General features: G+C 45.3%; 2 protein-coding genes, 1 long non-coding RNA gene and 1 pseudogene across 3 annotated transcripts; 1 reads left to right on the top strand and 3 right to left on the bottom strand.

Annotated features, from left to right (window-relative positions):
• Positions 1-2,432: 2,432 nt before the first annotated feature.
• Positions 2,433-26,321, bottom strand: cfap221 (cilia and flagella associated protein 221). The gene is made up of 25 exons (XM_071387574.1): positions 26,156-26,321; positions 25,592-25,746; positions 25,097-25,197; positions 24,860-24,946; positions 24,653-24,748; positions 24,205-24,305; positions 23,193-23,296; positions 22,230-22,389; positions 16,465-16,597; positions 16,071-16,203; positions 15,670-15,781; positions 11,402-11,489; positions 10,521-10,610; positions 10,274-10,369; positions 9,630-9,717; positions 9,339-9,436; positions 9,100-9,180; positions 8,813-8,920; positions 7,804-7,965; positions 7,096-7,254; positions 6,778-6,878; positions 3,988-4,083; positions 3,779-3,898; positions 3,124-3,183; positions 2,433-2,873 (listed from the first exon to the last, which is right to left on the bottom strand). Exons 1-25 carry the CDS (start codon positions 26,197-26,199, stop codon positions 2,738-2,740), a joined length of 2,709 nt encoding a protein of 902 aa, XP_071243675.1. The 5' UTR covers positions 26,200-26,321; the 3' UTR covers positions 2,433-2,737.
• A 384-nt stretch (positions 26,322-26,705) lies between these two features.
• Positions 26,706-45,090, top strand: LOC139566387 (secretin receptor-like). The gene is made up of 13 exons (XM_071387512.1): positions 26,706-26,900; positions 29,168-29,267; positions 30,019-30,114; positions 32,780-32,877; positions 33,073-33,182; positions 33,346-33,478; positions 34,778-34,928; positions 35,102-35,162; positions 35,268-35,337; positions 43,923-44,014; positions 44,271-44,409; positions 44,488-44,529; positions 44,654-45,090. Exons 1-13 carry the CDS (start codon positions 26,835-26,837, stop codon positions 44,804-44,806), a joined length of 1,311 nt encoding a protein of 436 aa, XP_071243613.1. The 5' UTR covers positions 26,706-26,834; the 3' UTR covers positions 44,807-45,090.
• Positions 45,091-45,208: 118 nt separating this feature from the next.
• LOC139566388 (uncharacterized) lies at positions 45,209-49,699 on the bottom strand. The gene is made up of 3 exons (XR_011673098.1): positions 49,625-49,699; positions 45,923-45,985; positions 45,209-45,818 (listed from the first exon to the last, which is right to left on the bottom strand). It is a non-coding gene; the product is annotated as an uncharacterized lncRNA (long non-coding RNA).
• Positions 49,700-50,025: 326 nt separating this feature from the next.
• Positions 50,026-57,949, bottom strand: LOC139566430 (metalloreductase STEAP3-like; annotated as a pseudogene).
• Positions 57,950-72,089: the final 14,140 nt, after the last annotated feature.

Genomic DNA, 72,089 nt, shown 5'->3' on the forward strand with positions numbered 1-72,089 from the left:
GCCTCCGCCCGGTTGCCCACCTAATCGGTTGTTTGTGCCGGAGGGGTGTCGGTCCGATGTTATTCGGTGGGGGCATTGCTCCAACGTAGCGTGTCATCCAGGAGTCAGCCGTACTAGCTTTTTAGTGAAGCAACGCTTTTGGTGGCCGCTGATGGCTCGTGACATTCACAGTTTTGTCTTGGCTTGCTCGGTTTGTGCCACTGGGAAGAGTTCTAATCGACCCCCAGATGGGTTACTCCAACCGCTGTCGGTCCCTTCGAGACCCTGGTCCCACATTGCGCTAGATTTTGTTACCGGTCTCCCGCCCTCCCAGGGCAAGACGGTTGTGTTGACCGTGGTGGACCGGTTCTCGAAGGCGGCTCATTTTATTCCCTTGCCTAAATTACCATCTGCCAAGGAAACAGCGGTAACGGTCGTGGATCATGTCTTTCGCTTACATGGCCTGCCGATGGACGTAGTTTCTGACCGGGGGCCCCAATTTGTGTCCAAGTTTTGGCAGGAGTTTTGTAGGTTACTGGGAGCAAGTGTCAGTCTTTCTTCAGGGTTTCATCCCCAGAGCAACGGTCAAACGGAGAGGGCCAACCAAGATTTGGAGAGAGTGTTGCGATGTTTGGTTTCTAAGAACCCCTCTTCCTGGAGTCAACAACTCTCTATGGTTGAGTACGCTCACAATTCGTTGCCAGTGGCAGCCACGGGTCTCTCTCCGTTTGAGTGTAGTTTAGGTTACCAGCCACCTATCTTTCCCAGTACAGAGTCCGAGGTCACTGTTCCCTCCGCTCACGCTTTCATCCAGAGGTGCCGTCACGTATGGAGCAGAGCCCGTGAGACTCTCCTCCGGGTGGGGGCGCGCACCAAGGCTAAGGCCGATCGCCACCGGTCGAAGCCTCCGGTATACGTCGTTGGACAAAGAGTGTGGCTTTCCACGAAGAACATTCCACTCCGATCCGTTTCTAACAAGCTTGCCCCCAAATTTATCGGGCCGTTCAAGGTAACCAGGATCATTAGTCCGGTGGCGGTTCGGCTCAAGCTTCCTCCGGCGTATAGAAGAGTTCATCCTACCTTCCATGTGTCCAAGATAAAACCGGTGTTTCAGGCACGCATTAACCCGCCGGTCCCGGTTCCCCCGCCGCCACGACTTGTTGATGGGGAGACCACCTTTTCTGTCAATCGGATTTTGAACTCGAGAAGGAGGGGACGCGGATTCCAGTACCTGGTAGACTGGGAGGGTTACGGTCCGGAGGAGAGAAGTTGGGTACCCGCTAGGGACATTCTGGATCACTCCCTTATCGATGATTTCAATCGACAGGTAAATTTGTCTGGGAACGCCAAGAGGCGTTCCTAGGGGGGGGGGTATTGTCACGGTTCATGAATCCACTGCCTAACTCTCTCTTTTCTTTCTCTCTCTCTCTCTCTCTCTCTCCTGTGTTTGTGTGGGCGTGGTTCCCTATCTTGGCCTGATTGTCTGCGCCAGCTGGAATTAATTATCTTCCCCTTTATAGGTTCTGTAACCTGTGTTTCTTGTTGTCAGATCGTTGTTTCTTCCCTGAGGTTGTGTCGTGTGTCAGTGCTCATTCTCTCGCCGCCCTTGTGTGGATTATCTGCTGTGCTCCTTCCTACCCAGCCGGACACACTCCCTTGGATTTCTCAGCACGCTATCATCAGAGGATGCGCCCTAGGCCCTGGGTTGGATTACGTCTGAGTATAATCTGTCTGTCCTGTTGATGTTGTAAACTGTTTCATTAAACCATCGTTGCTTGCATCTTGCATCCGCCTCTGTATTGTGACAGTTGGTGTGTTTGGAATATGATGTGTGAACACCAAGGAACTTGAATCGCTCGACCCGCTCCACTACAGCCCCGTCGATGTGAATAGGGGCGTGCTCGGCCCTCCATTTCCTGTAGTCCACGATCAGCCCTTTTGTCTTGCTGACGTTGAAGGAGAGGTTGTGGTCCTGGCACCACACTGCCAGGTCTCTGACCTCCTCCCTGTAGACTGTCTCATCGTCGTCAGTGATCAGGCCTACCACGATCCTTTGTGTCATCGGCTAACTTAATGAAGATGTTTGAGTCGTGCGTGGCCACGCAGTTATGGGTGAACAGGGAGGGCAGGAAAAGACTAAGCAGGCACGCCTGAGGGGCCTCCGTGTTGAGGTTCAGCATGGCGTTTGTGTTGTTGCCTACCCTTACCACCCGGGGGCGGTCCTTCAGAAAGTCCAGGGTCCAGTTGCAGAGGGAGGTGTTTAATCACAGGGTCCTTAGCTTAATGATGACCTGGGAGTGGACTATGGTGTTGAACACTGAGCTGTAGTCAATGAATAGCATTCTCACATACTGTACGTGTTCCTTTTGGCCAGGTGAGAAAGAGCAGTGTTCAGTGCAATAGAGATTGCTTTAACTGTGGATCCGTGACATACAGGTATTCATTTGGAATCATTCCTTTATCAATTCTTTTATTTGCCAGAAAGGCCTGTCATTAATTAAATAAAACAAGAAGGCAAACTTTAAAGTACATAAAGACTGTTTTAAATGAAAATGTCCTTGGATGAATTGGTCAGTGTAAATGCAAGACAATGGGCACAGCATCAGTGGTGTGGTAACTATACAATAGCACTTAGCAGCTACAGTAATGATATATTTTACAGTGAAATGTATTATATGAAATATATCAGTCAATGTATGTTGGTACTGTAATCTGATATTTCCTGCATCAACCTTAGTGCCTCATACCAAATCTAGCACTATTTATTCTCTGGTGTAGAGGGTAAATTAGCCTTGCCCACAATATTCAGGTGGTTGAGTCGCGCCATCACCTTGGCACCAAGTCTATTGGTCTGAGACTTCAGAAACATCTCCAGCTGCTGCTCTCTTGATTCCCTGTAGAAGTTATGAGTAAAAGTTATACACATATGAATAATCATACCTATTGTTCTTGTTTTTGAAATCTTCCATTACATAAAAGAAGAGATATGTCTTAGATTAGAAAGAGAGTGTGAGAGAGAGAGAGGAAGAAATGTGTGTGTGTACGTGTGTGTGTGTGTGTGTGTGTTTGTGCGTGAGTGTGTGTTAGTAGTTGATGCTGACACCAGATGCTGAGTGGAAGGGATAGGAACAGTGTTGTGTTCACCTGGAGATGTTTGCTGTACTGAGAGGCATCATCTGGGGAGTTTTACAGGGACTCAGGGAACTAGTGGAGGAGAAGCACAATGAGCTGTTGTTATCTCCACCTTTATCTAACATCCTCTTTTACAATCCCAACCTGGCCACAAGGGAACAGTAGTACAGCAACAGCATTCTAATTCTGTGTCTCTTGACTATCTCTGCATCATGCTGATGTAACGTCATTATTTTAGCCAAATTAGAAGAGATCATTTGATTATAATATGATTTTTGACAAATCGAATTTACAAACAATTAGCATGCCACGCCGTCAATAGATGTACAGAGATAATGACAAACCAAACATGAAGGAAGAAACAGAAAATGGAGTGCGTGACAAAAATGCTAATTCAAGTTATTGATTGATGACAATTGGCAAGGACTCAAGGGAAGACACAATGATTGAGTTGTAGGCTAAATGAAATGCCAGTATTCCTCATAGGGATTAGAGGTTAATTTAGTGGAAACACAGATGCATGATGCTCCTAGTCCTGCTGTGTGTGTGTGTGTGTGTGTGTGTGTGTGTGTGTGTGTGTGTGTGTGTGTGTGTGTGTGTGTGTGTGTGTGTGTGTGTGTGTGTGTGTGTGTGTGTGTGTGTGTGTGTGTGTGAACGAACAGTATACCTGCTGTCATCTTTAAAGCTGTCGTCTTTCAGCTGTCTGGGAGTGGAAGGTACATTCTCTGGCAGGGGAAACTCGGCTCGGATCATCTCAGGCGTGAGAGATACTCCCGTGCTTTCAGATCTGGTAAAACACATCAGTCACACAAACCCTCTGAAATGGATTCCTGTTACTTTCAGTCCGTCTGTCTGTCAGCGTGTGTTAGTGCTTACTGTCCATCCAGTAGCTCCTCTGTCATATCTTCTGGAAGGCCATTCAGAGCTGTGGGCGCCATGGTGGGCAGAATGTCACTGTTGAAGGGGTCAGACCTGATGGAACACACGGTCAGGTCAGGTGATAGAGACTCGTAGACCATTAAAGGACTGGTACACAGAGTTGAGTCATTGAGTCAGTCAATTATCTCAACTTTGTACAGGAAACACAATTTCAGCCCATCTTGTACAGCTGAGTATAAACATACAGGCTAACATTCTGTTGATGTTTCCAATATCTTCACGTCAGATGACTAGGCAACCCTATGGTTTGTTGTAGAGGCCTACCTTAACTGTATAGGCAACATTTCACTTGGACTTGTTTGGACACTACTTCAACAAAGCAGAGGATATAGCGCTGACTCTTAGTAACCCTGGTGTTGGAATGGATTCCAGAAAGGAGTCTGCACCATGGCCATAGATCTTACACAAGGGAACAGAGTGCCGGTCCCCCCTCACCCTGTAAATATGAAGTAAATCACTGTGTTTCCATTCATAAGTGTGTCTGTGAGACTTGCACTGGTCTGGATCTGTAGTTAATGTGTTACAGTTTAGGATTAGCCATTCAAATGATCTGGAGGCAGAGATGAAGCCAGCAAGAACATCCTTGGAAGAAGTGGACACACAAACACACTGAGCCAGCTGGAGGAAGTTTGTGGATGACCTAAACTCAGCTAAAAAAGAAATGTCCCTTTTTCAGGACCCTGTCTTTCAAAGATAATTCGTAAAAATCTGATCTTCATTGTAAAGGGTTTAAACACTGTTTCCCATGCTTGTTCAATGACCCATAACAATTAATGAACATGCACCTGTGGAACGGTCGTTAAGACACTAACAGCTTACAGACGGTAGGCAATTAAGGTCACAGTTATGAAAACTTAGGACACTAAAGAGGCCTTTCTACTGACTCTGAAAAACACCAAAAGAAAGTAACCCAGGGTCCCTGCTCATCTGCGTGAACGTGCCTTAGGCATGCTGCAAGGAGGCATGAGGACTGCAGATGTGGCCAGGGCAATAAATTGCAATGTCCGTACTGTGAGATACAGGGAGACAGGACGGACAGCTGATCGTCCTTGCAGTGGCAGACCACATGTAACAACACCTGCACAGAATCGGTACATCCGAACATCACACCTGCGGGACAGGTACAGGATGGCAACAACAGCCCGAGTTATACCAGGAACGCACAATCCCTCCATCAGTGCTCAGACTGTCTGCAATAGGCTGAGAGAAGCTGGACTGAGGGCTTGTAGGCCTGTTGTAAGGCAGGTCCTCACCAGACATCACCGGCAACAACATTGCCTATGGGCACAAACCCACCGTCGCTGGACTAGACAGGGCTGGCAAAAAGTGCTCTTCACTGACGAGTTGCGGTTTTGTCTCACCAGGGGTGATGGTTGAATTTGCGTTTATCATCGAAGGAATGAGCGTTACACCGAGGCCTGTACTCTGGAGCGGGATCGATTTGGAGGTGGAGGGTCCGTCATGGTCTGGGGCGGTGTGTCACAGCATCATCGGACTGAGCTTGTTGTCATTGCTGGCAATCTCAACGCTGTGTGTTACAGGGAAGACAGCCTCCTCCCTCATGTGGTACCCTTCCTGCAGGCTCATCCTGACATGACCCTCCAGCATGACAATGCCGCCAGCCATACTGCTCGTTCTGTGCGTGATTTCCTGCAAGACAGGAATGTCAGTGTTCTGCCATGGCCAGCGAAGAGCCCGGATCTCAATCCCATTGAGCATGCCTGGGACCTGTTGGATCGGAGGGTGAGGGCTAGGGCCATTCCCCCCAGAAATGTCTGTGAACTTGCAGGTGCCTTGGTGGAAGAGTGGGGTAACATCTCACAGCAAAAACTGGCAAATCTGGTGCCGTTCATGAGGAGGAGATACACTGCAGTACTTAATGCAGCTGGTGGCCACACCAGATACTGACTGTTACTTTTGATTTTGACCCCCCCCCTTTGTTCAGGGACACATTATTCCATTTTTGTTAGTCACATGTCTGTGGAACTTGTTCAGTTTATGTCTCAGTTGTTGAATCTTGTTATGTTCATACAAATATTTAAGTTTGCTGAAAGGACGTTTCTTTTTTTGCTGAGTTTATAACCTACAGTGTACTTCCTAAGGAGCAAAAGGGTTTTCCACGTTCGTCAAGTCAAATGGTCTGAGGAAGGGTAGGAGGTTTTTTAAGTGCTGTGTTGGTACAAGAACTTACTGGTTGCGTGCGGTGCCTTCATTGAAGTTCTCTGCAATCAATGGATAATCTGAATATAATAGCAAAACAATCCTAACTAACTATCTCCCCCAGGAGGCTGCTGAGGGGAGAACGGCTCATAATAATGGCAGGAACGGAGCAAATGGAATGGCATCAAACACCTGGAAACCATGGAAACCATGTGTTTGATACCATTCCACTGATTCTACTCCTGGAATTCCCACGAGCCCATTCTCCCCAATTAAGGTGCCACCAACCTCCTGTGCTATCTACCTACCCATAGCATCCCAGTACCATGACACCTTGGCTGTGAGCTGGTCAAACAAGATGATCAAACAAGATAAGCTAATAAGAAAAGTGTTCAGTTGTGTGTGAAGAACAACAGCTTGTACTTTGTACTGTTTGCTCAAGAACACATTGTATAGATGAGTTAGTACATCATGATCCGTTAAGTCACTATAGCGGTCTCTCTACGCAGCTGTATGTGTGGTGTGAATGGTAGACAGCCCTGTAAGGCTGTGTTACTGGATCCTTACACGCGCGGGGCCCAGCTACTGGTGAGTGTGGGAGTGTTGGACAGAGCGGCCAGGGCAGCCGATGGGAACTTCTTCCAGGTCATCACACCTCGGATCACATCCTGCAATTTGATCAGGATAAAGAACACAGTGTAATTGTTGTAAAAACGGCTTTGGCTTTAGTTTCAATTACTACAAATGTCCAAATTGTGGGAACATTCAAGGTATTCTATTCTATTATTTTTCATAATATTTTAATTATATAGAAATGCAATGCTAGTACACAAAAAATGGACGATTTTTGTATTAATAACTCCTGTTGATATGAAAGAGACTTACTGTTCGGTCCAAAAATTTCTTCTGAGTGCTGGGGGTGTGCATTCCAAACACAGAGGGCTTTGGGATGGTGTACCGGGGCAGTGGACACAGGTGGAACTCCAGGTCACACTCTAGGTAGAGGGGGTCTGCTTTGAAGGCATGGAGACCGGGGGCTGGGTTCTACAGAGCAGAACAAAGTCCAACATGGAACATGAACAGTATACATTTATTCACAGTTGTCGATATTCTCAGGCCCAGTGAATGATTCCACTATTGAGAAGAGGAACAGCTGTTGTGGGAATCATCAGGACAGAGATTCCAACAAAACATTTCCAACACTATGCATAATAGTAACACCAATCATTACGACTACATCTACTGTATACAGCCTTATAATGGACAGCCTGGAGATATTTACTAGAGATATGACATAGATGTGGTCCATACTGTAGATATGTAAAATAGAACACATTTATATATATACAGCAGTGGAGGCTGGTGGGAGGAGCTATAGGAGGACTGGTTTGTTGTAATGGCTGGAATGGAATAGAATAATTGGAACGGACTCAAACATGTGGTTTCCATGTGTTTGATGTGTTTCATACCGTTCCATATATTCCATTCCAGCCATTACAATGGGCCCGTCCTCCTTAGCGCCTCCCACCAGCCTCCACTGATATACTGTAAATAAATAAATGTGTTCTATCATATTCTGTGATATTGCCTTACAAAGATTCTGAGGGGGTGTGCGTAGGGAGGCTTCAGCAGGGCGGCGGGGGCCGTGAAGCTCAGACTGGGACACTCGTCCTCCTGCTCCACATCCTCCTCGCCCTCTGGCTCGGCCACTGCACACCCCGAGGGAGAACGGATCACTCTGGGCAACAATTCATCCTGAAAGACAGGGACACAACCATACAAGCAACCAGTGCATTAGGACACCGAACGAAAGACTGAAACAGGAGAGACGACCTGAACTTGTTCAATACCAAACACACATTTTTGTTTTCCGTTACAAAATGTTTTCCTACAGTGTTCCCTAATGAATATGACCCAGCAGAGAATAAAAAAAAAAAAAGGATTTATCAGTCTTGTATAACAGCCATGGTGGCAAGAGCAGAGATATACTATCAAAATCATATCAATGAGATGGGGCTAATCAGTTAGAAGCTCTAGTTCTGCAATTGCAAAAATCCTACTTGATGTTGTCCTAAAGTAAGGTAAGATCTGACAGTTGTAGAATGTTTCTATAATAACTAATGTTGTGGTAAAGAGTTTGTTATGAAGAGCTGCCCATAAATGAGTAAGTGCTTGTATGATGGGAGCTAAGTGGGGACCATGAGCTCTGGAGAAGGGTGGTCAATATTCGTCTTGTCACGGTCTTGTCAACCATGGGAAACTATAGGAACATTTAAAAAAAAAAATGGTTTGATTACATAAACAATGAGGTTATTGCTGTATCAGCTTGAGCAAATACAAACACGCTATTGGATGTCAGAGGAGCAGAGCAGATCCTAGTCTCTGACAGTGACACCATTAAGTAATCAATCAAACCATTCAGAGTTCTCAGGGTTATTGCTGTTTCACATCATTGTTTATGTTATATCACTTGTACATCATCTCATAAAAGGCTTAAAAGATTGACTTTGATTTATTTGCTTTTGTATAAATGTATCTGTGTATTACACACCGCCTATGTAAGTGTCCCACAGTGTTGCTGGTGAGTTGTCTCTTGGCTCACCTGCGCCCCAGTGCATAACGTCCTGGGCTGGGTTGGGGGAATGTAGCTAGCTGCAGCCTCAAAGGCCGAAACAGGCTGGTAACCCATTAACTTGTAGTGCTGGGGAACCTTGAAAAACAACACACGTAATGGGACAGAAGTGAGCATGTTACTGTACAATTTCCAAGCAAAATCCCTGTTACCATCAGCAGTGACAGAAAGGCAAAAATAGCTAGTTGTTAGTGCTACAATGTACAAGCAACATCAATGATTCTTTACTCAGGCAAAGACCTCTCATGTAAACGTACCTTCAGATTGAAGAATGGAGTGTGTCGTCTGACCAGGACCTCAATAGGCCTAACAGGGACGGCACCCAATGCATTGGGAGCCTGGGCATACAGTACAAGGCCAACACTACGTTATGGTCATTTTCACTAAATCATTTCAATGAATACAAGTTACTGGGCAAATCAAATCAGTGTTCCTTCTTTGCAAGTAGTCCACGCAAGAACAAGATGGACTACTTGAACAAGTGCACGGCACTTACCAGTTCATCAGACTGGTTAGGAAGAGAGAAGATGGGGAATGTGAACGGAATCACGTTGTCTGGTGAGATCTTCGGGAGTTGAAAGGTCTCCTCCTCAACTGAAACAGAAAAACGCATGCATCTTGCTTGCTTCCAACATCACAATGACTTGGGGGGTAAAATAACTTTAAGATAGATTTTTATTTTGGCACAACAAATGTGTGTGCTGCATCGATCAGGTGTGTATTTTGATCATATGCCTGTGTCAAATAGAGAACACGTTTGCCCTTTGGGGTCTCAACGGTGCAATACCTCTTACTCCTTTGGACAGGCGCTTCAAGCTTTGAGTCAGCTGCCTCAACGAGACCAGTCTGTTGTTCATACGACATTGAATCACCACCTGAAACACATGGTGCACTCACTTAGAAGTCGTGTTGTTTCGAAAGGTTATGCATGTTCATAAGTAAACCCTCTTCGTGCTGTATGAAATCTGTTGCAGCACATCTTTCTTGCTCAAATAGAGAATGATATAAATACAAAAGAAATATGATATTAAAGAGAACCAGGACTTGGACATTGTCAGCTTTCCAACTGCCTATGAGGTATTGTATAACATACTGGTTTTACAGTTTGGCATTTGGTTGAATCTATTCAAATGTAGGCTACATCATTAAATATAACTGACCTAAGGAATTCCCATCCCAGACATACTACAGGGAATGTCTATTCTTAGCTTCTTACTACTTTCATTAGACTGGACTGTGCCCCACTACAAAACTACTACTACACCATCTTATGGCATGGCTTAAGATCGTTATCATAGAGAGTATACACACCATCTCACAGGGTTTTGGCTTGTGGTTTGTGAGTGAAAAACCATTCTGTTGAGTGGGCTGGGATGAGACACTCTATGCCTAAGGCCAATAGAGTGAAAGAGAGAGGGCTAAGTACTGTACCTTGCGGGCTGCCTGCTGGAAGAGCCTCAGAGCTCTCTGCCTGATCTCCAGATGACTGCTGGAGTACATGCGAAAGGAAGGCGTGCCCACCGGTGCCTGGAAGGTACAAACAGAACAGACGTTTTGATTGTGAAAAAGAAAATGGATACAAGCAGCTCTCATACTCGGGGGGGGGGGGGAGCTATATGCATTCCATTTGATGCCATTTTAAAGGCAAACAGGTCCGTTTTGACTGCGACATGCTTACCTGGCCTGTGTTACGCAGGACCCGTCTGGTAGAGAGCTTAGGTTGGCCTCTAGCAAAGTCTTTCTCCTTCCTCACCTCTCCTTTTCTAACCTGGAATTAAGACGGACGTTCAATTAAGACGGGGGTTCGTCATGTTTAGAATACGAGCAAGTGTGACTAACAGGGATCAATCCCGGGAGAATGCATTAGCCCACTAAGCCAAAGCCTAGACATTTTCTCTGGGAGCCAATGCAACTCTTCAAGTCTCAGGTAAGGTTATTGATCATCACACTAGAAAGGTCACTAAACTACCTCTGTTACACAAACGTATGAAACACAGATCAGCAGAAGGCATAGGGAAGAGGTATAAAGGCTGTTTTGGTTCCTGGCCTAAGCTCCAGATTCCAGAGAAAACACATGAAAGGAGTTTATCAAATCCCCAAGTGGAGTGGTTGGCCTCTCTAAATACAATGGTGGCCTGGAAAGAACACAGTAAATACAGCCAATAAACAGAGAGAGGGGAGAGGAAGTGCTGTTAAGTGTCCTGAGAGAGATCTGTCATCTGTTTCCCTTTAGAAGAAACAGCAATAGCAGCAGCTCCCTCTGACATTACAGCCTCATGTTGTATATCTAAGGAAAAGTTACTACTTATACATTTACTGGCTGTTCTCAATAAAACTCAAATATAGTTGGTGTCCACATACTTTTGGTAATGTTGTGTATATAAAACATAGTAACAATATGGTGTGCAAACCGGAGAAAAACTGGTTGCCCAGATAGCTGCACAAGTGATGAGAAAACAAAGCCAGAGCAGAGGAAAACATGAAACATGTCGGATATACAACATACAGCAACAGTGTTTTATGATTATTATGACTATCATGATAAGTTACAAATCTTACCATATATTCATAATCTGCAACATCTCTCTCCTCCAAAACCTGCATTTTGGTCTGTGTCGAGACAGGGTCCTTCCCAAGGTGAACTTGCCTTAAACAAAAATACATTTATCTAGGTTTATCTACATTTATCTACAGTACAGTTTGAGTGACCTATGACATTTAGTACATAATCATAGATACGGTAATCTACAGTTGTGGCCAAAAGTTTTGAGAATGACACAAATATAAATTTTCACAAAGTCTGCTGCCGCAGTGTCTTTAGATATTTTTGTCAGATGTTACTATGGAATACTGAAGTATAATTACAAGCATTTCATAAGTGTCAAAGGCTTTTATTGACAATTACATGAAGTTGATGCAAAGAGTCAATATTTGCAGTGTTGACCCTTCTTTTTCAAGACCTTTGCAATCCGCCCTGGCATGCTGTCAATTAACTTCTGGGCCACATCCTGACTGAGGGCAGCCCATTCTTGCATAATCAATGCTTGGAGTTTGTCAGAATTTGTGGGTTTTTGTTTGTCCACCCGCCTCTTGAGGATTGACCACAAGTTCTCAATGGGAATAAGGTCTGGGGAGCTTCCTGGCCATGGACCCAAAATACCGATGTTTTGTTCCCCGAGCCACTTAGTTATCACTTTTGCCTTATGGCAAGGTGCTCCATCATGCTGGAAAAGGCATTGTTCGTCACCAAACTGTTCCTGGATGGTTGGGAGAAGTTGCTCTTGGAGGATGTGTTGGTACAATTCTTTATTCATGGCTGTGTTCTTAGGCAAAATTGTGAGTGAGCCCACTCCCTTGGCTGAGAAGCAACCCCACACATGAATGGTCTCAGGATGCTTTACTGTTGGCATGACACAGGACTGATGCTAGCACTCACCTTTTCTTCACCGTACAAGCTTTTTTCCGGATGTCCCAGACAATCGGAAAGGGGATTCATCAGAGAAAATGACTTTACTCCAGTCCTCAGCATACCAATCCCTGTACCTTTTGCAGAATATCAGTCTGTCCCTGATGTTTTTCCTGGAGAGAAGTGGCTTCTTTGCTGCTTGACTCCAGGCCATCCTCCAAAAGTCTTCGCCTTACTGTGTGTGCAGATGCACTCACACCTGCCTGCTGCCATTCCTGAGCAAGCTCTGTACTGGTGGTGCTCCGATCCCGCAGCTGAATCAACTTTAGGAGACGGTCCTGGCGCTTGCTGGACTTTCTTGTGTGCCCTGAAGCCTTCTTCACAACAATTGAACCGCTCTCCTTGAAGTTCTTGATGATCCGATAAATGGTTGATTTAGGTGCAATCTTACTGGCAGCAATATCCTTGCCTGTGAAGCCCTTTTTGCTCAAAGCAATGATGACGGCACGTGTTTCCTTGCAGGTAACCATGGTTGACAGAGGAAGAACAATGATTCCAAGCACCACCCTCCTTTTGAAGCTTCCAGTCTGTTATTCGAACTCAATCAGCATGACAGAGTGATCTCCAGCCTTGTCCTCGTCAACCCTCACACCTGTGTTAACGAGAGAATCACTGACATGTCAGCTGGTCCTTTTGTGGCAGGGCTGAAATGCAGTGGAAATATTTTGGGGGGATTCAGTTCATTTGCATGGCAAAGAGGGACTTTGCAATTAATTGCAATTCATCTGATCACTCTTCATAACAATCTGGAGTATATGCAAATTGCCATCATACAAACTGAGGCAGCAGACTTTGTGAAAATTTATATTTGTGTCATTCTCAAAACTTTTGGCATTCGGAAAGTATTCAGACCCCTTGACTTTTCCACATTTTGTTACATTACAGCCTTATTCTAAAATTGATTAATGCATTTTTCCCTCATCAATCTACACACAATACCTGCTAATGACAAATCGAAAAAAGGTTTATAGAAAATGTAGCAAATTTATTCGAAAAATATTTTTAAAATACCTTATTTACATAAGTATTCAGACCCTTTGCTACGAGACTCGAAATTGAGCTCAGGTGCATCCTGTTTCCATTGATCATCCTTGAGATGTTTCTACAACTTGATTGGAGTCCCCCTGTGGCAAATTCAATTGATTGGACATGATTTCGAAAGGCACACACCTGTCTATATAAGGTCCCACAGTTGACAGTGCATGTCAGAGCAAAAACCAAGCTATGAGGTCAAAGGAATTGTCCATAAAGCTCTGAGACAGGATTGTGTCAAGCCACAGATCTGTGGAAGGGTACCAAAAAATGTCTGCAGCATTGAAGGTCCGCAAGAACACAGTGGCCTCCATCATTCTTAAATTGAAGAAGTTTGGAACCACCAAGACTCTTCCTAGAGCTGGCCGCCCGGGCAAACTGAGCAATCGTGGAAGAAGGGCCTTGGTCAGGTAGGTGACCAAGAACCTGATTGTCACTGAAAGAGCTCCATAATTCCTCTGTGGAGATGGGAGAACCTTCCAGAAGGACAACCATCTCTGCAGCACTTCACCAATCAGGCCTTCATGGTAGAGTGGCCAGACTGAAGCCACTCCTCAGTAAAAGGCACATGACAGCCCACTTGGAGTTTGCCAAAAGGAACCTAAAGGACTTAGACCACGAGAAACAAGATTCTCTGGTCTGATGAAACTAAGATTGAACTCTTTGGCCTGAATACCAAGCGTCACGTCTGGAATAAATCTGGCACCATCCCTACGGTGAGGCATAGTGGTGGCAGCATCATGCTGTGGGGATGTTTTCAGCAGCAGGGACTGGGAGACTAGTCAGGATCGAGTGAAATATGAACGGAGCAAAGTACAGAGAGATCCTTGATGAAAAACTGCTCCAGAGCGCTCAGGACCTCAGACATTGGCAAAGGTTCACCTTCCAACCGGACAACGACCCTAAGCACACAGCCAAGACAGTGCAGGAGAGGCTTCAGGACACGTCTTTGAATGTCCTTGAGTGGCCCAGCCAGAGCCCGGATTTGAACATGATCTAATATCTCTGGAGAGACCTGAAAACAGCTGTGCTGCGACGCTCCCCATTCAACCTGACAGAGCTTGAGAGGATCTGCAGAGAAGAATGGGAGAAACTGTGAGGACAGACACTTGGAGACGAGAAGCAAGTACAGGGAGTGAACATCTAATTAATAAACAGACATGAAACAAGGCAGGACAGCGTCTGGACATCAAAAACATAACATTAATGCTGACACGGGGAACAAACTGAGGAACAGACAAATATAGAGGAGGCAATAAACAAAGTGAAGGAGTCCAGGTGAGTCCAATATTGCGCTGATGCGTGTAATGATGGTGACAGGTGTGCATAATAATGGGCTGCCTGGCGTCCTCGAGCGCCAGAGAGGGGGAGCGAGAGCAGGTGTGACAGTACTCCCCCCCCCCCCCCCTAGCGGCGCCACTTGGCGTCCCACCTGGGTGAACCTGACGAGCCGGCTGAAGAGTGGAAGCCTGAAGAGTCGGCTGAGGTGTGGGAGCCCGACGAGCCGGCTGAGGCATGACGTGGGATGGGAGCCTGCCGAGCCAACCAAGGCAAGGAAACCTCTCGAGTCAGCTAAGGCGTGGAAGCCCGACAAGCCAACTGAGGCACCCCAGGCTCCTCCGGCAGCGGCACCCGGACCCGACGTCACCAACAAAAACAAAAACTCCCTGATGCTTCAAATTTTGGTGTCAGCATTCTGTGAGGTCAGATGCTTGGTGATAAGAAGCAAGTACAGGGAGTGAACATTTCATTAATAAACAGACATGAAACAAGACAAGACAGCGTCTGGACATGAAAATTATAACGACATTAATGCTGACACGGGGAACAAACTGAGGAACAGACAGATATAGAGGGGGCAATCAACAAAGTGAAGGAGTCCAATATTGCGTCCAATATTGCGCTGATGCACGTAATGATGGTGACAGGTGTGTGTAATGATGGGCCGGCTGACGCCCTCGAGCACCAGACAGGGGGAGCACGCGTTACAGAAACTCTCCAAATACAGGTGTGCCAAGCTTGTAGCATCATACCCCAGAAAAATTGAGGCTGTAATCGCTGCCAAAGGTGCTTCAACAAAGTACTGAGTAAAGGGTCTGAATACTTATGTAAATGTGATATTTTTAATACATTTGCAAAAGAAAATCGAACTTGTTTTTGCTTTGTCATTATGGGATATTGTGTGTAGATTGATGAAGAAGAAAAAACTATTTAATCAATTTTAGAATAAGGCTGTAATGTAACAAAATGTGGAAAAAGTCAAGGGGTCTGAATACTTTCCGAATGCACTGTTTATGATTATTAACGTGAGTAAATTATGGTTCTTCACCATCTGAGATGATTGGCTCTCTCTTCCTGGATGTCCTGTTGAACCCTGGTCTCAAAGAACGCTTCCTTCATCTGTCTTGTCTGGAGGCCCAGCTTAGGTTGGGACATCATGGCTGAATTGTAAAAAAATATATATCTGTAACTTAGTAACAGCAAATACAGTCTGCAGCAGACCCAAATGTCATGAATTAAGCAGTCCAGAATTTGAATCATCTGAGAGCTTTCAGTCATACTAGCAAACAAGTCATCCAACAAACCGGGTTTCTCCCCTCTATACATTAAGTGAATATTGAATGACACTCCCTCATCTCTTAGAGAAAAATCTAATGTATGCTGATTACTGGTGTGAAAGTTGATTACTGGTGTGAAAGTTGATTACTGGTGTGAAAGTTGTCCAGGTACCTTCCCTCAGGTCTTTAGAGCTCAGTTTATCAGTCTGTTGTATCAGTATCTTGACCACTCCAGCAGGGGCGGACACATCAACTGCAGTCTTCAGGCTCAGCTTCACATCACTCTCTCTTCTCTCCCTTACAGTCTATGGAAATCATACAATACCAATCACAAACAAGATATGTTCATATTCATATTATTACCTCATTATCGACATCGTAGCATAGTCTGCTAAATGAACTGGAGTGAGTTTCTCAAAAGTCCTGTAGCTACCATTGCACTTTATTTCTAGCATGACTCTTATCTCTGTGCATCTGGGTTGTCAAGATAAATAAGGTGTGATGTCAGCTAGAAGGCTTTCTGGAAACGCACCCTTGGTACAGCTGGAGTTAAATGCTTGCGGTACCTTTGACTTTTCAGGTGTCCGCATTGACCTCTGCTTGGATTTGGTCAGAGGCTGTATCAAGGAGACAGGTGGAGGCCCTCGACTGTCAACAAACAAAACTTCTCTTGCGTGTCCCATGTCTTTCTCCTGTTGACTGGGTCAGAAACAACACCAATAAATGGATGTAGCACATTTCCTGCAGTATAATGACCAATTTGCCCTCTAGTGGCCTCATCTGTGGAATGTTACTAATACATGTTTTAATAATTTCATAAGTAATAAACATGATTTAAAAACACATGTTGAAAATCCGGTGTTTCTATGGCAAACGGTTTGTTAAATTTCAGTCTTTCTCTGATGTATATAAACTGTAATACTGGGATGCAAAGTCAAAATGTAATACACTTCAACTTTATAACCTGACATGGTACAGGTGTCTTCTTTTATTAAGCCCATAACCACGTGTGTGAGGTGTAAACTTTTGTTTCACAGTAGATTTGTTTAAGACTACCAAGAAACACTCTGCGTGACTCTGATTTAGCTCACTGCAGTAAAATGTCAATACTAGTTTGTTTCCATCACTCTAGGCCTAGGGCCCAAACCGAATGCTAATGGAGTAAAAGAGAGAGGGCTAAGTACTGTACCTTGGGTACTGCCTGCTGGAAAACCTCCAGAGCTCAACATAGCTATAGTTGACTAATAACTTACCAGGCTTTATCTGCCATTAATAACTTAATTGTGTACTTAGCTAATAATTGGACTTTGATACTGTACATGGGGCTGTTGGCATTGTAAGAGTAGATATATCCTATCAATATTTGCTGAACAAAATAAACAATACTCTTCCCATGGTATCAGTGTAGATGAAGGGAAGGGGACAGGTTAAAGAAGGATTCTGAAGCCTTGAGACAATTTAGACATTAATGGAGGATGAATGGGCAAAACGAAAGATGTAAGTGCCTTTGAACGGGGTATGGTAGTAGGTGCCACGCGCACCGGTTTGAGGATGTCAAGAACAAATCAAATCAAATCAAATCAAATTTTATTAGTCACATACACATGGTTAGCAGATGTTAATGCGAGTGTAGCGAAATGCTTGTGCTTCTAGTTCCGACAATGCAGTAATAACCAACAGTAATCTAACCTAACAATTCCACACTACTACCTTACACACACACACAAGTGTAAAGGGATAAAGAATATGTACATAAAGATATATGGATGAGTGGTGGTACAGAACGGCATGGCAGATGCAGTAGATGGTATAGAGTACGGTATATACATATGAGATGAGTACTGTAGGGTATGTAAACATAAAGTGGCATAGTTTAAAGTGGCTAGTGGTACATGTATTGCATAAAGATGGCAAGATGCAGTAGATGATATAGAGTACAGTATATATACATATGAGATGGGTAATGTAGGGTATGTAAACATTGTATTAAGTGGCATTGCTTAAAGTGGCTAGTGGTACATTTTTACATAATTTCCATCAATTCCCATTTTTAAAGTGGCTGGAGTTGAGTCAGTATGTTGGCAGCGGCCGCTAAATGTTAGTGGTGGCTGTTTAACAGTCTGATGGCCTTGAGATAGAAGCTGTTTTTCAGTCTCTCGGTCCCTGCTTTGATGCACCTGTACTGACCTCGCCTTCTGGATGATAGCGGGGTGAACAGGCAGTGGCTTGGGTGGTTGTTGTCCTTGATGATCTTTATGGCCTTCCTGTGACATCGGGTGGTGTAGGTGTCCTGGAGGGCAGGTAGTTTGCCCCTGGTGATGCGTTCTGCAGACCTCACTACCCTCTGGAGAGCCTTACGGTTGTGGGCGGAGCAGTTGCCGTACCAGGCGGTGATACAGCCCGACAGGATGCTCTCGATTGTGCATCTGTAGAAGTTTGTGAGTGCTTTTGGTGACAAGCCGAATTTCTTCAGCCTCCTGAGGTTGAAGAGGCGCTGCTGCGCCTTCTTCACAACGCTGTCTGTGTGGGTGGACCAGTTCAGTTTGTCCGTGATGTGTACACCGAGGAACTTAAAACTTTCCACCTTCTCCACTACTGACCCGTCGATGTGGATAGGGGGGTGCTCCCTCTGCTGTTTCCTGAAGTCCACAATCATCTCCTTTGTTTTGTTGACGTTGAGTATGAGGTTATTTTCCTGACACCACACTCCGAGGGCCCTCACCTCCTCCCTGTAGGCCGTCTCGTCGTTGTTGGTGATCAAGCCTACCACTGTAGTGTCATCCGCAAACTTGATGATTGAGTTGGAGGCGTGCATGGCCACGCAGTCGTGGGTGAACAGGGAGTACAGGAGAGGGCTCAGAACGCACCCTTGTGGGGCCCCAGTGTTGAGGATCAGCGGGGTGGAGATGTTGTTACCTACCCTCACCACCTGGGGGCGGCCCGTCAGGAAGTCCAGGACCCAGTTGCACAGGGCGGGGTCGAGACCCAGGGTCTCGAGCTTGATGACGAGTTTGGAGGGTACTATGGTGTTAAATGCTGAGCTGTAATCGATGAACAGCATTCTCACATGGGTATTCCTCTTGTCCAGATGGGTTAGGGCAGTGTGCAGTGTGGTTGCGATTGCGTCGTCTGTGGACCTATTGGGTCGGTAAGCAAATTGGAGTGGGTCTAGGGTGTCCGGTAGGGTGGAGGTGATATGGTCCTTGACTAGTCTCTCAAAGCACTTCATGATGACGGAAGTGAGTGCTACGGGGCGGTAGTCGTTTAGCTCAGTTACCTTAGCTTTCTTGGGAACAGGAACAATGGTGGCCCTCTTGAAGCATGTGGGAACAGCAGACTGGGATAAGGATTGATTGAATATGTCCGTAAACACACCAGCCAGCTGGTCTGCGCATGCTCTGAGGACGCGGCTGGGAATGCCGTCTGGGCCTGCAGCCTTGCGAGGGTTAACACGTTTAAATGTTTTACTCACCTCGGCTGCAGTGAAGGAGAGCCCGCAGGTTTTGGTAGGGGGCCGTGTCAGTGGCACTGTATTGTCCTCAAAGCGGGCAAAAAAGTTGTTTAGCCTGTCTGGGAGCAAGACATCCTGGTCCTCGACGGGGCGGATTTTCTTTTTGTAATCCGTGATTGACTGTAGACCCTGCCACATACCTCTTGTGTCTGAGCTGTTGAATTTCGACTCGATTTTGTCTCTGTACTGAGACTTGGCCTGTTTGATTGCCTTGCGGAGAGAATAGCTACACTGTTTGTATTCGGTCATGCTTCCGGTCACCTTGCCCTGGTTAAAAGCAGTGGTTCGCGCTTTCAGTTTCACGCGAATGCTGCCGTCAATCCACGGTTTCTGGTTTGGGAATGTTTTTATCGTTGCTGTGGGTACGACATCGTCAATGCACTTCCTAATGAACTCGCTCACCGAATCAGCATATTCGTCAATATTGTTGTTGGACGCGATGCGGAACATATTCCAATCTGCGTGATCGAAGCAGTCTTGAAGCGTGGATTCAGATTGGTCGGACCAGCGTTGAACAGACCTGAGCGCGGGAGCTTGTTGTTTGAGTTTTTGTTTGTAGGCTGGAATCAACAAAATGGAGTCGTGGTCAGCTTTTCCGAAAGTGGGGCGGGGGAGGGCCTTATAAGCGTTGCGGAAATTAGTATAACAATGGTCTAGTGTTTTTCCAGCCCTGGTAGCACAATCGATATGCTGATAGAATTTAGGGAGTTTTGTTTTTAGATTAGCCTTGTTAAAATCCCCAGCTACGATGAATGCAGCCTCAGGGTGTGTGGTTTCCAGTTTACAAAGAGTCAGATAAAGTTCGTTCAGGGCCATCGATGTGTCTGCTTGGGGGGGAATGTATACGGCTGTGATTATGATTGACGAGAATTCCCTTGGTAGATAATGCGGTCGACATTTGATTGTGAGGAGTTCTAGATCAGGTGAACAGAACGACTTGAGTTCTTGTGTGTTGTTATGATGATCACACCACTTCTCGTTAATCATAAGGCATACCCCCCCGCCCCTCTTCTTACCGGAAAGATGTTTGTTTCTGTCGGCGCGATGCATGAAGAAACCAGCTGGCTGCACCGACTCCGTTAGCGTCCCTTGAGTTAGCCATGTTTCCGTGAAGCAGAGCACGTTGCAATCCCTGATGTCTCTCTGGAATGCTACCCGTGCTCGGATTTCATCAACCTTATTGTCAAGAGACTGGACATTGGCGAGTAGTATGCTAGGGAGTGGAGCGCGATGTGCCCGTCTCCGAAGCCTGACCACGAGACCGCCACGTTTTCCCCTTTTTCGGCGTCGCACAGGGTCGCCGGCTGGGATCAGATCCATTGTATTGTGTGGAAGGCAAAACACTGGATCCGTTTCGGGAAAGTCATATTCCTGGTAGGAACGATGATGAGTTGACGTTAATCGTATATTCAGTAGTTCCTCCCGACTGTATGTAATGAAACCTAAGATTACCCGGGGTACCGATGTAAGAAATAACACGTAAAAAAACAAAATACTGCATATTTTCCAAGGAACACGAAGCGAGGCAGCCATCTCTTTTCGGCGCCGGAAGTGAACTACAACAATGCTGGGTTTTTCAAGCTCAACAGTTTCCAGTGTGTATCAAGAATGGTCCACCACCCAAAGGACATCCAGCCAACTTAAAATCAAATCAAATTGACACAACTGTGGGAAGCATTGGAGTCAACATGGGCCAGCATCCCTGTGGAACGCTTTCAACACCTTGTAGTCCATGCCACAACGAATTTAAGCTTTCTGAGGATAAAAAAGGGGGTGCAACTCAATATTAGGAAGTTGTTCCTTCTAAATCTACAATCTGCCGATTCTTCCATTAACTCATTCAAATCTTATCTTCATATCTTTTATTGCAGGTCCAGGGAGAAGTAAACATGGGAATATTTGATCTAAAACACACACATTGAATGGATTGGATACCAATGCATTTTGATATGACTGCAGTTCCCTTGCTTGATAAATCATTAACTTCCCTTAGTCATAACACAGGGGAGTAAAACTCGTCCACTGTCAGTGATGGAGTACACTCCTTTTCTCATGGGAACTGAATCAAAAATGATATTTTATATACAGACTCGAAAACAAGAATAACCTGTTTATCATTATAAGTGACTGTGCGTGGTTTTTAGTCTGTAGCCCAGGACTAAACAAAGAAGTTAGCCATGAACAGAAATCAATGAAACAAAAGGATATCATCATAACTAGAATCGTGCAGAAGAACCATATATGTGCATTTTCAATAAATGTAGATAAACATGATACATCATTATACATTTTTTGGGGGGGAAATTATTCAAGTATCTATCAACTGTAAAAGTCCTAATGTGGTATATACACACTTAGAAACAGAGAAACATTTGAATATATGAAAATGGAACAGTATGCACTTCTCTGCAAGGGTTAATTTTTATCTCTCTAAATGTTTGTACAATTTCTATTTTCAAAGTTTGCAGACAAAGAGTTTCAATACAGTACATGTGCAGCACTTGGTCTCTCTCACAATAGCACTCGCTCTATGAAATGTGCGTAAGCATTGTTTACAGAAGGATATTGTAACCACTTAACAATCACATGTTTACCATTCTTATCAGTAAAGAAATATGCTTGGCTCAGTGCATCAATTGATAGAACTCACAATGACAGAAAATAACAAGCAAGAACATAATACAAACCAAGAAAACAGGAACTTTGCTGACCATATATCAAATATGTATATAATTGTAACTATGACCTGGTAAAAATGGCATAATTCAATATAGTGTTTGATGAATTAACCTTTAACATTTAAGAATGGTTCTGGGATACCTGAATGCCAGGTGGGGCGAGGAGGACCCGCTGAGGGTGCAGACGTAGGGTTTGGAGTTGAACTGGGAGATGACCACCTGTAGAGTGACCTGGGACGTGTCATACTTGAACGGCCTGAATGTGACGGTCACCTCCACCTTCCCATTGGCTGGAATCACTCCTAGAATCAAACACAAACAAAGGATTATACTGGTCTTGACAAACTCAGAATTTTGCATGTTACCAATAATGCATTTTTTGAAAGGAAAACAATACGTAGGCCTACCTAAACTCAACACTTCGATACCCTCAAACCATGGGAAACATAGAGATATACTTTTTCAGATCTCTCTACCCAGTCTGAGTACTAGGCTATTTGCATAACCCCGGAAATCAAGCGTCACTCATTGTCTGGAAAGCATCACCATCAATGCCAGAGACAAAACAGCACAGTTCCCCCCTGACTGCTTTGTGTCGAGGTGGCTCGGTTGCAGACTATCAGCATCTTTCCACAGTAATTCAAGCACAAGACATGATGGTGGTGTTAAGGAATCACAGGTCAGGGCTAGGTAATGAGCTAATAATATTACGTGAGTTCATAGAGCGGAGTCTGGGTGTCTGGGAGCCAGCAAAAAAATGTTTATGTGGTTCAAAGTTTAAACTAATCACCTCAAGGAACTAACACAAAAACATAGCCGGAACCTTATTATAAAACCAGAAATTATCCTACCGTCAAATACTAAAAAATGTATTGATACATATCTGGCAATGAGACTCATGGGCTTAATACATTAATCACAGAATATATTGCAACTGTAGATAATAATACAGGGGTTATCCTCACTGTCTGTCTGACTGAGCTGTTAGGATGTTGATGCTATCTTGTTCTATCATCTGTCATCAGGACTCTAACATAATGGTGTAATTACCACTTTATTTAGTGGCCTAATGTAAAGTGCTACCAAGTCTGTTGATTGGAGTTACCTGACAGGGGCTGGACAGAAAAGGCCTTGTGTGGCTGGATGATGTACACCTGGAACTCAAAGTCAATGGGACAGCTGCAGCTCAGAGGGATCACATGGCTGACACTGGAAGGTCAAAGACGGGTCAAAGGTCAAAGATAACAAGCATAGATATCGCACAGTCCCAGAGAGAAAGGACAACAGCCTACATGTTCATTGAGACCTACAATGTAAAGCTAAATCAAATTCAGCTTGCCACTCAGTTCAAAAGACAATCATTTTCAACAAGAGATAAAAATACCCTCCTAAAAAAAATCATGGAAAGTAGATTGCGTCACAATCGATAAAATGTAAACAATTATTATATCTCTATGGCCCTTCAAATGTTTATTATTTGATATTTGTGAAGTATTCTCTTTCCAAGCGTATTGTTTTAACTGAAGATTGTTGAATATGCAAGACAAATACTACTGGCCCTAGCATATAACCCAGCCTGCGGCTTAGAGAACTACGATTAGCTATCTACCTGTGCAAATGGACTCTAATATATTGACTGCTCACCGCATCATTAGTGTCAACAGAGATTATTAAAAACAAACGTTTGTGATGCGTTACATGACCATAATAACACAATGAGTTTATTCCTCAAACAGGCCTTTGTTGCCACTCATCATGTTTATCTGGCAGGCTAATTCAGAAACTGGTGCACTTAGCAAACACTTAGCAGACTAGGCTGTAGCTGTTGCCTATCCCTTACAGAAAAACACGTGAAGTGTTCCAAAAACACATGTTTTCATGTGATCTTATGTGAAATTAATGTGATAACATGTGACAACATTTAAAGCAACATCTGATTACATGACACTACACATGTGGAAACGTGATCATATGTGAAGTGTTCTAAAAACTCAGGATTTCACAAATGATGTGTTTTTTCTGTAAGGGATATGAGTGGCCATGCAACTCATGTACAATCCCCTTAGAATGTTTCATTGACGATGCACAGAGAGACACGAATGTCCACCTCACCTCACCTTTGGCCCAGTGGGACAGCTGGTATGGTGATGTGTGTTGGGATGTGCAAGTCATCGATGATGGGATAGGCATGGACTGGAACCTGTAAGTTCTCTTCCCCCTGGAGAGAGATTGAGAGAGAATAGCAATGCTCCCTGATACATTCATTTCCTGGAGTTCTAAGCAGGAGGGAACCTTCTAGCAGTACCCTGGTCCCATATCAGTTTGCCACGGAGTGACAATGACCTTAGAAGTTTGCATGACAGCATAAACAGATCTGGGACCAGGCTTACTTTGCAGCAACTATGGAGAGAAATGTTGACAACAAACAACATGTGATGCATAAACACAGCAAATCCCTATTTTGAGTGACAGTTGAATAGATTAGAAGTAGACGTTGAAGAGATCACTGTCAGACATGACAGCAAGCGAACTTGATTAGAAACTAACATAGCACTGGATTCCAACCTTGCAATGAACCCGAATACAGTCGTAGAAGTAACGCCATTCGTCAGGACAGAAGTGTACTTTCACTGTGTAGGACAGTCCAGGGACAAGACGATGCTGCACAGAATATCAAAATGGAGGAATGAAGCATCAACACTGACACGCATACGAAATCAAAGATTATAAACAGAATGCATAACTTGACATCAAATAGTAATGAACAAATACCTTTTTTAAATATATTGTTTTGAAATGCTTTGTTTGGGTGGGGATAATGTGAATGTTGATCACTTCAGATGATATGTTGATCAATTTCTGAGGAAGATTAAAACAAACATTAAGTACATGACGCCTTGTATAATGTACTGGTAAATGAAGTACATATAACTGCATAATTTATCTAAAGTCAGTGCTTTGTCTTTTGGAACAGTCAACACATTGCTGAAGCTCATTGCTGAAGCTCACCAAGCTCCTGTGACAATCCTTCCCCAGTTTAAACCCACTGAAGTGAAGTGCTGAGGGTTCTGCTTGGATTGCACTGTTGCTCTTGAGTTTGGTGTAGGTTTCTGGAAGGTATAAGTATAATATAAAAGAGATATATGTATTCACCATCTGCTTAGTCCCATGTGGCTCAATTGGTAGAGCATGGTGCTTGCAATGCCAGGGTTGTGGGTATGATTCCCATGGGGGACCAGTACAAAGAAAATGTATGCACTCACTACTGTAAGTCGCTCTGGATAAGAACATCTGCTAAATTATTCAAATGTAAATATAAGAAACCAAAACGCCCGAGGAGCCACACACTGTATAATGTAGTCAACGGTAACAGATAGCATCATGAGCATGCATATTATAGGACTAGCCCAAGTGCTCTACTACACTAAACATATTCTTGACTGAATATAGCCTGTTAAATATATGACTGAGATGTATCAAATCGTTAAAGTGTAAGGGTCCTACGGGTCTCTAGTAGGTGATGAGGGACATTAGAGGGACTTCTTTTTCTGTCCTCCACCAGTTGGCACAGTGGAAGAGGGGTCTTCTTCCTTTGACTGTCTGTGAATGTCTCTGATGCAGTGTGTGCCACTTCCATCACTTCTCCATTAAAAACAGGGCTGAAGAAGATAGCAAACAATATCACAATTCATATCACATCAGATATGTAAATGCTGGCATTTCAAAGATGCAATGTTGTCCATATGATAATGAGAAGAACCAAATGACACAAAGCTAGCAAGCCAACTTTGTGCATGTGCAGCTAGAGTGGTTGACACTGGAAAGTAAGCAAACTAGCTAGGGACGGGTTAGCAAGAGAGTGGAAGCTAGCACAGCAGAGAGGAGCAGATAGCAAAGAGGAACAGCTAGCTGGCTTGTTATAAATTTTCATGACAACCGTGTGACTTTCAGGAGATATTAGTGTGTAAACAGTTTTTTTTTTAGGTTCGATTTGGTAGCTCATAAACAACACAAGTTTTCATTCGTTGCATGATGTCGGTGCTTTTCAAGGTTGAAAACGGCACGTACCTGTTGTCGCCTACAGAACATCCACCAAACACTCTCGTCACCATAGTAATGCCTCGGTGGGACGCGGTTAGTACTCGCAAAGAGTTTCTATACCCAGAGGCGCAACATCGCCAGACTTCTGGTTACGCTTGCAAAACAAACCAAGCCGACAAGACCGGGGTTTGAGAAGTCAATGACAGAAGTGAAAAATTATTCTTTAGTATTTAATTTATCTAAAGGCACAACCTAGTGTGAGCCAATCTATTAAGTAGTTGAACATTGTATGACTACAACTTCGTGAAAGTGAAAACAACTGTATATCGAAGGAGCGCCTTTGATATGACGGCATGCACTTGCGCAGTTCAGCGTGAGACGACCATTAGACCCGATGACGCATTTCTGCGCATGAGTTTAGCGAGCTAACATCGCCATGACTTCGCCTACAAGCGTTATCGGGGATTTCTATTGGATAAGCAGTTTCTGCTCATCTTCATACAATATTTTCTTTGGTACAGTCTATTATAAAAAGGTCAGGTGTAAGAACTGCACAAATAAAACACATGCAGTTGGTTTGGACAAAGCCAGTGGATGCTGATTGATGGCGTGCTGCTTTGAATTGGACGATTATTTCAGACTTTTAGTACCGAAAGTTAGCTTACAGTTAATTCAAGTCTATAATTAGGTTACAGTTTTCTGGTAGATGATGCTTGTGACTGACAAAATGCAGATTGAAATTATTGGAATCCTACTGGGCATGTACATGAAGGTAAGAATACACGCGCGTGTTTGAAACAGCTGGGCATGTTTGGCAGAGGTACATACTTATACACTGAGTGTACGAAACATTAGGAACAAAAGCGTTCCACAGGGATGCTGGCCCATGTTGAATCCAATGCTTCCCACAGTTGTGTCAAGTTACCTGGATGTCTGGTCTGGACCATTCTTAATACACACGGGAAACTGTTGAGCGTGGAAAACCCCAGCAGTGTTGCAGGTCTTGACACACTCAAACTGGTGCACCTGGCACCTACTACCATACCCTGTTCAAAGGCACTTAAATATTTTGTCTTGCCCATTCACATTTGAATTGACACACACAATCCATGTCTCAAGGCTTCACAATCCTTCTTTAACCTGTTTCCTCACCTTTATATACTGATTTGAAGTGGATTTAACAGGTGACATCAATAATGGACCATAGCTTTCACCTGGTCAGTCGACTATGTCATGAAAAGAGAATCTAGGTTGAAGGTTATGCCTTTAGATTTCGAGAATTTGAAACTAAGGAATACTTATTTTTTTACGTGTTGTACACTCAATGCCTTCAGAAAGTATTCACACCCCTTGACCTTTTCCACGTTTTGTTGTTACAAAGTGGGATACATATTTATTTATTTTTGTCAATCTACATAATACTTTAATATAAAAGTGGGGGGAAAAAAATCTAAAATGTTGTAAAAAACAACATATATATATATATATATATATATTAATTAGGAAGGTGTTCCTAATGTTTGGTATACTCAGTGTATATTAATTTCACATTTGGCAGAGACTACAGCTGTGAGTCTTTTCTGGGTAAGTCTCTAAGAGTTTTCCACAGCAGGATTGTGAAACATTTGCCCATTGTTCTTTTCAGAATTCTTCAAGCTCTGTCAAATAGGTTGTTGATCATTGCTAGACAACCATTTTCAAATCTTGCCATAGTTTTGACTTAAATCTGCTTTAAAACCTAACTTGGCAATTCAGGAACACCAGTGTAGATGTGGCCTTTTGTTTTAGGTCATTGTCCTGCTGAAATGTGAATTACTCTCCCAGTGTCTGGTGGAAAGCAGACATAACCAGGTTTTCTTCAAGGATTTTGCCTGTGCACATTCCAACGATTACAAGCATACCCATAACATGATGCAGCCACCACTATGCTTGAAAATATGGAGAGTGGTACTCTCCATGTGTTGTGTTGAATTTCCCCCAAACATAACACCTTGTATTCAGGATAAAAAGTACATTGTTTTACAAAATTCTTTGCTGTATTACTTTAGTGCCTTGTTGCAAACAGGATGCATGTTTTGGAATATTTTTGTTCTGTACAGGTGTAACCGATGTGAAATGGCTGGCTAGTTAGCGGTGGTGTGCGCTAATAGTGTTTCAATCGGTGACGTCACTCGCTTTGAGACCTTGAAGTAGTGGTTCCCCTTGCTCTGCAAGGGCCGCGGCTTTTGTGGAGCGATGGGTAACGATGCTTCGGGGGTGACTGTTGTTGATGTGTGCAGAGGGTCCCTGGTTCGCGCCCGGGTCGGGGCGAGGGGATGGACTAAAGTTAAACTGTTACACAGGCTGCCCTTTTTTCACTCTGTCAATTAAGTTAGTATTGTGGAGTAACTACAATGTTGATCCATCCTCAGTTTTAATGGTTTTAATGTCATCATTGGCCCCATGGTGAAATCCATGAGTGGTTTCCTTCCTCTCCAGCAACTGAGTTAGGAAGGACGCCTGTATCTTTGTAGTCACTGGGTGTATTGATACACAATCCAAAGTGTAATTAATAACTTCACCATGCTCAAAAGGATATTCAATATCTGCTTTTTAAAATGTTTACCCATCTACCAATAGGTGCCCTTTGCGAGGCAATGGAAAACCTCCATGGTTTTGTGGTTGAATCTGTGTTTGAAATTGACTGCTCGACTGAGGGACCTTACAGATAATTGTAGGTGTGGGGTACAGAGATGAGGTAGTCATAAAAAACATTTTAAAAAATATGCGACTTGTTAACAAATGTTTACTCCTGAACTTATTTAGGCTAGCCATAACAAAGGGGTTGAATACTTATTGACTCGAGACATTTCAGCTTGTTATTAACTTGTAAACATAAAAAACAAAACATAATTCCACTTAATTCCAGTGACAAAAAAAACTAAATTTAATCCATTCTAACAGCAAAATGTGGAACAAGTAAAGGGGTGTGAAAACCTTCTGAAGGCACTGTAGCCTATGGGGAGATGACACATGACACCTTCTTTTTAACTATGAAAGGTTCAAGCAGACTGTGAGCCGTACATCATTCTTATTAGAGAGGAGGAGAGGTGCCTTCATGAGTTGCGACTGCATAATGTGTCCAAAACTCCCCAACCAGGTGAGATGAGACCGTTTGTATTTTTTTCCCCTTAGAAATTCATACCAGCATGGTTTGTCATGTTTTCCTAAGCTAAACAAATATAGGTTAACATGTTCCTTCTCTATTCCATAATAGTCAATGTTCTTAGACAAACAAATTTTAATGGTATTATGTGATATCCATACAACATAAGAGTACAATCATTTCCAGTCCCACAGGTATCAAAATCTGAAACGGCACCACACATCAGCACATCACTGGGAACCAGGCCAGTTTGACAGTGGACTAGGTTTCCCTCTAGTGGCAATAGAGTAGGTTACATCTCAACATACCGTATTATCGTTGTAGTTACTTACCCCCTTTGAGTTCAACGTTACTGTCATGTTGGTGAGAACAGCTCATTATCAGAGATGTTTGTCTTGCTCCTCTTGTTATTACTGTACTATGGTCGACAGGTAGCCTAAGTGTTGGGCCAGTAACTGAAAAGTCGCTGGTTCGAATCCCCGAACCGACTAGGTGAAAAATCTGACGATGTGCCCTTGAGCAAGGCACTTTACCCCAATTGCTCCTGTAAATCACTCTGGATATGAGCGTCTGCTAAATGACTAAAATGTAAATTATTCACAACGATCAAACAAGGACTGCCCTTGTACTGTTTGCCTTACCAAACACATGTATAGCCCACCCCAAAAAACAACATTTTACACACTTTGATGATTCGAATTTGAGAGAAAAAAGAAAACTACCTGATTTTGTTTTTCTTATTCAGACTGCAAGGGCATGTGGGACCACTTGAATTGCTGGTCTCCTGCTTTTGTAGGGGAAACTGCATCACACAACTGTTCCAATTTCTTCAAATCAGAAGGTGAGTCCCCCACCCCACCCCTGGCTGTTATGTGTTAGACCCCAACCCCACCCCTCGCTGTTAGTGTGTTAGACCCCACCCCTGGCTGTTATGTGTTAGACCCCAACCCCACCCCTCGCTGTTACGATGTGTTAGACCCCCACCCCAACCCTGGCTGTTACGATGTGTTAGACCCCCACCCCACCCCTGGCTGTTACGATGTGTTAGACCCCCACCCCACCCCACCCCTGGCTGTTACGATGTGTTAGACCCCCACCCCACCCCTGGCTGTTATGATGTGTTAGACCCCCACCCCACCCCTGGCTGTTATGATGTGTTAGACCCCCACCCCACCCCTGGCTGTTATGATGTGTTAGACCCCCACCCCACCCCTGGCTGTTATGATGTGTTAGACCCCCACCCCACCTCTGGCTGTTATGATGTGTTAGACCCCCACCCCACCCCTGGCTGTTATGATGTGTTAGACCCCCACCCCTGGCTGTTATGATGTGTTAGACCCCCACCCCTGGCTGTTATGATGTGTTAGACCCCCACCCCACCCCTGGCTGTTATGATGTGTTAGACCCCCACCCCTGGCTGTGATGATGTGTTAGACCCCCACCCCACCCCTGGCTGTCATGTATTAGACCCCCACCCATGGCTGTTATGATGTATTAGACCCCCCACCCATGGCTGTTATGATGTATTAGACCCCCACCCCACCCCTGACTGTCATGATGTGTTAGACCCCCACCCATGGCTGTTATGATGTATTAGACCCCCACCCCTGGCTGTCATGATGTATTAGACCCCCACCCCACCCCTGGCTGTTACGATGTGTTAGACCCCCACCCCACCCCTGGCTGTTATGATGTGTTAGACCCCCACCCCACCCCTGGCTGTTATGATGTGTTAGACCCCCACCCCACCCCTGGCTGTTATGATGTGTTAGACCCCCACCCCACCCCTGGCTGTTATGATGTGTTAGACCCCCACCCCACCTCTGGCTGTTATGATGTGTTAGACCCCCACCCCACCCCTGGCTGTTATGATGTGTTAGACCCCCACCCCTGGCTGTTATGATGTGTTAGACCCCCACCCCTGGCTGTTATGATGTGTTAGACCCCCACCCCACCCCTGGCTGTTATGATGTGTTAGACCCCCACCCCACCCCTGGCTGTTATGATGTGTTAGACCCCCACCCCTGGCTGTTATGATGTGTTAGACCCCCACCCCTGGCTGTTATGATGTGTTAGACCCCCACCCCTGGCTGTTATGATGTGTTAGACCCCCACCCCACCCCTGGCTGTTATGATGTGTTAGACCCCCACCCCTGGCTGTGATGATGTGTTAGACCCCCACCCCACCCCTGGCTGTCATGTATTAGACCCCCACCCATGGCTGTTATGATGTATTAGACCCCCCACCCATGGCTGTTATGATGTATTAGACCCCCACCCCACCCCTGACTGTCATGATGTGTTAGACCCCCACCCATGGCTGTTATGATGTATTAGACCCCCACCCCTGGCTGTCATGATGTATTAGACTCCCACCCCACCCCTGGCTGTCATGTATTAGACCCCCCACCCATGGCTGTTATGATGTATTAGACCCCCACCCCTGGCTGTCATGTATTAGACCCCCCAACCATGGCTGTTATGATGTATTAGACCCCCACCCCACCCCTGGCTGTTATGATGTGTTAGACCCCCACCCCACCCCTGGCTGTTATGATGTGTTAGACCCCCACCCCTGGCTGTTATGATGTGTTAGACCCCCACCCCTGGCTGTTATGATGTGTTAGACCCCCACCCCACCCCTGGCTGTTATGATGTGTTAGACCCCCACCCCTGGCTGTTATGATGTGTTAGACCCCCACCCCTGGCTGTTATGATGTGTTAGACCCCCACCCCTGGCTGTTATGATGTGTTAGACCCCCACCCCTGGCTGTTATGATGTGTTAGACCCCCACCCCACCCCTGGCTGTGATGATGTGTTAGACCCCCACCCCACCCCTGGCTGTCATGTATTAGACCCCCACCCATGGCTGTTATGATGTATTAGACCCCCACCCCACCCCTGACTGTCATGATGTGTTAGACCCCCACCCATGGCTGTTATGATGTATTAGACCCCCACCCCTGGCTGTCATGTATTAGACCCCCCACCCATGGCTGTTATGATGTATTAGACCCCCACCCCACCCCTGGCTGTCATGATGTGTTAGACCCCCACCCATGGCTGTTATGATGTGTTAGACCCCCACCCCTGGCTGTTATGTGTGTTAGTTAATGATCCATCGCCAAGATCATTTGTTTCCATTCAATACAAAATATGTTTGTCTTTCTAACATAAATTGTTGATGGATGCTCATACAGGCGATAGACTAAAAGGACAGAGGAGTGGTATAGAGTTCATAAAAGGTCTGCAAGTGGAATCAACAGCGGCATCATTAAGTGATTTTATGACAACCTTACGTAACACAAATGAAGCCTGCAATAACTACTGCCTGCACTAAAATACCTGAGAGATTGAACCTGCGTACTACGTAGGTCTTAGAAAATCTTAGGTCTGTTCTATGGTCAATGTTTTTTATTCTGATGCCGACTATTTTCATGGCCATAATTAGTTTATTTGAACTGTACAGTAAGTAAGTATTGATGAGGCTGTATGATTTTTCCAGGTAAAGTGTACCGGAACTGCACAGACACGGGCTGGACGGACCCTTTCCCTCCTTACGAGCATGCATGTTTCAACGAAACCTTACACTTACCTGGAGAGGTGGGTACATGTGTACTTTTAGTATGTGTTACATCAATGGTTTTGTATTTGACTCAGGACAAGTACTTAAAAATAAGGGAAAGCCATATAAGTGTTGAGCATTGATTTAAAAATACGGACAATTTGAGCCATGATTTAAAAATACGGACAATTTTTGTAAAGCAAATCTTACCCCAGGTCTCTTTTTCCTCCCAGTCACATGATTCCCACATGTACTTCCCCTACGTGAAAACCATGTACACTGCAGGCTACGCTCTCTCTCTAATCTCTCTCACCATCGCCATCACCATCCTCTGTCTCTTTAGGTGAGAAACAGAGAATCAAGTCTAAGAACTGTTATGATAATGTGATAATCTATTTGGGTACCCAATAAACTACGCTGTAATCAACATGCGTATCTTAATATTGGGTCTCATGTTGGTCAAGGAGGACATTTCTAACTGCTTTTACACTTTTCCTGTTGTCTAGGAAACTGCACTGCACCAGAAACTACATCCACATCCAACTCTTCGTTTCCTTCATCCTGCGTGCTACCTTCATCTTCATCAAAGACTATGTGCTCTTCACCGATGAAGACTTCTACCATTGTGATGACTACCCAGTACGTATCTACTGTACTTTGTAGTGACTGTCAATGTATGTGTGAATGGATGAACACATTGAGAGAAATTAGTAATTTAGTGTGTGAAAGTGGAATAACTCACTTTTGTAACTCTTGAAAAAAGTCCTTGTTTTGATAAAAGTTAATCTTTCAACATGATATGAACGTACTAAAATAGCGCTCCTATATACACTCAAAAGTATGTGTACAACCCTTCAAATTAGTGGATTCGGCTATTTCAGCCACACCCGTTGCTTATAGGTGTATAAAATCGAGCACACAGCCATGGAATCTCCATAGACAAACATTGGCAGTAGAATAGCCTTACTGAAGAGCTCTGTGACTTTCAACGAGGCACCGTCCATCATAGGATGCCACCTTTCCAACAAGTCAGTTCGTCAAATTTCCGCCCTGCTAGAGCTGCCCCGGTCAACTGTAAAAATTGTCTGTCCTCGGTTGCAACACTCACTACTGAGTTCCATACTGCCTCTGGAAGCAGCATCAGCACAATAACTGTTTGACGGGAGCTTCATGAAGTGGGTTTGCCATGCGCAATGCCAAGCGTTGACTGGAGTGGTGTAAAGACCACCGCCATTAGACTCTGGAGCAGTGGAAACGCGTTCTCTGGAGTGATGAATCACACTTTACAATCTGGCAGTCCGACGGATTAATCTGGGTTTGACGGATGCCAGGAAAACGCTACCTGCACCAATGCATAGTGCCAACTGTAAAGTTTGGTAGAGGAGGAATAGTGGTCTGGGGCTGTTTTTCATGGTTCGGGCTAGGCCCCTTAGTTCCAGTGAAGGGAAATCTTAACGCTACAGAATACAATGACATTATAGACGATTTCTGTACTTCCAACTTTGTGGCAACAGTTTGGGGAAGGCCCTTTCTGGTTTCAGCATGACAATGCCCTCATGCACAAGCAAGGTCCATACAGAAATGGTTTGTCGAGATCGGTGTGGAAGAACTTGACTGGCCTGCACAGATCTCTGACCTCAACCCCATCGAACACCTTTGGGATGAATTGGAACGTTGACTGTGAGCCAGGCCTAATCGCCCAACATCAGTGCCCCACCTCCCTAATGCTCTTGTGGCTGAATGGAAGCAAGTCCCCGCAGCAATGTTCCAACATTTCGTGGAAAGCCTTCCCAGAAGAGTGGAGGCTGTTATAGCTGCAATAGGGGGGGACCAACTCCACATGAATGCCTATGATTTTGGAATGAGATGTTTGACTAGCAGTTGTCCACATACTTTTGGTCATGTAGTGTATATATCTTTTCTCATCATATCCTGTAGGTGGTGTGTAAGTTAGTGGTGATGTTCTCCAACTACTGCATCATGGCTAACTACAGCTGGCTGCTGGTGGAGGGACACTACCTCCACACCCTGGTCAGCGTCTCCTTCTCCAAGAAGAAACACCTTTGGTGGTACATCGTCCTGGGCTGGGGTACGGACACCTGTCCCCTCTACATTACATCAACACTACTGATACCATGTCATTGTCATCTAGCAATGTCATGTCATTTTGATCTGTTAAAAGACAGACTTGATAGTGAACTATTAACTGAAATGAGAGGGTTGGATTTAACTAAACTGTTTTTGTTTTGTTTTCCTACATAGGTTTGCCAATGATTGTCATTGTATCCTGGGGCTTGGCAAAATACTTCTATGAGGATGAAGGGTGAGATACAGATGAATAAGATGCCATCTGTTTAAAATAGTCTATGACAATTGCATAATCATAGTTCACATACAGTACATGCATATGTTTCCCTTTCTCCTCAAGCTGCTGGGAGACAAGGGTACATGACTGGGTTTGGTGGATTCTCCGATTACCAGTCCTACTCTTCATAATTGTAAGTGCATCAATCGCTGGTGATAACTAATGATTAGGCCTATGCATTGTTCGAGATGGAATACCAGGGCGCGTTCTCAGAGCATGCGCAGACCCGCTGGCAAGTGTCTTCACAGACATTTTCAACCTCTCCTTGTCCTGGATTGTAATCCTAACATGTTTCAAGCTGACCACCATTGTACCTGTTCCCAGGAACTCCAAGGTAAACTGCCTAAATGACTATCACCCTGTAGCACATCAGTTCTGTAATTATGAAGTGCGTTGGAAGGCTGGTCATGTCACACAACACCATCATCCCAGACACCCTGGAACCACTCCAATTAGCGTACTGCCCCAACAGATCCACAGATGATGCTATCGCAATTGCATTTCACACTGTCCTTTCCCACCTGGACAAGAGAGGAAATAACAATATGAGATTGCTGTTCATAAACTACAGCTCAGCGTTCAACACCATATTCCCCTCCAAGCTCGGGACCCTGGGACTGAACCTCTGCAACTGGATCCTGGACTTCCTGACAGGCCGACCCCAGATGGTGAGGGTAGGCAACAACACCTCCGCCACGCTGACCCTCAACACGGGGGCCCCACGGCGGTGTGTGCTTAGTCCCCTCCTGTACTCCCTGTTCACCCACAACTCCAACACCAAGTTTGCTGACGACAACGGTGGTAGGCCTGAACACCGATGGTGATGAGACAGCCTACAAGGAGGAGGTAAGAGACTTGGTAAGAGGTAAGAGATCTTCAAAGGTAAGGCATGCATTATATCGTTATTTCTGACTTTGGTGTCGCACCTGCTTGGTTGAAATATGATTTTCATGTGTTTGTATGGTAGGGTGCTGTCCTCAGATAATCGCATGGTTTGCTTTCGCCGTAAAGCCTTTTTGAAATCTGACACGGTTGCTGTATTAACAAGAAGTTAAGCTTTATTTTGGTGTATTGCACTTGTGATTTTATGAAAGTTAAATATTTCTAATTTAATTAGAATTTCGCGCTCTGCAATTTCACCGGATGTAGCTGTAACAGGTTTTAAGAAGAAATGTCTTAACTGCCATTTATTTCCTTAACTATAGACTTAAGAAAGTTAAGCAAAGTTGCTATTCCTCAAAGTTATTGGAAATGTAAATATTATCCTATGTTTCTTCCTAATAAAAAAGTTAAGAAGAAATGGGATTCTTGAAAATAATGTTTTAGGATTTCTTCTTGGAAATGTACTTAGCTTTAGAACAGCTAAACCCTTGTCTTGTGACGAATGGATACTTTTGTAACCATGGACGTTTTCTTGCGCCACTGCCCCCGGCACAGTTGAGTACCAGACATTTAAATACAGCAAGAAAACTAATTAAATGTGCATTATCTAGCTAGCTAATTAATAATATATTACAATATTCTAGAAGTGTTACATAGCTAGCGTTAGCTTGTCAATTTGCAAAGAAGAACTTGTCTAACTTAGCTAACAACGTTAACGTTAGCTATGTTGGCTATAATGTCGTTACGCGTTAGCTAGCTAACGTAGCTACCTAACTAACCGGTTGCGCAGTCCCTCTACTACCGTCTCTCCTATCCAGTGTTGCCAACTCCTCAGTAGGGAAAGTAGCTATTGGCTGTCCTAAATACGCTAAATGACATCAACACCTAATTTGCATAATTGTCCATGTGCATGTAATTCTGATGGACGCTGTAGGAGAGCGGAATAACGTCATGGGAGAGACAAAGTGAGTAAAAAATCACCCTAAATATGTTTAGAACTACAAAATAACTTTCTTCTGTCGATTCTTGTTTTGTTTTTTTGTCACAATTCCAACCCTTCTCCTTTATCCGGGCTTGGGACCGGCAAAAGTGACCCAAAAGAGACACACTGGCGGTAGTTACTTAGTATTTTTATTTTTTGTTTTTAGTTTAGTTTTCTTAATTTGGTTTGGTTTTTAACCTTATGGTCCACTTAGGCAGCACCCGCTGCTCATTGAGAAGAGTAAGAACAATACGTGCTTTCACGTCAGAGTCTGCAATAACACCAGAAAAGTTGCTAGATTTGTCGCTAGCCAATTTTTTGGGGAAAATGTGTCGCTAGAGGGATCTGAATACTGGCTAAATGTAGCGACAAAGTTGCTAAGTTGGCAACATCTCTATCATGGACAACACCTTCTTCTTAGCAGCCGACTAGGTGTCGGACCACTTTCTTACGTCGGCGCCACTGGCCCTTGCCATACCCCCGACGTCAGAGACGGACTCGGCCACTCTCACCCATCCTCTCTTTTTGGTCTCTGATGTGACCCCGCCGTTTGAGTGTACCCAACAGCAACCTTTTCCTGGCTGCTAATTCCTCCATCACTTCAAGCTCTTGTTTGCTGAAGTTTTTATAGAGCTTTGTATTGAACAACCAAACCTTATTGAGGTTATCCATTTTTGTTTTTGATATAGCTAGTCTGATGGCTATAATGTGTGAAAATAAATGTTTGTTTTTGTGCATAAAGGGATCGCGAGCCAACAACAAAAAATAGACAGCGCAGATAAATAAATGTAACAAAATGTAAATATCAAAACTATTATAGTGCCCAAATCCTATCATCCCTGTCACATGTGCTTGAAACCAGTAAATAAGCCTGTCACTAATGTCAACGCCACGTAAGATATTTACGAAGTTCTTAGGAAAGATATTGCTTAGGAAAGATATTTCTTAACCCTCCCGTTGTCTCGGCGGGTCAGTGACCCCGGGCAGCGTTACGAGTTGTTTCCCCGTGTGGGTCAGTGTGACCCTGGCAGCGTTAGCAAGGTGTATGTTGTAACCCTCCTACCCCTGTCTGGGCTGGGTGAGTGTGACCCTGTGTTTCTTGTTGTTCCCCTCTGTCTGGGCCGGGTCAGAGTGACCCTGGAACTCAGTGCACGACCTCGGTGCTATCACACGGGGAGGCCAGCCAAGCGTACCGGATGGGCCGAAGGAGCAGACAGGGCCGACTACGCGCCTCGTCCATTCACGTGGCCACTGTAAGCCGGCCGTAGAGAGGCTACTAATATTGTCAAGAAGATGAGGACGACGACGAGGAGGAGGAATACGACCCCGCCGAGCGTGAGCCCTCCGCCTACGACGCCTCGCAGTCCTGGGTTCAGCGCGGCTCAGGTCCTGGAACAGATATCCTCCAGTGTCGACGAAGAAGACTACTGCAATTCCGAAGATGAAGACGGTGAGGAATACAACCCCGAGCGTGATGCGGATGACGACTCGGCCTCGCGGTCGTGCTCCTCTTCGGAGGAAGAGGGAGAGCAAGAGGGAGACACGGCCGCTGCCCGAGAGCGAGCCAGATCGAGACAGAGAGGACACGGCGGCAGCCGCCCAAGCCCAAAGGGAGACGTTGCTGTCAAAAAACGGCAAAATCAAATGGTCCTCCGTGGCCTATCGCGGCCCGGACCGGCCCCGCGCCATCCGCCACCCCGGCCCCGCCGTGACGCCGGGCCCCACGGCCTACGCCACGAGCGCTCGACATCGCGTCCACCTTCCGGCTGTTTGTCACACCGGCGATAGAAAGGATAATTGTGGACATGACAAATCTGCAGGGGGTGAGAAAATACGGCGACGGCTGGCGACCCATGGACTCCACCGACCTGCGCGCCTACGTAGGGCTGCTGATCCTAGCCGGCGTCTAAAGGTCCCAAGGTGAGGCCGCGGCCAGCCTGTGGGATGCGGAGAGCGGCAGGACCGTGTTCCGCGCCACCATGCCGCTCAAGGTGTTTCACAAGTACTCGAGGCTGCTGCGATTCGACGGCCATAAGAGAGGTGTGGGACCTGTGGGAGGAGCGGCTGCCGGCCCTCTACAACCCGGGGCCTGACCTGACGGTGGACGAACAACTGGTCCCGTTCAGAGGTACCGTCTATGTATCTGTGTATGTATGTGTAGCATACTGTGTATGTATGTGTAGCGTCGTCCTCGATCTGACCAAGGGACTGCCGGGTGTGACAATTTCTTCACCTCCTACGAACTTGGGCAGCGGCTCCTCGAGAGGAACCTCACCATGGTTGGCACGGTGTGAAAGAACAAGCCCGAGCTCCCTCCCGCGCTGCTCCAGTCAAAGGGCAGACAGGTCTCGTCCTCCAGGTTCGCCTTCACGCCCACCGCCACTCTAGTGTCCTACCTGGCAAAGAGAAATAAGAACGTGCTACTTCTGAGCACGCTGCACGCGGAGGCCGACGTTAGCGATCGCCGCGACCGGAAGCCGGCCCTCATCCTAGACAAGGTGGTCGGGACCTGCAGACGGATGACCGCCTGCTGGCCCCTGGTCATCTTCCACAACATCCTCGACGTGTCCTCCTACAACGCCTTTGTCATATGGCGAGAGATCAAGCCCGACTGGATGCCTGGGAAGCGGAACAAGAGGAGGGTGTTCCTGGAGCAGCTCGGAAAGGCACTTGTGAAGCCGTTGATCCAAAGAAGGCAGCGTCTCCCCCGCACCGAAGCCGCGTCCGCACTTGTCAAAGTCCTACAGAGTGCTACCGCCGAGGCTCGTCCGCAAGCCCGGGAGCAAGCCGCTGGCCCGGCCGCCGCTGACGCCCCAGCCGCCCCGCTAGGGGCAGAGGTGTCAGCTCTGCCCACCCAAGAAGGACGCCAAGATACACACCGCGTGCTGCAGGTGTAAGAAATACATCTGCAAAGGCTGTTCACACGCATACTGTCACACTTGTGCCCACTGGGCCTTTAGCCAAGATGGGACAGGGTGACCCGGGGGGACACTGTGTGGTAGGCATAATAGGAGGACAACCGGAGGGTTATGAAAAGTATGATTTCCAAAGAACATTTTGAGGAATTGCACTTACGAACTTCTTCTTTTTTTACGCTTAAGAAACGTACGTTTTTTCCTAAGTAATGTTTTGTGAATCCGGCCCCAGGACCTCTATCAGGCAGTGTCAGAGGAATGCCCGAAAAATTGCCAAAGACACCATCCCTACCAGGTTCACTGTTCACTCTGCTAAAGTCTGGCAAATGGTACCGGAGCATCAGCTCTAGGACCAACAGCCTCCGAGACAGCTTCTACCCCCAAGCCATAAGACTGCTAAATAGCCATACATAGTCTGGGTAACCATTTAATTAACCCTTTCTTTATTTTTACTATTTTCTGTATTGTTGACAAAAAGACATCAAACCCTGAAATTACTCATGGAATTGTGTAGTAACCAAAAAAGTGTTAAACAAATCCAAATATATTTTAGATTCTTCAAAGTAGCCACCCTGTGCCTTGACAGCTTTGCACAATCTTGGCATTCTCTCAACCAGCTTCACCTGTAATGCTTTCCAACAGTCTAGGAGTTCCCACATATGCTGAGCACTTGTTGGCTGCTTTTCCTTTACATGGTTTGGGATGAGTTGGACAACAATCTCAATTGGGTTGAGGTTGGGTGATTGTGGAGGCCAAGTCATCTGATGCAGCACTCATCACTCTCCTTCATGGTCAAATAACCCTTGTGTTGGGTTATTGTCCTGTTGAAAAACAAATGACAGTCCCAATAAGTGTAAACCAGATGGGAGCCATATCGCTGCAGAATGCTGTGGTAGCCATGCTGGTTAAGTGTGCCTTGAATTCTAAATTCTCCACCGGTCTAATGTCCATTGCTCGTGTTTCTTGGCCCAAGCAAGTCTCTTCTTATTGGTGTCCTTTAGTAGTGGTTTCTTTGCAGCAATTCAACCATGAAGGCCTAATTCACACAGTGTCCTCTGAACAATTGATGTTGAGATGTATCCGTTACTTGAACTCTGTGAAGCATTTATTTGGGCTGCAATCTGAGAAGCAGTTAACTTATCCTCTGCAGCAGAGGTAACTCTGGTTCTTCCTTTCCTGTGGCGGTCCTCGAGAGCCAGTTTCATCATAGAGCTCGATGGTTTTCGTGACTGCACTTGAAGAAACTTTCAAAGTTCTTAATGTTCTGCATTGACTGACATTCATGTCTTAAAGTAACGATGGAATGTCGTTTGTCTTTGTTTATTTGAGCTGTTCTTGCCATAACATGGACTTGGTCTTTTACCAAATAGGGCTATCTTCTGTATACCATCCCTACCATGTCACAACACAACTAATTGGCTCAAACGCATTAAGAAGTAAAGAAATTCCACAAACTAACTTTTAACAAGGCACACCTGTTAATTGAAATACAGTCAAGGTGACTACCTCATGAAGCTGGTTGAGAGAATGCCAAGAGTGTGCAAAGCTGTCATCAAGGCAAAGGGTGGCTACCTTGAAGAATCTTGTTTAACATGATTCCATGTGTTATTTCATAGTTTTGATGTCTTCACTATTATTCTACAATGTAGAAAACAGTAAAAAAAAATATAAAAACCCTTGAATGAGTAGGTGTCTAAACTTTTGACTGGTACTGTATATACACATACCAAGTGCACAAAACATTAGGAACACTTTCCTAATATTGAGTTGCACTCCCTTTTTTCCCCCTCAGAACAGCCTCAATTTGTCGGGGCATGGACTACAAGGTATCAACAGCGTTCTACAGAGATGCTGGCCCACGTTGACTCCAATGCTTCCCACAGTTGTGTCAAGTTGGCTGGATGTCCTTTAAGTAGTGGAGCATTCTTGATACACAAAGGAAACTGTTGAGAGTGAAAAACCCAGCAGTGTTGCATTTCTTGACACATTCAAACCGGTGCACCTACTACCATTCCACATTCAAAGGCACCTAAATCTTTTGTCTTGCCCATTCACCCTCTGAATGGCACACATACACAATCTATTGTCTCCTCCCCTTCATCTACACTGGAGAGGATTTAACAAGTGACATCAATAAGGGATCATAGCTTTCACCTGGTCAGTCTGTCATGGAAAGAGCAGGTGCTCTTAATGTTTTGTACACAAGAAAAACCACACACACTGACAACACACACTCCTATGCTGCTACTCTGTGCTTTATTTGACTTCTAATATTATCTATCCTGATGCCTAATCACTTTACCCTGCCTTCATGTGTATATCTACCTCAAATACTGTACCTCATACCCCTGCACATTGATCTGGTACTCCCTGCTAGAATGCATTCTGAAATTCAGACACCTTGACTTTTTCCACATTGTTATGTTACAGCCTTGTAAAACAGCTTGATGAGAGAAAAAATGTATTCAATCTACACAAAATACTCCATAATGACAAAGCGAAAACAGGAATTTTTCAAAGTGAAACTGAAATACCTTATTTACTTAAGTATTCAGACCCTTTGCTATAAGACTCGAAATTGAGTCCCGTTTCCGTTGATCATCCTTGAGATGTTTTTAAAACTTGAATGTAGTCCACCTGTGGTAAATTCAATTGGTTGGACATGATTTGGAAACGCACACACCTGTCTATATAAGGTGCCACAATTGACAGTGCACGTCAGAGCAAAAACCAAGCTATGAGGTCGAAGGAATTGTCCGTAATGCTCCGAGACACGATTGTGTCGAGTCACAGATCTGGGGAAGTATGCCAAAAAATGTCTGCAGCATTGAAGGTCCCCAAAAACACAGTGGCCTCCATCATTCTTAAATTGAAGTTTGGAACCACCAAGACTCTTCCTAGAGCTGGCTTCCCGGCCAAACTGAGCAATTGTGGAAGAAGGGCCTTGGTCAGGGAGGTGACCAAGAACCCGATTGTCACTGACAGAGCTCCACAGTTCCTCTGTGGAGATGGGAGAAACTTCCAGAAGGACAACCATCACTCCACCAATCAGGCCTTTATGGTATAGTGGCCATAAGTAAAAAGCACATGACAGCCCGCTTGGAGTTTGCCAAAAGGCACCTAAAGGACTCAGACCATGAGAAACAAGATTCTCTGTTCTGATGAAACCAAGATTGACCTCCTTGGCCTGAATGCCAATCGTCACGTCTGAAGGAAACCTGGCAACATCTCTACGGTGAAGCATTGTGGTGGCAGCATCATGCTGTGGGGATGTTTCTCAGCGGCCGCGACTGGGAGACTAGTCAGGATCGAGGGAAAGATGAACGAAGCAAAGTACAGAGATCCTTGATGACAACCTGCTCCAGAGCGCTCAGGACCTCAGACATTGTCCTGTTGGAAGGTGAACCTTCGCCAACGACCCTAAGCACACAGCCAAGACAACGCAGGAGTATCTGCAGAGAAGAATGGGAGAAACTCCCCAAATATAGATGTGCCAAGCTTGTCGTGTCATACCCTAGAAGACTTGTGGCTGTAATTTCTGCCAAAAGGTGCTTCAACACAGTACTGAGTACCCTGAGTAAGGGTCTGAATACTTATGTAAATGTGATATGTATTTTTTTTTAAATACACTTTCTAAAAACCTGTTTTTGCTTTGTCATTATGGGGTGTAGATTAATGAGGGGGGAAAAAATACATGTAATCAATTTGAGTAAGGCTGTAACATAAACAAAATGTGGGAAAAGTCAAGGGTTCAGAATACTTTCCGAATGCACTTTAGCTACATTTACTGCATTGTTGGAAAGGGCTCGTAAGCAAGCATTGTCACTGTTAGTCTCCACCATTGTATCCGGCGTATGTGACACAATGTTTTTTATAAACTGAGAATGTAAATATTACTTTTACTCCCTACGGTAATCATTTGTTGCCATTTCATTGCAGATTAATTTGGTATTTTTTCTGAGCATCTTAAGAATTCTGGTGGGGAAACTGCGGATGCCAGACATGCATGGAAATGAATTCAGCCAATACAAGTGAGTTGTCAACATGACCATACTGTACCATTACCAAAGCATTTCAAGGATGTTTATTTTGTAGGCTAAAATAATAAATTACTTAATTGCTTACAACAGTGTTATAGTACCTGTGCTAACTTTCTGTAAGCTTTGCCCAGTCAAACCTGAAAGACCAGCACAATGGCAAACTAATGGAATTTCTCAACTTGTGTACAGTATTGATTCGTGTCTTTTGTGTATTGTAAAATTGCATATTTTCCTTGGATATTTTCAGGAGACTTACCAAATCGACTTTTCTTTTGGTGACCCTCTTTGGTGTGTACTACATCCTCTTTGCCTTCTTACCCATCAAAGTCAGTGGTTTAACTTACAAAATATGGACCTTTGTTGAGCTGGCTCTTGCATCAACACAGGTAATTTTCACTGACTTTTTTTTTTTTTTACTTTGCGGGAATACTATTTGATGTCTAAATTCCTTTCTTCCTTTCCAGGGCTTTGGAGTTGCTGTTCTTTACTGTTTTCTAAATGGGGAGGTAGGTTTTTTGCCCATTTCTCAAAACTATTATGCAAGTTGAAATAAGCAATTGCTAATATTAGGCAGCAGCCCTGATTAACTAGTGCTCGATGATACACCATCTCCATCCCCTCCAAACAAAGGTACAGTACGAGGTACAGAGGAGATGGCGCAGGTGGAGGCTGAAGCAGCATCTACACGAGGAGCCCAGACAGCATGGTTCCATGAGCCAAAGTGTCTCTCCTCTTACCCAGGTCTCCTTGCTTCCCTGTTCCGGACCGGCCAGCCTGGCATGATCTTAGACCCCCCCCTCCAATCACTGGAGATCTAGACATACCGGTTAAAAACACTTATACAGATGACTCTCAAGACATCAAGGGAACTTAAGTTCTAGAACTTTCTTGAACTTGAGGAATGGTCCACAGAATCACTTGGCCACTCTTGAAGACTTGGACATGGCATGGGAAACAGCACTGTACTGTGATTTTTGTCATTCCCTCAAGCAACATTTCTAGGACTATGGACAGTGGACCAGGCCTGAAGATCTAGGACATTTGGGTTCAGTGGAAATCCTAAGAAACAAGAACATATTCAAAAAGGGGAAGTAGGACTCAGCTCTTCATCATCATGTGAAAGAGAAATCCTGGAAAGAGGTCTGGTTATGACCAGCCTTTTGTCCAGAGAATTTATCGACATGATTGAAAATTCTCACTTTTTATTATACTTGGAAGACAGATATTTTAAGAAACATAATTTACTGTTCTTTTGCACCATTCTAAAAAAATTGACATTTTCTGAAATAAATCAGAGGGATCAAGGGCTGCACATTTTCAACAGGATAAACAAATTGCTGGTGAGAGTTTGTTAGACCAGTCATCTTGGTTGTCTCTAAACACTTTACCCATGTAAAATCTCAGATTTGGTCTCTTTTCTTCTTGTTCATTATAAACTGTGTGGTTCGAGTCCTGATCAGCTGACAGCCATGGTATATCAGATCTTATACCACGGATATGACAAAACATTTATTTTTACTGTAATGTTTACATTGGTAACCAGTTTATAATAGCAATAAGGCACCTCTGGGATTTGTGGTATATAGCCATGGTATATTGGTCAAGGGCTGTTCTTAGGCACAACGCAAAGCGGAGGCCATAATACCACACCCCCTCAGGCCTTATTGCTTAGTTATAAAATGGTTCTAAGAAAAAATGTGCACTAATGTCCTAAAGAACCTCTACATTGGATACGTTACTTTCATTTCTTCCACAAAGGCAATGTATTATTTTATGGCATCTTCTTTGGACTTTCCTATTGGATTGAAAATAGAAACAGGACACATTGAAGATTTGTGTCACATTCAAAACAGCGAGAGAGTGGAAAAGCAGAATAATACATTGTCCAAAAATACTTACCTTCCTGTGCTTTCCAACCATCCCATTTAGATTTTCCTTGGAAGTCTGATATTCCCGGATGCTCTGTGGACACAATGCATACATCTTAAAAGTTCTCTTACAACAAAAAAATATTGCTTTAACTGGCAGGTATTGGCAGTCTGAAAGACACTTGCCCATCGGACAAGTCAGGAGTATTTTTTTGGTTACCCGAAGATTATGATCACTTGCCTGTTAATGTAAAAATAAGCTACACTGGATAAAAATTTAAAAAGCAACAACTTGTTCAGTTCATATAAAAAGGAAATCAGTCAATTGAAAATAAATAAATTAGGCCCCAATCTATGGATTTCACATGACTGGGAATACAGATATACATCTATTGGTTACAGATACCTTAAAAAAAAAAAAGGTAGGGCGTGGATCAGAAAACCAGTCAGTATCTGGTCTGACCATTTGCCTCATGCAGCCTGACATCTCCTTCCCATATAGTTGATCAGGCAGTTGATTGTGGATTGTTATCCGACTTGTCTTTAATGGCGGTGCAAAGTTCCTGTATTATGGCAGGAACTGGAACACGCTGTCGTCCACGTCGATCCAGAGCATCCCAAACATGCTCAATGGGTGACATGTCTGGTGAGTATGCAGGCCATGGAAGAACTGGGACATTTTCAGCTTCCACGAATTGTGTACAGATCCTTGCAACATGGGGCCGTGCATTATGTTGCTGAAACATGAGGTGATGACGGCGGACAAATGGCACAACAATGGCTCTCAGGATATCGTCACGGTATCACTGCATTCAAATTGCCATAGGTAAAATGCAATTGTGTTCGTTGTCCGTAGCTTATTCCTGCCCATACCATAATCCCACAATGGGGCACTCTACTCACAACGTTGACATCAGCAAACCGCTCACCTACACATGCTCTCTGCTTAGTACAGATGAAACCGGGATTCATACGTGAAGAGCACACTTCTCCAGTGTCCATCGAAGGTGAGCTTTTGCCTACTGAAGTCGGTTACACGTCAAACTAGAGTTAGGTCAAGACCCTGAGAACGACTGGCACACAGATGAGCTTCCCTGGGAAGGTTTCTGACAGTTTGTGCAGAAATTATTCGGTTGTGCAAACCTACAGTTTCATCAGCTGTCCAGGTGGCTCGTCTCAGACCATCCAGCTTGTGAAGAAGCCAGATGTGGAATTCCTGGGCTGGCGTGGTTACACGTGGTCTGCGGTTGTGAGGCCAGTTGGACGTACTGCTAAATTCCCTAAAACAACGTTGGAGATGGCTTATGGTAGAGAAATGAAGATTCAATTCTGGCAACATCTCTGGTGTACATTCCTGCAGTCATCATGCCAATTGCACATTCAGTAAAAACCTGGAGGAACAAAACTGCACATTTTGTCCCCAAGCCTGGCATTGAAAGGCAGGCAATAGCTCGCATTGATGTGCCATCCTGGATGAGCTGCACTACCTGAGCCACTTGTGTGGGTTGTAGACTCCGTCTCATGCTACCACTAGAGTGAAAGCACCGCCAGCATTCAAAAGTGACCAAAACATCAGCCAGGAAGCATAGGAACTGAGATGTGGTCTGTGGTCACCACCTGCAGAACCACTCCTTTATTGGGGGTGTCTTGCTAATTGCCTATAATTTCCACCTTTTGTCTATTCCATTTGCACAACAGCATGTGAAATTTATTGTCAATCAGTGTTGCTTCCTAAGTGGACAGTTTGATTTCACAGAAGTGTGATTGACTTGGAGTTACATTGTGTTGTTTAAGTGTTCCCTTTATTTTTTTGAGCAGTGTACTTTCATGGTTGGTCTCATTGACTGTCCCCTTTAACTGCCCTTAATAAAAAAAATTGCTACAACTTCTGAGTGCGTTGGAGGATCAGTTTGAGAAAAGTGAGGTGTACAAATAGTATTCCCTGCCAAATAATAGGCTTTGTGTGATTCAGAGCTACGCCTCCCCTGGCTTAAGCGATCCCCGCGCCAATGAGACATGGATTGATTAAGTGGAGACCGCTTGTGTCAATTACAGAACATTTCCTACCTGCAGCAGCACTAGTGAACAATGCTGGAAATATTGGTAAAAGCACAGTGCCACAAAACTCCTGGCCATACTCATAAGAAGTTGTAAGTACAATGCATTCAGAAAGCATTCAGACCCCTTGACATTGTTACATTACAGGCTTATTCTAAAATGGATTCAATTGTTGCTTTTCCTCAATCTACACACAGTACCCCATAATGACGATGCAAAAATTGGTTTAGAAATTCATTAAAAAAAAATAAAAACGGAAATTAAACATTTACATAAGTATTCAGACCCTTTACTCAGTACTTTGTTGAAACACCTTTGGCAGTGATTACAGCCTCAAGACTTCTTGGGTATGACGTTACAAGCTTGGCACACCCATATTTTTGCCTTTTGGCAAACTCCAAGCGGGCTGTCATGTGCCTTTTACTGAGGAGTGGCTTCAGTCTGGCCACAGAGATGGTTGTCCTTCTGGAAGGTTCTCCAATCTTCACAGAGGAACTCTGGAGCTCATTCAGTGACCATTGAGTTCTTGGTCACCTCCCTGGCAGCGAACGGTTGAAAAGCATGCATTTGGTTTTACTAGTGTTTAAGAGCAGTTGGAGGCCACGGAAGGAGTGTTGTATGGCATTGAAGCTCATTTGGAGGTTAGTTAGCACAGTGTTCAAGGAAGGGCCAGAAGTATACAGAATGGTGTCGTCTGCGTAGAGGTGGATCAGGGAATCGCCCGCAGCAATAGCGACATCATTGATATATATACAGAGAAAAGAGTCGGCCCGAGAATTGAACCCTGTGGTACCCCTATAGAGACTGCCAGAGGTACGGACAACATGCCCTCCGATTTGACACATTGAACTCTGTCTGCAAAGTAGTTGGTGAACCAGGCGAGGCAGGCATTAGAAAAACCAAGGCTATTGAGTCTGCCGATAAGAATACGGTGATTGACAGAGTCGAAAGCCTTGGCCAGGTCTATGAAGACGGCTGCACAGTACTGTCTTTTATTGATGGCGGTTATGATATCGTTCAGTACCTTGAGCGTGGCTGAGGTGCACTCGTGACCGGCTGAGTTGTTATTTTACCTGAAAAGCACAAGGTCCTCTACTCCGACAGTTAATCCACACATAAAATGGCCAACCGAATCGTTTCTAGTCATCTCTCCTCCTTCTAGGCTTTTTCATCTTTGAACTTATATGGTGATTGGCATCTAAACTTTCATAGTATTGCCACGACAACCGGAAAAACAGTTTGTCTTTCAATCACCCACGTGTGTATAACCAATGAGGAGATGGCACATGGGTACCTGCTTCTATAAACCAATGAGAAGATGGGAGAGGCAGGACTTTCAGCGCGATCTGCGTCAGAAATAGGATTGACTTCTATTTTAGCCCTTGGTATCGCAGACGCTCGTTGGCGCACGCGAGCAGTGTGGGTGCAATAATTGAATAACATGGCTTTCTAAATTTATTTTTCGATGCTCAAGCACGCGACGTGGCCGGTCTGGTCAGCATGTAATCTACATGCAGTAGATTCATAACAGATCAACTGCAAAAATATAAAAATTATTTTTAAAAGAAATGCATAATAGATTCAGATATTAACACCTGGAAGGTATCAGTAACATTTTGACAGATGACTTTGGGTTAGTTACTGCACATATTTATAAAAAAAAAAATCTGCTTACCATGGACATGTTCTGCCACAGAAAAAGCCCTAGCTACTCCTTACGTGTGGAAATGCTCACTTCCGTGATTCCGTCTTACCTTTAACCTTTGAGTAGGTTGCGACATCTCAAATCCCATTGGAAATGCGGAAGAAATGGGAGGTGACAAATGCAATAGCCTATACCTACCACAAGAGGACAGCATGTGTCCACAGTCAATCTCCAGGTCAGTAAGGATAGTGAGAGGAAATTAAATACATTCATGAACTTCTGCATAACAAAGAATGGGTAAATTGTGGAAAATAGTATGTTTATTCTGCCGATAAGCACTATCAAAATACACGTCTTGGATTTCATTTTGTGAATAAACCTATGGAGCTTATTGAATTTAACAGAACCATACAAGTGATACAAGAAAAAAATGTAAGTCAGAGAATATAAAATAGCTCTTACAATTTCACATGTTGAGTCACCATGACAACAGGTTAGTTTGATTGTTCAATCAAATTAGTACATTTTATACAATGGCATCATATTTAAATTATACCTACATAACAGTGTAACTTCAACACAAACACAACATGAGCCATCCTCGACGGTTTGGTGCCAGCAACGATATGGTCCTTGATAGTACATTTCTACAATCTTTGACAATATATTTTCACAATCTTTGGCACACATTTGATCTTTGAAAGACTCTGACCAGGTAAAGTATAAACATTATAGTGCATTCAATGACACATTAAAACAATGCAAAAAATAGAAAGGTCTATTTTCTTAACACGTCTCCGAGTAGTAAGAAGTGATTACACAGCAGAAGTTGGCATGACACCCCCGAACAACCGATGACATTGCTGTGAGGTGCAACATTTTGGCTCTGACTGACCTTAGTGTCAGGGCAGGCAAATCTGACAGCTGAGCCAGATTCAGCCGCGAGCAGGGCAGACAGAGCTGAGGCATCTAACAGCACTACAAGTACAGTGTCGGATGCCCAGGCTTCGCTCACGTTGAAGTGAAAGCCTGACAGTACAAATGTTGTATATATTTTTTTTTAAACCCAATAGCATTGGAGGCCCAGTATCTGACTGGCTAAGAAACAAGTAGGAAGACAATGACAATGTCTGGTTTCCAATTTAGTTAAAGGGAGTAGAGGCAGCAAATTTAAAGCAGCACTACAATAGTCATCTCCAAAATGCATCACTGTACATGCATACATCCAAAATGCATCATGTGCCAGAGGCTTAGTGAGCAATAGAACCATAGTTCATTTCTCTTGAGAAATATAACAAGGTAAATGGTAGTGCTATAGATGACATGTCATCCAATCAAGTAGCATGTTCACTAGTAAAACAAAGGCCATTGAAATCCCTAAACTGCTTTTAATGCATAAGGCTGGTGATATTACATCCCTTAATATGACAGTCAGTACTTCTCTCCCATCTCTACTTGCCTGTGTGTGTGTGTGTGTGTGTCTTCCATGCTTCCTTCATTCAATCCTTCATGTAAGACTAAACCAAGCATCTCTCTCAAACATTACTGATGTCCTCCTGTGATGGCCCGTTACACTCGTCCTCAGGCAGTGTGAACCGGATGGCTCGGCTCTTCTCCCAACCACTCCTGATACGACTCAGCCGGAGAGCCACGCACGGCAGGGACAGAGTCAGCCTCCCCAGCAGCACAGCCAGCGGCAGGACCAGCAGGAAGGTGGGAGGGAGGTAGAAGCGATACTGCTCCAGGTCCCAGCCGTAGGTCAGCGTGTGGAGGTTGGCCATCAACAGGGCCATGTAGCCCAGTCTGGACTGGAGGGGAGAGAGACAGAGGACCATGATAATTAACTTATTTGAATTGAACTGAATCTGGGTGATAGCCACCTTCAGATGTACTCACTATAAGTTAATTTGTTTTGAAATCAAGCTTTTTTTATTCAATACAATGTCAGGTTGTGAGATCTGGTGGTGATGGCCCATTTTACATGAAAACTTTTTAAAAATACACTTAAACTCTTGAACTTATTATAAACCCCCCAATACTCCATACATACCCATTCAAACCCTTTTATGAAAGACTACATGCAAACGAAGTTGGCCTACCCAGATGTACAGAACACCTGGGAGCTGATTGTTGACCTTTGAACTTTCTACATAACCTTTTAATAACTCAACATCTTAGTGAAGTGAAAGGAAGTGGTGATTTGAGTGGTATATTATATGTGCAGCATATTAGCTCATCGTGGAAGCACGAGTGTAGTAAAGAGGCCCAAGGGAACAGTATGACCTACAAGCTCAACATTTGTCCTTAATGAGCCCCTGTAGTCAGCGTGTGTGTGTGTGTGTGTGTGTGTGTCTGTGTCCGTGTGTGTTCCCTCTAATTATTAGCACAGTACAGGGCACTACAGAGAGCAGCTGAATTATAATTACTCTTGACAGGTGGGAAGGTTCAGTCGTGACTCACCCATTTCATCCGCATCCCTAAATATACACGGAACAAAAATATAAAACGCAACATGTTGGTCCTGAGCTGAAATTTTAAAAATCCATACACAAAAAAAGTGTATTTCTCTCAAATGTTGTGCACAAATTTGTTTACATCCCTGTTAGTGAGCATTTCTCCTTTGCCAAGATAATCCATCCACCTGACAGGTGTGGCAAATCAAGTAGCTGATTAAACCGCATGATCATCACACAGGTTCACCTTGTGCTGGGAACAATAAAAGGCCACTTTAAAACGTGCAGGTTTGTCACACAACACAGGGGGGTGCTGGGGAGTATATATGTCTGTAATAAAGTCCTTTTGTGGAGAAAAATTCATTCTGATTGGCTGGGCCTGGCTCCCCAATGGGTGGGCCTGGCTGCTAAGTGGGTGGGCCTATGCCCTCTAAGGTCCACACATGGCTGCACCGTCATGTGAAATCCATAGATTAGGGCCTAATGAATTTATTTCAATTGACTGATTTCCTTATAAGAACTAACTCAGTAAAATCTATGAAATGATTGCGTTCATATTTTTGTTCAGTTTACATGTTTATTACTTAAAATACTAAAATGTATAATTATTGGTAAAATGAGATACAAGGCTCTGTTAAGAGTCAGTGCGAGTTAACAGTTCCTAATACCAGCCTAACTCACTTAAAGCAATGTCCGTCTGTCGTCCGCACTACGAATCAGCCGGACTGAACTCGCTACACTATGTCTGGCTGGCTGCACGCTTAAGGGACTGCAGGATTGTAATCTTGATGGAGAATAATGCTCAAATGTTTTACTGCGGCTCCGGGCTGTAGGCAGACAGGCCAAGCAGAACCCAGGCCTTTTATCACAGGGACTAGCAGCATGTGACTAATCTGGCGCCGACTGGATCAGCTTAGCATACATGTGAAGGGAAAGTTCTAAACGCTCCAAAGAAGGACAAATCCCTGGGAAATGGAACCATCCCCCTTTATGAATTCCGCGGCATGCGAGGAGAAGAGTTGACACATACAGCTCAGCTCAGAGGTTGTCTTTCTACAGTAGGCTACAATATAAATGTGTTTTGCCAGTCTTTGACTGCTTCATTGAACTACTGCTCATGTACACAGAAAAGGTGTCTGTGCAAATGTGCTGACCTGTACAAAGCTGAACTCCCTCCAGTTGAGCGAGTTACCCACGGTGGGCAGTGAGGAGATAGCCAGCAGAGAGAGAAGGCCCAGGATGCCTATAGACAGATACAGCCACATCCTCTACCCATGAGTCCTCCTGGCCTACCTTCACCTGCACAGTAAACACACATTGTTGCTTACTGTGATGTCAGGTGGTTACACCATGAATAAGCCATGACAAATGTTTTACCATATTGAAAACGTTCTAAATGCTGATGACTTGTAATGTTTTTAATGCTTTAGACCTATACATTTACAATTCAATACTAATTCATTAATAGTATGTAGGCTAAACTATGTATAAATAGTGTACTGATGCTTTTCTCACCTGTTTGAAGGCAGCGTTGAGCAGATTGTAGCGAGCAGACCTGAGCATGGGCAAACGCAGGCTATAGACGGCGTGCAGTGCTGCGCAGAGAAAAGCACAGAGGCCCAACTGCTTCCGCTGCTGCAGCCAGCGATCCAACCAGTTGGGGAAAAGCCTGTACTTGGTGCCCCACGACAGCTGCAGGAAGGCAGCCACGAGACCAGGCAGGTAGACCAGAGCCAGGGTCACCAAGGCCACGGAGGGGGGAGTGTCACGTTTACCACCTCCACCGGAATTTTGTAGAATGTGCTCTTCCCCGCCGTGGCGTACGGGTGGACGACGTCACGAAGGAAGTTGTAGGCGTAGAAGAGGAGGAAGAGGCCGAGGGTGGAGAGACATGGGACGCGCCACGAGGGGAAGAGGTACAGGGGAGTGTTCTCTATCTCCTGGGCAGAGGAGAGGCGGCCCATGTCAACAGGGATGAAGCCAAGACTGTGGCAGATCTAGAGTACAGCGCTCTTGGCCCTACTGCTGTCACTGCAAATCAGCACCTGGATAGTAAAGAAGCGAGTGTCACAGAAGAGTGTCAGGGAAGGGAATCTTCACCAAGGAGAACCCAACTGAAGAGACACAATACTTTACCAATAGCCTACATCACATAGTTTAGCTACATTAACACCGTATGACCAACACCTGTGATAATATGGTTGCAACTCGAGAATGTGTGAAACATGTAACATGACATAAACTGTGGACATTGTCCGGTTTAGAGCAAAAAACGATAAAACAGTAGGGCTAGAAAATATGGCCAAAATATTCTATCACAGTATTTTTTTTGTGATCCTAGGGTGGTCCTAGGGTGGCAACATATACATTCTAAATGACTTCTGATTGTTTTATACTGTTCAAGTCAACTTCAACCAAAACACATTTCCTGCACTCAATTACAGTGGTGGAAAAAGTACCCAATTGTCATACTTGAGTAAAAGTAAAGATACGTTAATAGAAAATGCCTCAAGTAAAAAGTAAAAGTCGCCCAGTAAAATACTCCTTCAGAAAAATTCTAAAAGTATTTGGTTTTAAATATTTAAGTATAAAAAGTAAATGTAATTCATAAAATGTACTTACAGTTGAGGTTGGAGTCATTAAAAATTGTTTTTCAACCACTCCACAAATTTCTTGTTAATAAACTATAGTTTTGGCAAGTCGGTCTACTTTGTGCATGACACAAGTAATTTTTCCAACAATTGTTTACAGACAGATTATTTCACTTATAACTCAGTGTATCACAATTCCAGTGGGTCAGAAGTTTACATACACTAAGTTGACTGTGCCTTTAAACAGCTTGGAAAATTCCAGAAAATGATGTCATGGCTTTAGAAGCTTCTGATAGGCTAACTGACATAATTTGAGTCAATTGGAGGTGTACCTGTGGATGTATTTCAAGGCCTACCTTCAAACTCAGTGACTCTGCTTGACATCATGGGAAAATTGAAAGAAATCAGCCAAGACCTCAGATTTTTTTTTGTAGACCTCCACAAGTCTGGTTTATCCTTGGGAGCAATTTCCAAACGCCTGAAGGTACCCCGTTCATCTGTACAAACAATAGTACGCAAGTATAAACACCATGGGACCACGCAGCAATCATACCGGTCAGGAAGAAGACGTGTTCTGTCTCCTAGAGATGAACATACTTTGGTTCTCAATCCCAGAACAACAGCAAAGGACCTAGTGAAGATGCTGGAGGAAACGGGTACAAAAGTATCTATATCCACAGTAAAACAAGTCCTATATCGACATAACCTGAAAGGCCGCTCAGCAAGGAAGAAGCCACTGCTCCAAAACCGCCATAAAAAAGCCAGACTACGGTTTGCAACTGCACATGGGGACAAAGATCGTACTTTTTGGAGAAATGTCCTCTGGTCTGATGAAACAAAAATATAACTGGCTTGCAAGCCGAAGAACACAATCCAAACCGTGAAGCATGGGGGTGGCAGCATCATGTTGTGGGGGTGCTTTGCTGCAGGAGGGTCTGGTGCACTTCATAAAATAGATGGCATCACGAGGATGGACAATTATGTGGATATATTGAAGCAACATCTCAAGACATCAGTCAGGAAGTTAAAGCTTGGTTGCAAATGCGTCTTCCAAATGGACAACGACCCCAAGCATACTTCCAAAGTTGTGGCAAAATGGCTTAAGGACTACAAAGTCAAATTATTGGAGTGGCCATCACAAAGCCCTGACCCCAATCCTATAGAACATTTGTGGGCAGAACTGAAAAAGTGTGTGCGAGCAAGGAGACCTCCAAACCTGACTCAGTTACATAAGCTCTGTCAGGAGGAATGGGTCAAAATTCACCCAACTTATTGTGGGAAGCTTGTGGAAGGCTAACTGAAACGTTTGACCCAAGTTAAACAATTTTAAAAAGTCTCTACTATTATTCTGACATTTCAGATTCTTAAAATAAAAGTGGTGATCCTAACTGACCTTAGACAGGGAATTTTTACTCGGATTAAATGTCAGGAATTGTTAAACTGAGTTTCAATGTATTTGGCTAAGGTGTATGTAAACTTCCAACTTCAACTGTATGTATCAAAAGTATAAATAATTTCAAATTCCTTATATTATGCAAACCAGATGGCACCATTTTGTTTTTTTAAATGTATTTACAGATAGCCAGGGGCACTCTCCAAGAGACCTAATTTACCAACAAAGCATTTGTGTTTAGTGAGTCCTCCAGGTCAGAGGCAGTAGACGACCAGGGATGTTCTCTTGACAAGTGCGTGAGTTGGCCCATTTTCCTGTCCTGCTAAGCATTCAAAATGTAACAAGTACTTTTAGGTGTCAGAGAAAATGTATGGAGCAAAAAGTACAGTATTTTCTTTAGGAATGTAGTTAGTAAAAGTTGTCAAATATAAAAATATTAAAGTACAGATACCAACAAAAAAAACGACTTAAGAAGTATTTTTACACCACTGCTCAATTGAGAATTTCCACACTGCCATGTAGGGCTGAATGATATGGGCAAATAATATTGGGACTTATTTTTAACCAAATGTTGCAATTGCGATTTGACTTGCAAATTAGAGCAAAACTGTTGAAACATGGAAATATAAAGACTATTCTAATTCTATAGTTAGAATATAATAGTGGGCACTTTAAATACAGTGTTGTTTGAGATGACAACGAATTAAAATGCCAGGGAGGAGTTATTGTGACAGGGTAGGAACAAAAGTGTTGTTAGGTGTTTCCTAGGGGACACTATAAGCTTTGGCAACATTGCATGTTTTCACTTAGCTACTTCATGTAGCTAACATATTCTTGCTTTGCATATTCCTCTTAGATTTAGAAGATACTATTGCAGAAACAACATACTGGTGTTGGTCTACACCATTACTGGTATTATCAAGCTGTATTAGCTAGCTACGTTTGCTCTTACTCAGTACATGTATTAGCTAGCTATTAGCGGCTAACAATTAGCGCCTTTCAAGATTTAGGGCAACTTCCTAAGAAAAAGACAAACTAGCTGTTTGCTGATGTAAAAAAACAAACAAATAGTGTCATGATATTACACTAGTGGATTTATATTAAGAAACAAAGTGAAAACAGCACTGTAGTCATCAATATTGTTCCATGTGCTGCATTGACCATGCAGACTGAACGCAAGTGTCTCGTGGTTGAGGAACATCAAATGCGCTTATTGCGTGACTAGCGCTGTGTGGAAAGTGGCACGGAGAGAGATGGCTCAAGTAGCATAGGAAACTATCAAAATTGACACTACACATGGCGTATCACATTTACAAACCAAATATTCAAATACCGATAAAGTAAAAACCAAAACCGTTCCCTGCATCAATACCGGTATATCAAATGTCATTCAGAGTAGTAATGTCTGTCTTCTCTGGCACTGTTGTGTGTGCAGATGACCTAGGCTTTACCTGTCTCCTGCCGTCCCTTGGCCCCTTCTGCAGGCTCCAGGCCGAGATCACATTGAAGCCCTTCACCACACTGCTCTCTGGGAAAATGTTGGCCAGCTGCTCCGCAAATGACTGCTTATCACTGTTGATCTTAGTACCAGTTCTAACATCCACCAGAGTCTTCCCCACTAGCGGCTCCCTCAGTCCAGCTAGGGTGGAGTAGTGCTCGGGGAAGAGGGCCACGAACACCAGGTCGGCCTGGGTGGTCACTTCAGCCTCCGCGGGAAAGAGTGAGGCACAGCGCCTGGGTTGCAGTTGCCCACCAGTACCCGGAGGCTACCCGCCTGGTGGCTAAGGAGCGGGAGAAGTCATGGATGCCAACCAAGGGGGTACCTGGATCGGACATGGAGGTTTTGAGGTGTCTGGGGCTAGCACCACCAAGTATAAGAGGCTTCTCCATCTCCTCCTGGGGCATCCTGTCCTGAGCTGGAAAAAACGAAAAGTCGCTAACATTGGAAAATGTCTATCAATAGACAATTATGTCTGTGCAGCATTCAATGTAAAGAAGACTGTGTTATTGACACAAATTAACACTGATGTACTACTTGAGTCAACTTGCTAACGAACCTACTACTACATGTTACTGAAGTTACTAGCTAGACATCCTTCATTTGTGCACACCTCTTGCAGGTGTACTGGCTTCAATACTTAGCCATTGAGGTATTGAAGCCATGGCTGCGCATATTGATACTCTAGCTAGCTTACGTTACTCTACTCAAAGGAGAGCTAACGTTAGCTGGCTGTGCAGGCTACCTACCTGTCCTTGCTTGGTTGAACGCCTAGCTAACTGCCCAAAAATACAGAACATGGAAGTACCAACTCTTTTCGACAAAATTGGTCAACCTCTAAAAATGTCTTATGTATAATTTAACTAACTAGCTACACCAAAACAGTAGAAACAAATTATTTTTGAAATCATGTTGTTTGGCTCACCTATCATGACGTCTGTGTATTTTTGTCTTGTGCTCATAACTTCTTTCCCGCCTCCTCTGTGTGAAGAAGATAAGTTCTTCCCCAAAATGACATGAGAGTTGGCCTACAGTAGGCTAGAACTGGGCATTAAGTTAACTGTAGCTACAGTATACGTTATTCCTATCAAGAAGACAGTAGTCAACCCATAATTAACATGGTTCGAAAAGCTCTGACTCGTATGTAAATTGATTGCAGTGTCTATGGGTATTTAGGATTTTTCTTTCAAGATGTTCTCTGTGGTGCATTCATTTTACATTGGATGTTTGGCTTGCTGTATCACAACTTTATTTTCAATGGGGATCTTCAACGCTGGGATTTACTGTAAATTAAAAACATTGGCCCACTAAAAGTAAGCTTTGTCAGCTGTAGAAGGTTAAATGTTTCCTTCAGGCTTACATCGTTTCATCTGTCTCTCTCTCTACTCACATAACCTACATTTGTCCATTTTCTATCCATTTGTAAATTATGGTTATTGATGATAATTGATGAACACATTTGACCTATGACTATGACCTATGATGGAGATATTGTAATCTAATTTTGGAAAGTCATGTGGCATTGATTGTGCAATATGTTTTGACATGAGTAGGCTACATCTAAATGTTATGTGACTCCATTGCCATGCCACTCCTATGAAATGATAAACAATCTAGTGAGATATGACAAGGTTTTGTCTCTATCCAGATTTAGGAGATTCAAGGCTACTTGATTAAAGGCTACAGTACATAGGCCTACATAATGTAAGTAGACTAAAGGCAATTAACCAACGAGTGTAGCGCTCCCTTCCATTTCATAAGAAGAAGACATTTCTGTCAGCCATCGCCATATATTGCTGCAGCATTTAAGGCCATTTTAAACTCTGACTTTACACTCCGAGATCCGTTATGGCATCAGTGTTCGTGGTTAACTTTCATCTCAGCCGACAGCTCTTTCTGGGCTCATGTTGGATGCCAGGCATGTCCGAACCATTCCCCCGCCTGACTTGCTCCCAAGCCCAGGCTGCTCTGCGGCATTACTGTAACCTTCCCGGCTCCATCGGACAAGATGAGCGCGTAAAGCTGGGATTTCTGTGGAAAGCCTCAGCCTTGATCACAGAATCACAGAAATATATGACCATCGGCAGCCTTTGACTCGTCCGACTGATTTTGAGTGTAATATCACACTAATCCATCTTGTAATCTATAAATCACAGATCATTTAATGTGATTTATTGGAAATAAGTGACTGCCTTTGACTCGTCCGACTGATTTTGAGTGTAATATCACACTAATCCATCTTGTAATCTATAAATCACAGATCATTTAATGTGATTTATTGGAAATAAGTGACTGTCTTTGAAACAGGGCCAATGTTTTTTCATGTAGATTGTATACATATTTCATATACATTAACCTATGTTTCAGTCTATTTTAACATGTAAGATTTCCCTTCACGCCAACAGCTGTAAGATTGCATTTGCCTACCAGCAGCAGAGAACCATTGCCACATTCAGTTTACTTACAGTGAGGGGCTAAGTTATTTCTCTTCTACAACATGTTTTAAGTGTATAATGTAAAGACTTGATTTGTAACAGAACAAGGGACTACCGGTCACTCTGTGACCTTTAGGGTCAAAGGTCAACAGAGATCCAGCCAAGTCTAAAAACCTTCCTCCACGTCATCCACTGGCACCACGTCATCCACTGGCACCAAGTCATCCACTGGCACCAAGTCATCCACTGGCACCACGTCATCCACTGGCACCACGTCATCCACTGGCACCACGTCATCCACTGGCACCACGTCATCCACTGGCACCAAGTCATCCACTGGCACCAAGTCATCCACTGGCACCAAGTCATCCACTGGCACCAAGTCATCCACTGGCACCAAGTCATCCACTGGCACCAAGTCATCCACTGGCACCACGTCAACTACTGCCCAAATCTGTCTCCCAAACTGAGGACGTGTTGTCATTATGAGACGGGCAGTGGGCACTAATGCAGCCCAGGGGACCATGACTCTGTGAGTCAGTCTCACTGCATCAGATAACGCAGACTGGGCTGGAGAACTGGGTCAGGCTAGAGTTGGAGCCTGGGAGCAGACATGTATAGCCAGCAGTAGCAACGCATGGTCAACGTATTGACAATGGAACACTTTGGTGCTTCAAAATTGGACACGTACACAGAGAGCGGCGCAGATCAACGTCAAATTCTGTGTTTACCTGGGATTTTGCTGATGATATTTCAATGGGCATTGCTCATTTGAATCACATGATTTCAAAAAATCTACTGCATCGTACCCTATATCAGTCTGCATGTTCCTAACTAAGGTTGGATAAACTGTACTGGGCTATGTGACATTTGATTGAGTCCCCTTCCTCCATTGGCCTCTGAAAACATAGCATCCTCCTAACAAGTTGTGTGATTAGGGAAATTGTATCCTATGACTCTACCTCAGGGCAGCGGTCGTTCATTGCAATGACCTCCATAGCATGGATAGTGGTGCGCCCTGCCTCCCTCCCTCTTTCCCTTGTTTTGTTATCTCCTGAAGGTATATTGTTCAAATCCCTGGGAAAGGTCACATCAGCAGCCATGTGAGTAATGAGGTAGTAAGCATTTATCCTTTGTTGATGGAAACAAATGTGTTTATACTGAACTGGATGGAGCACAGAGAGAGTTCGGTTTCACTTGTGCCAAATGAAACAGGTCCAACTTAATTAAAAATTTATCCTTACACTCGTTTTTCTTCAAGATCTACACAATCAGATAAAAGTTCATAGATTTGACTTGTATTCTTTTGTGAGTGGTGTATTTCTTTGATTGGTTGAAATGTAATGTATGTTATATATAGAAAACAGAGGGGAGTTTTGAGATCCATTATACACATTGTGGATCGTATAAGAACCAGTGTACCGTAGTTTCCTTTTCGAACACAACAGCTTGCCTTTTCTTTGGCCACTCAGAAACTTAGTTATGCAGTTACTCAGATGTGAGTAAACCATGTCATGTTGTCCTTCTCTTTGAAGAACTGTTTCATCTTGACTTGAAATGACTAATACAAACCTACATACTTTGATGACCACTAATCTCTTTGTGTGTATGTTCTCAGTGACCTGTTACTATATCATTTTGGATTATTGAGATTATAGAGATAATCAGACAGCTAAAGTGATAACATGAGATTGAATCTGTCTTTGAGATAGCCAGGCTTGTTACTGATGAAATTATAGCTCAAATCCACCCACATCCTAAGGGATATGTCTGGATCTGACAGTGTGCCAGCAGCCAGCATCAGTTCATGTCCTCCACGTGTTAGTCTCTGAACAATGGGATTCTGATAGTGTTGGGTTGAATCACTCTTTTCGTGTCTGATAGAGATAATTTTTTTCACTTGCAATGGTGGGAAAAGCAGGACATCAACTATGTGGGCAATGTAATCTTGATTACATAGCCCACATATCCATCACCTTATTTGTGTGGGTTTATTCCTCTTAGAAAAACCTACCAATGTCACAGCAATACATACATCTAAACTGGCTACTGTTTCACACATCATTTTGGTATATTTGGTATCCAATGGACTGATAGTGTGGGATTGCTAGGTTAAAATCTACTGTAGTTACAATGAATAAATAACAGGAATAAGCAAACTTGGTCTCATTGGATTTTGTTATAAGTATTTTAAGACCAAGTGGGGTATGCTTGAGTTTATTTTTAAAAGAAAAATGCTACGCTCCACTGCGTCCTTTTCTTCGGGCAAAATAGCTTATGGGAGAAAGAGAAAGTTTGTGACATCCCTTACCACAAACATACTTTACTGTTGAAAAGGTGCACTTACAGTATATCAACCTCTGGAATTACATTTACTGAAATAGATTCATTTGGGTTGTTGTGTCAAAAAGGTGAGCTGGATTAAGTCATGTAGTACCTTTTAAAGGGCTTAAAAGGTCCAGTGGAAGAGTCAACCCATGTAGAAGGGAGTCCCAGGGGTGGACATGTGATCCCCAGCAGAGTCCCATCCACCATCATCTGAACACAATTCAGGAGAGCCTTAATAAATTGTTAAACTAAACGTAAATCATGTGCTACCAAAAATGTTTTGATTGAAGCCTGTACCCAGTTAGGATTTAGAATAGTCAATGGTGAACATTATTTTGCTCACCAGCCCCAATCAGGCTTGTTACAAGAGTAGAGAGGATATTTACTGTTCAAACGGGCATTTACCTTCCGGCACCAACATCGTTGAGAGAGGTATGAGCATGTGAGCCAGGGCAGCGTCTGATATTCCAGGCCCAGCTTTGGTAGTTGTACATGGATAACCTGGATATTTGCTCATTGGAGCACCTGTTACTAATGGAAATCAGCGTTATATAAGGTAAATGACTAGCTGAAATCGCTCTATCTCTCTGTGAAATGTGAGCTAGCTAAAGTATAATCACCTGCTCTCATTGAATATGGGTTAACTCCATTTTGGGCCATTTGGCAACCCTGTGGTGGAGGTGAATCAAAACAATCCTGTGCCCCTTGACATCCCTGTGGTGGAGGGAAAAAATCCGAAAGTCAGGAAAGAGGTGGAGTAGTTCTGCCCTTTGGAACTGAAGTTTTCTTGTCTTTCTTACTTTTTTTTTATGTCGCTGTGTCAGACCCTTCAGTGGCTTATTTTTCCGCAGTTGTAGGACATACTGGGAAAGGACATTTATTTACCGTTATTTTACCAGGTAAGTTGACTGAGAACACGTTCTCATTTGCAGCAACGACCTGGGGAATAGTTACAGGGGAGAGGAGGGGGATGAATGAGCCAATTGTAAACTGGGGATTATTAGGTGACCGTGATGGTTGAGGGCCAGATTGGGAATTTAGCCAGGACACCGGGGTTAACACCCCTACTCTTACGATAAGTGCCATGGGATCTTTAATGACCTCAGAGAGTCAGGACACCCGTTTAACGTCCCATCCGAAAGACGGCACCCTACACAGAGCAGTGTCCCCAATCACTGCCCTGGGGCATTGGGATCTTTGTTTAGACCAGAGGAAAGAGTGCCTCCTACTGGCCCTCCAACACCACTTCCAGCAGCACCTGGTCTCCCATCCAGGGACTGACCAGGACCAACCCTGCTTAGCTTCAGAAGCAAGCCAGCAGTGGTATGCAGGGTGGTATGCTGCTGGCAATAAACAGACATAAACTAATCAAAATGAATCAAATTGTATTCGTCACATGCTCTGAATACAACAAGTGTAGACCTTACCGGGAAATGCATACTCACAAGCCCTTAATCAACAATGAAGTTTTAAGAAAATAAGAGTCAAGAAAAGATTTACTAAATAAGCAAAAGTAAAAATAAAATAAAAAGCATATACTGTATAAACGTGTGAATTTCTGATTGCAGTTCAACTAGGACCATGATTTACAAATTAAAATGGACAGTTTGGAGTGAGTGGCCTATCTCAAATCTCTGAAGTGACTCAGCTTCCACTGGAGCGATCGGCAGCTCAAACATGACGTGCTTCACTGGTGGAGAGATGGGCAGCTCATCCACGATGGGCTTCACTGGTGGAGAGATGGGCAGCTCAACCACGATGGGCTTCACTGGTAAAGAGATGGGCAGCTCAACCACAACAGGCTTCACAGGTTGAAAGATGGGCAGCTCAACCACGATGGGCTTCACTGGTGGAGAGATGGGCAGCTCAACCATGATGGGTTTCACTGGTGGAGAGTTAGGCAGCTCCATCACGATGGGATTCACTGGTGGAGAGTTGGGCAGCTCCATCACGATGGGCTTCACTGGTGGAGAGATGGGCAGCTCAACCATGATGGGTTTCACTGGTGGAGACATGGGCAGCTCAACCACGATGGGCTTCACTGGTGGAGACATGGGCAGCTCAACCACGATGGGCTTCACTGGTAAAGAGATGGGCATCTCAACCACAACAGGCTTCACAGGTTGAAAGATGGGCAGCTCAACCACGATGGGCTTCACTGGTGGAGAGATGGGCAGCTCAACCACGATGGGCTTCACTGGTGGAGAGATGGGCAGCTCAACCACGATGGGCTTCACTGGTAAAGAGATGTGCAGCTCAACCATGATGGGTTTCACTGGTGGAGACATGGGCAGCTCAACCACGATGGGCTTCACTGGTGGAGACATGGGCAGCTCAACCATGATGGGTTTCACTGGTGGAGAGTTAGGCAGCTCCATCACGATGGGCTTCACTGGTGGAGTGTTGGGCAGCTCCATCATGATGGGCTTCACTGGTGGAGAGTTAGGCAGCTCCATCACGATGGGCTTCACTGGTGGAGACATGGGCAGCTCAACCATGATGGGTTTCACTGGTGGAGAGATGGGCAGCTCAACCATGATGGGTTTCACTGGTGGAGACATGGGCAGCTCAACCACGATGGGCTTCACTGGTGGAGACATGGGCAGCTCAACCACGATGGGCTTCACTGGTAAAGAGATGGGCAGCTCAACCACAACAGGCTTCACAGGTTGAAAGATGGGCAGCTCAACCACGATGGGCTTCACTGGTGGAGAGATGGGCAGCTCAACCACGATGGGCTTCACTGGTGGAGAGATGGGCAGCTCAACCACGATGGGCTTCACTGGTAAAGAGATGTGCAGCTCAACCATGATGGGTTTCACTGGTGGAGAGTTAGGCAGCTCCATCACGATGGGATTCACTGGTGGAGAGTTGGGCAGCTCCATCACGATGGGCTTCACTGGTGGAGAGATGGGCAGCTCAACCATGATGGGTTTCACTGGTGGAGACATGGGCAGCTCAACCACGATGGGCTTCACTGGTGGAGACATGGGCAGCTCAACCATGATGGGTTTCACTGGTGGAGACATGGGCAGCTCAACCACGATGGGCTTCACTGGTGGAGACATGGGCAGCTCAACCATGATGGGTTTCACTGGTGGAGAGTTCGGCAGCTCCATCACGATGGGCTTCACTGGTAGAGTGTTGGGCAGCTCCATCATGATGGGCTTCACTGGTGGAGAGTTAGGCAGCTCCATCACGATGGGCTTCACTGGTGGAGACATGGGCAGCTCAACCATGATGGGTTTCACTGGTGGAGAGATGGGCAGCTCAACCATGATGGGCTTCACTGGTGGAGAGATGGGCAGCTCAACCATGATGGGTTTCACTGGTGGAGACATGGGCAGCTCAACCACGATGGGCTTCACTGGTGGAGACATGGGCAGCTCAACCACGATGGGCTTCACTGGTAAAGAGATGGGCAGCTCAACCACAACAGGCTTCACAGGTTGAAAGATGGGCAGCTCAACCACGATGAGCTTCACTGGTGGAGAGATGGACAGCTCAACCACGATGGGCTTCACTGGTGGAGAGATGGGCAGCTCAACCACGATGGGCTTCACTGGTAAAGAGATGTGCAGCTCAACCATGATGGGTTTCACTGGTGGAGAGTTAGGCAGCTCCATCACGATGGGATTCACTGGTGGAGAGTGGGCAGCTCCATCACGATGGGCTTCACTGGTGGAGAGATGGGCAGCTCAACCATGATGGGTTTCACTGGTGGAGACATGGGCAGCTCAACCACGATGGGCTTCACTGGTGGAGACATGGGCAGCTCAACCATGATGGGTTTCACTGGTTGAGAGTTGGGCAACCCCATCACGATGGGCTTCACTGGTGGAGTGTTGGGCAGCTCCATCATGATGGGCTTCACTGGTGAAGAGTTAGGCAGCTCCATCACGATGGGCTTCACTGGTGGAGACATGGGCAGCTCAACCATGATGGGTTTCACTGGTGGAGAGATGGGCAGCTCAACCATGATGGGTTTCACTGGTGGAGAGATGGGCAGCTCATCCACAACAGGCTTCACTGGTTGAAAGATGGGCAGCTCAACCATGATGGATTTCACTGGTGGAGACATGGGCAGCTCAACCATGATGGGTTTCACTGGTGGAGACATGGGCAGCTTAACCATGATGGGTTTCACTGGTGGAGACATGGGCAGCTTAACCATGATGGGTTTCACTGGTGGAGATTTGGGCAGCTCCATCACGATGGGCTTCACTGGTGGAGACATGGGCAGCTCAACCATGATGGGTTTCACTGGTGGAGACATGGGCAGCTTAACCATGATGGGTTTCACTGGTGGAGAGTTGGGCAGCTCCATCACGATGGGATTCACTGGTGGAGAGTTGGCCAGCTCCATCACGATGGGATTCACTGGTGGAGAGTTGGGCAGCTCAACCACGATGGGCTCCACTGGTTGAAAGATGGGCAGCTCAACCACGATGGGCTTCACTGGTTGAAAGATGGGCAGCTAAATCACGATGGGATTCACTGGTGGAGAGTTGGGCAGCTCAACCACAATGGGCTTCACTGGTTGAAAGATGGGCAGCTCAACCATGATGGGCTTCACTGGTTGAAAGATGGCCAGCTCCATCACGATGGGATTCACTGGTGGAGAGTTGGGCAGCTCAACCACGATGGGCTTCACTGGTTGAAAGATGGGCAGCTCAACCACGATGGGCTTCACTGGTTGAAAGATGGGCAGCTCAACCACGATGGGCTTCACTGGTTGAAAGGTGGGCAGCTCAACCACGATGGGTTTCACTGGTGGAGACATGGGCAGCTTAACCATGATGGGTTTCACTGGTGGAGACATGGGCAGCTTAACCATGATGGGTTTCACTGGTGGAGATTTGGGCAGCTCAACCACGATGGGCTTCACTGGTGGAGAGATGGGCAGCTCAACCACGATGGGCTTCACTGGTAAAGAGATGTGCAGCTCAACCATGATGGGTTTCACTGGTGGAGAGTTAGGCAGCTCCATCACAATGGGATTCACTGGTGGAGAGTTGGGCAACTCCATCACGATGGGCTTCACTGGTGGAGAGATGGGCAGCTCAACCATGATGGGTTTCACTGGTGGAGACATGGGCAGCTCAACCACGATGGGCTTCACTGGTGGAGACATGGGCAGCTCAACCATGATGGGTTTCACTGGTGGAGACATGGGCAGCTCAACCACGATGGGCTTCACTGGTGGAGACATGGGCAGCTCAACCATGATGGGCTTCACTGGTAGAGTGTTGGGCAGCTCCATGATGATGGGCTTCACTGGTGGAGAGTTAGGCAGCTCCATCACGATGGGCTTCACTGGTGGAGACATGGGCAGCTCAACCATGATGGGTTTCACTGGTGGAGAGATGGGCAGCTCAACCATGATGGGCTTCACTGGTGGAGAGATGGGCAGCTCAACCATGATGGGTTTCACTGGTGGAGACATGGGCAGCTCAACCACGATGGGCTTCACTGGTGGAGACATGGGCAGCTCAACCACGATGGGCTTCACTGGTAAAGAGATGGGCAGCTCAACCACAACAGGCTTCACAGGTTGAAAGATGGGCAGCTCAACCACGATGAGCTTCACTGGTGGAGAGATGGACAGCTCAACCACGATGGGCTTCACTGGTGGAGAGATGGGCAGCTCAACCACGATGGGCTTCACTGGTAAAGAGATGTGCAGCTCAACCATGATGGGTTTCACTGGTGGAGAGTTAGGCAGCTCCATCACGATGGGATTCACTGGTGGAGAGTTGGGCAGCTCCATCACGATGGGCTTCACTGGTGGAGAGATGGGCAGCTCAACCATGATGGGTTTCACTGGTGGAGACATGGGCAGCTCAACCACGATGGGCTTCACTGGTGGAGACATGGGCAGCTCAACCATGATGGGTTTCACTGGTGGAGAGTTAGGCAGCTCCATCACGATGGGCTTCACTGGTGGAGTGTTGGGCAGCTCCATCATGATGGGCTTCACTGGTGAAGAGTTAGGCAGCTCCATCACGATGGGCTTCACTGGTGGAGACATGGGCAGCTCAACCATGATGGGTTTCACTGGTGGAGAGATGGGCAGCTCAACCATGATGGGTTTCACTGGTGGAGAGATGGGCAAATCATCCACAACAGGCTTCACTGGTTGAAAGATGGGCAGCTCAACCATGATGGATTTCACTGGTGGAGACATGGGCAGCTCAACCACGATGGGTTTCACTGGTGGAGACATGGGCAGCTTAACCATGATGGGTTTCACTGGTGGAGACATGGGCAGCTTAACCATGATGGGTTTCACTGGTGGAGAGTTGGGCAGCTCCATCACGATGGGATTCACTGGTGGAGAGCTGGCCAGCTCCATCACGATGGGATTCACTGGTGGAGAGTTGGGCAGCTCAACCACGATGGGCTCCACTGGTTGAAAGATGGGCAGCTCAACCACGATGGGCTTCACTGGTTGAAAGATAGGCAGCTCCATCACGATGGGATTCACTGGTGGAGAGTTGGGCAGCTCAACCACAATGGGCTTCACTGGTTGAAAGATGGGCAGCTCAACCATGATGGGTTTCACTGGTGGAGACATGGGCAGCTCAACCACGATGGGCTTCACTGGTGGAGACATGGGCAGCTCAACCATGATGGGTTTCACTGGTGGAGAGTTCGGCAGCTCCATCACGATGGGCTTCACTGGTAGAGTGTTGGGCAGCTCCATCATGATGGGCTTCACTGGTGGAGAGTTAGGCAGCTCCATCACGATGGGCTTCACTGGTGGAGACATGGGCAGCTCAACCATGATGGGTTTCACTGGTGGAGAGATGGGCAGCTCAACCATGATGGGCTTCACTGGTGGAGAGATGGGCAGCTCAACCATGATGGGTTTCACTGGTGGAGACATGGGCAGCTCAACCACGATGGGCTTCACTGGTGGAGACATGGGCAGCTCAACCACGATGGGCTTCACTGGTAAAGAGATGGGCAGCTCAACCACAACAGGCTTCACAGGTTGAAAGATGGGCAGCTCAACCACGATGAGCTTCACTGGTGGAGAGATGGACAGCTCAACCACGATGGGCTTCACTGGTGGAGAGATGGGCAGCTCAACCACGATGGGCTTCACTGGTAAAGAGATGTGCAGCTCAACCATGATGGGTTTCACTGGTGGAGAGTTAGGCAGCTCCATCACGATGGGATTCACTGGTGGAGAGTGGGCAGCTCCATCACGATGGGCTTCACTGGTGGAGAGATGGGCAGCTCAACCATGATGGGTTTCACTGGTGGAGACATGGGCAGCTCAACCACGATGGGCTTCACTGGTGGAGACATGGGCAGCTCAACCATGATGGGTTTCACTGGTGGAGAGTTAGGCAGCTCCATCACGATGGGCTTCACTGGTGGAGTGTTGGGCAGCTCCATCATGATGGGCTTCACTGGTGAAGAGTTAGGCAGCTCCATCACGATGGGCTTCACTGGTGGAGACATGGGCAGCTCAACCACGATGGGCTTCACTGGTGGAGACATGGGCAGCTCAACCATGATGGGTTTCACTGGTGGAGAGTTAGGCAGCTCCATCACGATGGGCTTCACTGGTGGAGTGTTGGGCAGCTCCATCACGATGGGCTTCACTGGTGGAGAGATGGGCAGCTCAACCATGATGGGTTTCACTGGTGGAGACATGGGCAGCTCAACCACGATGGGCTTCACTGGTGGAGACATGGGCAGCTCAACCATGATGGGTTTCACTGGTGGAGACATGGGCAGCTCAACCACGATGGGCTTCACTGGTGGAGACATGGGCAGCTCAACCATGATGGGCTTCACTGGTAGAGTGTTGGGCAGCTCCATCATGATGGGCTTCACTGGTGGAGAGTTAGGCAGCTCCATCACGATGGGCTTCACTGGTGGAGACATGGGCAGCTCAACCATGATGGGTTTCACTGGTGGAGAGATGGGCAGCTCAACCATGATGGGCTTCACTGGTGGAGAGATGGGCAGCTCAACCATGATGGGTTTCACTGGTGGAGACATGGGCAGCTCAACCACGATGGGCTTCACTGGTGGAGACATGGGCAGCTCAACCACGATGGGCTTCACTGGTAAAGAGATGGGCAGCTCAACCACAACAGGCTTCACAGGTTGAAAGATGGGCAGCTCAACCACGATGGGCTTCACTGGTGGAGAGATGGGCAGCTCAACCACGATGGGCTTCACTGGTGGAGAGATGGGCAGCTCAACCACGATGGGCTTCACTGGTAAAGAGATGTGCAGCTCAACCATGATGGGTTTCACTGGTGGAGAGTTAGGCAGCTCCATCACGATGGGATTCACTGGTGGAGAGTTGGGCAGCTCCATCACGATGGGCTTCACTGGTGGAGAGATGGGCAGCTCAACCATGATGGGTTTCACTGGTGGAGACATGGGCAGCTCAACCACGATGGGCTTCACTGGTGGAGACATGGGCAGCTCAACCATGATGGGTTTCACTGGTGGAGAGTTAGGCAGCTCCATCACGATGGGCTTCACTGGTGGAGTGTTGGGCAGCTCCATCATGATGGGCTTCACTGGTGAAGAGTTAGGCAGCTCCATCACGATGGGCTTCACTGGTGGAGACATGGGCAGCTCAACCATGATGGGTTTCACTGGTGGAGAGATGGGCAGCTCAACCATGATGGGTTTCACTGGTGGAGAGATGGGCAAATCATCCACAACAGGCTTCACTGGTTGAAAGATGGGCAGCTCAACCACGATGGAGCTTCACTGGTGGAGAGATGGGCAGCTCAACCACGATGGGCTTCACTGGTGGAGAGATGGGCAGCTCAACCACGATGGGCTTCACTGGTAAAGAGATGTGCAGCTCAACCATGATGGGTTTCACTGGTGGAGAGTTAGGCAGCTCCATCACGATGGGATTCACTGGTGGAGAGTTGGGCAGCTCCATCACGATGGGCTTCACTGGTGGAGAGATGGGCAGCTCAACCATGATGGGTTTCACTGGTGGAGACATGGGCAGCTCAACCACGATGGGCTTCACTGGTGGAGACATGGGCAGCTCAACCATGATGGGTTTCACTGGTGGAGAGTTAGGCAGCTCCATCACGATGGGCTTCACTGGTAGAGTGTTGGGCAGCTCCATCATGATGGGCTTCACTGGTGGAGAGTTAGGCAGCTCCATCACGATGGGCTTCACTGGTGGAGACATGGGCAGCTCAACCATGATGGGTTTCACTGGTGGAGAGATGGGCAGCTCAACCATGATGGGCTTCACTGGTGGAGAGATGGGCAGCTCAACCATGATGGGTTTCACTGGTGGAGACATGGGCAGCTCAACCACGATGGGCTTCACTGGTGGAGACATGGGCAGCTCAACCACGATGGGCTTCACTGGTAAAGAGATGGGCAGCTCAACCACAACAGGCTTCACAGGTTGAAAGATGGGCAGCTCAACCACGATGAGCTTCACTGGTGGAGAGATGGACAGCTCAACCACGATGGGCTTCACTGGTGGAGAGATGGGCAGCTCAACCACGATGGGCTTCACTGGTAAAGAGATGTGCAGCTCAACCATGATGGGTTTCACTGGTGGAGAGTTAGGCAGCTCCATCACGATGGGATTCACTGGTGGAGAGTTGGGCAGCTCCATCACGATGGGCTTCACTGGTGGAGAGATGGGCAGCTCAACCATGATGGGTTTCACTGGTGGAGACATGGGCAGCTCAACCACGATGGGCTTCACTGGTGGAGACATGGGCAGCTCAACCATGATGGGTTTCACTGGTGGAGAGTTAGGCAGCTCCATCACGATGGGC

Source organism: Salvelinus alpinus, chromosome 38 (genome assembly GCF_045679555.1).
Source record: "Salvelinus alpinus chromosome 38, SLU_Salpinus.1, whole genome shotgun sequence".
In the NCBI taxonomy this organism is placed as follows: Eukaryota; Metazoa; Chordata; class Actinopteri; order Salmoniformes; family Salmonidae; genus Salvelinus; species Salvelinus alpinus.

What these genes read in the sequence shown, in the direction of transcription:
- cfap221 (XM_071387574.1), bottom strand. Translation starts at nt 26,199, where the DNA reads ATGGTGACGAGAGTGTTTGGTGGATGTTCTGTAGGCGACAACAG. An exon ending in AGGATTGTCACAGGAGCTTG is followed by an intron (nt 24,947 to 25,096) that starts GTGAGCTTCAGC and finishes AATCTTCCTCAG; the next exon opens with AAATTGATCAACATATCATC. An exon ending in AGTAGCTGGGCCCCGCGCGT is followed by an intron (nt 4,084 to 6,777) that starts GTAAGGATCCAG and finishes GTGTTCCATCAG; the next exon opens with GTCTGACCCCTTCAACAGTG.
- LOC139566387 (XM_071387512.1), top strand. Translation starts at nt 26,835, where the DNA reads ATGATGCTTGTGACTGACAAAATGCAGATTGAAATTATTGGAATCCTA. An exon ending in TACTGGGCATGTACATGAAG is followed by an intron (nt 26,901 to 29,167) that starts GTAAGAATACAC and finishes TAACTATGAAAG; the next exon opens with GTTCAAGCAGACTGTGAGCC. An exon ending in TACTTCTATGAGGATGAAGG is followed by an intron (nt 35,163 to 35,267) that starts GTGAGATACAGA and finishes TTTCTCCTCAAG; the next exon opens with CTGCTGGGAGACAAGGGTAC.